The 72,089-nt window shown below is 39.9% G+C and overlaps 1 long non-coding RNA gene across 1 annotated transcript; it reads right to left on the bottom strand.

Moving 5' to 3' along the window:
• Positions 1-26,480: 26,480 nt before the first annotated feature.
• Positions 26,481-54,490, bottom strand: LOC148127281 (uncharacterized). Its single transcript, XR_015741483.1, has 4 exons — positions 54,340-54,490; positions 51,331-51,429; positions 32,298-32,462; positions 26,481-27,111 (listed from the first exon to the last, which is right to left on the bottom strand). It is a non-coding gene; the product is annotated as an uncharacterized LOC148127281 (long non-coding RNA).
• Positions 54,491-72,089: the final 17,599 nt, after the last annotated feature.

Raw genomic sequence — 72,089 nt, 5'->3', positions numbered from 1 at the left:
ATATTTCTTAAAATATGTACCTAATCTATATCATAAATTGTCATAGATCTATGGAGCTTGTGGAGCTGGCATATTGAATTTTTCCTTCTATATCATCTGGACACCAATTATTAATTTTTCTTTCCATAATTTATATCCCGTCGGCCATGTTTTGTCCCCTGGATTCTATAAAAAGTGTCTTATCATTGTTTATTCTCCTTCCTTGTAAAATTACGATATATTTAACTATAAATTCATCAATATGCAAATAACCTGCCCAGAATATGTCAAGTTGCCCTATAAAATGCTTCAGAGGTAAGCCTGCTGTCAAATGGCATTGACTCAAAGTAAGTCCTGTAGGCTAGAATAATCTTATATAATCTTTCAAAAACATTTCCTTAATATCATATAATGAATGCTTTTGTTTCTTAGAGCTGAGATGTTTCTTTGGATCATAGTTGATAGGTACGAAACAGACATTAAAGTGAGCTGCTGCTTTACAAGAATTTCCGCAACAACCAAAATTGGCTTCTACTTTTTTAACCGTGCAAATTCTTATTTCACAAACAGGCTTTGCAGGAATTTAAGGAATGAGTATGCTAGGCCCAGTTTGTACGTGGAAGTGCACTTCCATGTGATGATCGCACACCAGATGAGACGTATAGCACATTCAGTTCTGATTTTATACTGGCTAGACCAGGGGTGTGTCAAACTTGATCGCTTCATGTGACGTATCGTGATGTATGACAACATTTTTTGCCTTTGCGGGGCCGGGGTGGACATGGCCTGCACATGACACAACTGGCTTGCGGACTGCCAGTTTGACAGGCTTGAGCTAGACTTGCCATATTTTTTGCTCCATAAGGCACACTTTTTTGTCTCCCAAAAGTGGATAGAAATGTCTGTGCATCTTATGGAGCGAATATTGCCGAAGCCCCACCCACCTGCTAGCCCCCACCCTTCAGCTGGTTTTGGCCTCTGTGTGTCCCATTTCTGGCCTCCATGTGCCCCATTTTTCGGCCTCTACGTGTCCCGTTTTTTGGCCCATTTTGGCTGAAAGCGGTGTGCGCAGAGGCCAAAAAAATGGGGTGCGCGAAGGTTGAAAATGGGGTGCATGGAGGTAACAAATAGGATGCATGGAGGCCAAAAATGGGACATGTGGAGGCCAAAACCCAGAGTGCATCTTATGGTCAGATGCATCTTATGGAGTGTAAAATATGGTAATTCTAGTTTAGGCTTCGTGCTTATCTCTTTTCTCTCTTTGCCACAATAAAGGAGCACAATGGTTCAAGTAGTTGGAACCCTGAGCAGGAGGTTAGCAAGCCCACATTTGAGACCTCAAAGCTGCTATGGGACGGGGTTGAGTTCTCGTCCTTCACTCCAATTCCTGCCAGGGACATGAAAGGAGTCCCCAACTGGACGTCCCCAGGGTGACAGTGTTGTCACCAGCTAATCCTTTCAACCTGGAAGCACCTCAGAGCCTCTGACACAAGTGTAAAAACAATAAATAGAAACAAGTAGAGGTAGTCCTTGACTTACAACCATTTGCTTAATGACCATTCAAAGTTACGGCACAGAAAAAAGTAACTTATGATTGTTTTTCATATTTAATGTCCATTGCAGCATCCCTTGAGGCCAGGTTCACTTTGCAAATATGTTACTAACTTAACAACTACAGTGATTCACTTAACAGTTGTGGGAAGAAATGGAGCAAAACTTACTTAATAACTGCCTTGCTTAGCAGTGGAAATTTTAGGCACAATTGTCACAATTGTTTAGGTACATTGAGGACTACCTGTATAACAACCTATCACCTTCTTTTAAAATATAAGGAACTATCTCTTTATCCCATATCTCACCTCTTATCTATAAAAGATAGTTAAAACTTCCTTATTCAGTCCTAGTCAGCAAGCATTCATTAAGGGCTCCCAGAAATGGTACAAAATGGAGTATAACCTTGATCAAATAAACCTACTTTATATTCTTTTATTTTAACACTCTTAATCTTTAAGCTCTTCAAATAATATCCCGAAGATTGTTTTCTTTTTATTTTTGTATTTGTCTCTTCTCACAAAACCATTCAGAACTTTAACAAGTCTCATTGATAAATCCAATAGAAGAAAATTATCCAAATCACTCTTTTGGTTTGCCCTTTGTGTATTCCTTTTCATTATTAAGTCATCAGACTATTTCATTTGTATATCCAATGTAGCATCTTTTTCCATATCATTCTTATATTTTGTCATTTTCAAATTCACTTTCAAGATTTTCTTAGACTTGTCTGGTAAAACTTGCTCTTTTTCCAAAATATCTTTTAAAGACAGTCGATCTATAATGGCAAAGATAAACGTCTGGATCCATTATACAAATATCATTCAATAAATTCAACTGTAAAAGTATTTTGCTCCATTGTGAGCAGTCAAATTTAAGTGTTCTTCTCCCTTAGTTATAATCTTTAGTTCCATCTACTATCCAATGTTCACATTCCCATCCTATCATGTTTTCTGATAAAAATCCAAAACAACAGCATTTTCCTACAGGAAGGATAATTTCGATTACATTCAAAATCTTACTTCAAATTCATCTGGATCCTGTTTATAACTTTCAAAAATTAATGTTCTAATCATTCTTTTACTGTTTATTCCCTCCCAAAGAGACTGTTTTTTTAAAAATATGTTTCAACATGTTCTTTTGTTAAGGATTAAAATAGGTCCTCCTGGTACATACCATCAAACTTGTTAATCAGAAAGTTCTTAATAGTTGATATGTAATTAAAATCGATTTTTAAAAAAAGACTAAGAAATGAGGTTTGGTAGAATTTTGTATCTGCACGGCTACTTCGTGGCTATGAGTTTGGTGGAAATCCCTCAACTTCCAACCTCTCCACTCACAAGCGGCAGGAACCTTAATACTTGTTGTTTACTCATAATGAGCAGCTGTCCAGAGTGCTAGTGGCAATCTCATAATCTCTCCTTTACCCAGAGAGGCTTGGCTGGCCAGAAAACACTGATTTCACCACAAATGCCATCTCTGTTCCTTCGTAATTGTCTAGTTTGCCACGAATCCTCATTGGAAGTGTCCACACAACACAGGAAGGTTGTTGGGTATGTGCCAATATATATCCAATTCAAGGTCATGGATATTTTTAGGGAAGGCAGTTGAGTCACCAAAAGTCCAAAAGCACATTGGTAGATAGGAGAAAATATTAGAATGTATATATAAAGTAACATATACATCTCCTGAGTATAGAATAGGAAAGCCAGGAAAAGCAGGAAAAGGGTTTATTTTTCATTGCAGAAACTTCAGGCCTTATTGCTAGAGAGGATGCCAATTGGCTAACATGGAATGGAATATAGGATTATCAGGCATTGGGCTAAAAGAGGATAGGTCTCTCTTTTTTTGTCTGTTTGTTTGTCTTCATGTCTTTTGAAGCATAGTCTTAAAACCAAATATTGTCTAATCTTATGTAGGAGAAGGACTGGCAGAGCTGAGGGATCAGATGAAAAGAGGGATCACTATGTAATCATAAACAAGCTAAGTCTAAGCGCCCCGGACTGCTGTTGACCCTTATCCAACTCTACCCAGGTGCTGGTCATCAGTTAGAAGATTCCTGTGTTGGAAGTTAAAACCCACCCCTCTCCTAGAAAAATGAAATATTTTAGGATATGCTAAAATAGAGGCAGAAGCTCCCCCACATCTTTGTCAATGGGCTATTAAGGCCTGAACCAGTCTATTCTACACAACAAAGATCTACCTCCTTCAGGCAGAGCCATAATAGGAATCCCAAACCCTTTTCATTACATCATCCAGCAAGGCTCAACCAAGCCTGGGATTCAAGACAGCCTACAGAGTTGCCCTTGCATGGCCCCATGGGAGTCTGACAACCAATCAGAACCAACAAGCTTAAATTCAAAGCCCAACAGAAGACATAAAACCCAGGCACTCTCAGCATCTCTTCCCTTTTTCTTCACCCAAGAGCGTCAAGGCATGTGATCCTGTCCACCACTAAACCATCTTTCAAAACAGCCTCCATGTTTCCATTGTCTTTTTCCCTACTTCCCTTTCTTCTTACACCTGTACATAGGATTTTAGCAATGAATCCATTAAATTAAACCTTCACATGCGAACCTGGTCTTTCATGCTTGACACTTTTTGAATACCTTGGACGTTTCCCTGTTTTCACAATAGAAGTCATTGAAACTTTCATGTCTTTTGACATTGTAAATTGTCTGTTTCTTCCTCTCCCTCATTCATTAATAGCCTTGATAGCTTAGATCAGGGGTAGTCAACCTTTTTATACCTACCGCCCACTTTTGTATCTCTATTAGTAGTAAAATTTTCTCTAACTGCCCACCGGTTCCACAGTAATGGTGATTTATAAAGTAGGCGACAAAACCCCTACCGCCCACCATGAAAGCTGGAATGCCCACTAGTGGGCGGTAGGGACCAGGTTGACTACCACTGGCCTACATTTAGATGATTTAATTTATTTCTTGTTTCCGCCTATCACCTTGAATCCAGACCCTTTAAATCTATGATCAGTGTAGTCTGTAGTGTTTCTATGCTGATTTTTTTTTTAAAAAAACCATGTTGTTGTGGATTCTATATTCATATGGCATATGTTTTCGAAAATAAAGATTTGTTGGAAAAATATTGCAACTGAAAAAAATCCAATCTTTCTGATGCTGCAAAAAGAAGTTGTGGCCTAAGTACAATTTTTGCACGTGTTTGTAATTTTTGTCATGGATGCCAAGATAGTTAAATAATCATTGTGTTATCCTTTTCTCCACACCTGTCCACCTCTCTATGTCCTCCTTTCCTGTTTCAATATCTGACAACTCTAGAGGAATAAAACTTATGACCAAAATTGGGCCTGACTGCCTTGATTTAAGTTGAGGCAGGTGTCAAGCCCAAAATTGACATAAGTGTAGCCATTTTATTTAGCCTTTTTATATATTCCTTTTCTTTCTTTCTCTTTGCTGATATTGGGGAGAAAGGTTTCAAACTTGCCACATTCCTAAGGTGGGAGGAGTGGAGATAGAGAGAATTGTTCAGGCTAGGTGGTGTTTCTTCCCATGGGAATGAAAGCTGACCTTGCTGAAACCTGGAGGTGGAGTTTGATGACACCAGGCAACATTGATTTCCTTCTATTGGAGAATGTGACTTTTAGAGGTTGTTTCTAACTTCCAATATTATGTGGTATAATTCCGGGTTGTGTCAGATCTGGAATTACAACAGACTTTGCCAATTTGATGCTATTCTAAATAAACGAAATTATTATGGAAGATAGACTTTGCTGTTTTCTTGTTGCTGTGGAGATTTCATCACTTGGAAACCTGACAGCAGCCATGTTACAAGTTTTATGACATTTTTCCTGGTGATGTTAAGTGAATCATTGTGGTTGTTAAATGAAGACTGCAGTCATAAGTGTGAGCCCATTCTTCCAAGTGGGTAGTTTTTTTTGCTGGAAACTTGCAAAAAAATGTCATAAATTGCTGCCACAAAAGTGTGGGATGCTACAACCTATGATAAAGGTGAGGAAGCACCCAAAATGCAGTCATGTGACTCTGGGGGATGGGGGTTGTGGCACATTTTACCACAGCCAGATGTGCTTTTGGGACATTAATCTCCCAAAAACCTGTCCCGCATCCCCAGTTTCTTCCTTGGGTATCACGTCAACCAACAAGAAGTTGGAACTGTTTAGTTACACAACCAAAGGGTCATCTGTAGGTCATTAGTGCCAGTGGTTAAAAAGAAGAAACAGCCTGAAAGGAATACACACAAACATGACAAAATTAAGTGTTGCTTGCAGTTCCTTGGAAACTGCATTTACTAATGCAAGGCCTCTCAGAGCCTGAAAATGTGGTGCTTCCATGAGATGGCCCACACACTTCTCTGTGAAAACCACATCTTGAAAAGGAAGACAGAAAGAAACTTTCGGTGACTTAGCCTTGACTATCTTTGCTATAAGAGGGAGGGATGTGTAAACACTGTCAGAATCTTTCCAGATTCTTTTGCTGTATCATTTCAGTTGTAAATATAAGAAAGGAAAGGGGGAAAAAAACCAAGAATATTACTAAGGCTACCTCCCACAAGCCTATTAATTCCCACATTTGAAGCAACATGCAAAGATATATGGATCCATTCACAATCTACAACCCAACCCAACTTTACTACTTCCAATAATTCTTAGTCATGTTTAATGAGGGTTTCTGAGAGGTGGGAGAATCCATGCTACTTCCCCTCTTGTCCCAACAGGTTTTCTCAGGATGACTGAGTTTCTAACAACTAGTCATCTTACCAACTACTCAACAGCTTGCCGCAGAATGTATGCAATTATGCTGAAGAGCTTTAGGGATACAATAACTCTCTTTGATATCCCATTGATTAGTTGAGGAGCTTGGGACCATAAATCATCACAGCATCAACAACAAACAACAAAAGTAGCCTCTACAAGCCATTCTTCCCTTTGCTTTAAGTTATTTATTTACTTTATTATAAAATTTATCTTGTATCCAATGACTCTATTTCATAGCTTTACCCATGCCCTTAAGCTGGGAATCCAAATAACCACTCCTTTTTCACCACCTGTTGAATTGGTATGGTCAAGTGAGTGTAACTGCTCCAGTTCTTACTAAATGTGCACACTGTATAAACATATGGAAATAATTATTATAACTGAATGCTTTTATAGGTAAATGGTTATACCAATGAGGTAAAGGCCATTAGGATGACGATCCAGCTAACATACAAATAATAAGCTCAAGTACCTTGGAAATATACACTTCCAGAGTTCCTGGGATTTAAATGGTCTTGATACAGCAGTAAAAATATCAGAGAAGGAGGGAGGTTAAAAGATCAGGTTAAATGTGAACTAGGACTAGGTCAGACTGAAATAGGATAGAGAAGAACATGAAGCATCTAAACACTTTGACCATTTTCCAAGTCATGTCAGTGTAAACTGAGATAATCTCTCTAGCTGCCAGATATTATATGAGAATTGTTATGTCCTGAGGACTCTAGGAGTTCTCACTCAGGTCCACTCACTTTGTGTGGGCGTTATTACCCTTTTCCTCATTGGTTGATTCCCCAGCAGCCAGCTATAAAAGCAGGCTGCGGGTCCAACCAGTTGCTGATTGCTGCGCCAGTTCCAGGCGTGGCAAGCACGGTCAGCCCTTTATTGTTATAATAAAGTATTGTTGCACTCATGCTCTGGTTCAGCCTCTCATTGCTCAAACTTAACACTGGCGACGAAGGTGGGATGGCTACCAGAAGCACCTTGCAACCGCTGAGTCACTAGTCACCGATCCGCAACCCAGAGAGAAGCGATCGGCCGACTATAAGAGAAACGCTGACCGCAGCCAGAGAGAGCGCCAGCCGACAAAAAGAGCGAACGTTGATCCGCAGCCAGAGAGAGCGGTCTGTTTCAAAAGTTAGAAGCGTCTGTAGCAGCTTGTTAGCCCAGCTACGGGTAAAGCGGCGCTGCGAGCCGCAGTCGCTCAGTATTAGCGCGAAATTCAAACGGGTGTCATTTGAATTTCAAACCAAGAGAGACACAGCACAGCGCTGTAGTAAGTCACTAACGCCACGCTGGCGCGAATCTAGACACCTCCAACGGCTAACAGCCAACGTGGTTAACCCAGAGAGAAAGAGAGGATAGCAAAAAACCCTCTCCAGAGCTGATTTCACTTGCAACCCAAGAGCGCCTTGTCCCCAGAGAGATTTTTCTACAGGTAGCCCAGCCGCTCCCAGCACCATGAGTTCCAACCCAGTATTCCCGGCGTTCAAGCCAGACGAAGAGAAGTGGGAATCGATAAGAACCGCTTCAACCATTACATCGATGCGGTCGGCCTGGCAGATGCAGGAGAGCATCGGAAAAATCCTATTTCCTAATCTACATGCGAGCCACTGTTTACGATACTGCCGCAGCACCTCGTAGCCCCTAGAGAGTTGAAAAACGTCCCGTGGTCCGAGTTGCTTGAGATCCTCACTAACCACTACGCTCTCAGGCCTTCACAGATCGCCAGGAGGTTCACCTTTCGTATGAGGAAGCAATCGAGTAAGGAGACCATCAATCAATATATGGCCGCCCTCAGAACAGCAGCTCTGCACTGCGGGTTTTGGAACATACCTGGAGGACATGCTCCTCGATCAATTAGTTTGTGGGGTCAAGGACCTCAACCTACAGAGCGCCTTCTAGCAAAAAAGACCTCAACCTCGCACAAGCGGTCGAGGAGGCCCTGGCAGCCGAGCTGGCAACTAACTCAGCCACCGAAATACAGGGCCCAAGCGCCAAGCTGGCATCGTTCCCAGTCCATTCCGAGGAGGTGGTAGCAGAGGAAACCCTCAATGGCGAAAAGCGATGTCCACCGCCTCGCCTATGACAAACGGCCGCAGGTAGGGGCCAAGCAAGAAAACACCGGTCCACCCAAGCACATCACACTGTGCCTATCCTGTGGGGGATCGCATCAAAGGGCCACCTGCAAGTTTAAAGGAGCCACCTGTAACAACTGCCATAAAAGGGGCACATCGAGAGTCTGCCAAACCCCCAAAACGCTGCACACAGACTCCCTCCCTGCACTCGGGACCTCAGAGCCAAGTATTAAACTGTCGCATGCACCACCTTGCCAAGCGTACTTGCCACACTGTTAGTAAAATTTCTCTCCGTTTCCCTAGAAGGTAAGCCACATGGAGGTTGACACAGGGTCAGCGCTCTCAATAATTTCGTGGAACACCCTCAAGAGACTCCACCCAGCCTATCTACCACTCGGCTTCAAAGATGCGAGTTCGGCCTGAAGGACTACCAGGGAAGACCATTCCTGTGATCGGCAGAGGCAAGTTTTTTGTCAGTTTTAGAACTTTTAAAGGTCACCTACCTCTAGTGGTAGTTAACGGCAATTTACCCACCTTATTGGGGCTCGATTGGTTTCCCCACTCGGCCTAGGGCTAACAGGAGTCCATGCTGTCTCAACCTTAGACACTGACTCCTTATTAAGCTGATTTCGCAGATGTGTTCAGCGAAGAGCTGGGGTGTTATAACGGAACCCCCATCTCATTCACAGTTGACCCCAGGCAGTCCCAATCAGACTAAAACCGCGTAGAGTCCCATTTGCTATTCGACCAAAACTAGACGCTGAATTAGATAAACTATTAAAACAAGGGGTCATTGAGCCAACAGATTTCGCCAAGTGGGAGACGCCCATCGTCACACCCTCAAAAAAGATGGTAGCCTGAGAATTTGCTCGGACTACAAGACAACAATCAATAAATATTTACAAGTTAGCGCCACCCTGTGCCCGTCATTCAGCACTTATTGCACACATTCGAGCCGGGCAGTATTTTCGCTAAATTGGACATGTCTCAAGCGTATCAGCAGTTCCCTGTTGATAACCAAACAGCGGAACTCCAGACCATCGTCACGCACAGGGTGCCTTCGTTGCAAGCGTCTCCAATTTGGCGTAAGTGTTGCCCCAGGGATTTTTCAGTCCCTCATGGAGCGGTTTTACAGAGCCTCCCCTGGTGTAGTACCCTACTTCGACGACATCTTGGTCTCGGCCAGGGACAGACCCCAACTTTTCCAGAGAGTGCGAGCAGTGTTAGAGAGGTTCAGACAGCATGGCCTCAAGTTAAAAAAGAAAAATGCGCCATTGCCACTAGACAGGTGGACTTTCTGGGTTATAAAATTGACGCCTCGTGCATTCACCCCCTGGGTCCAAGGTCAGGGCAATCCACGAGCTCCCACTCCAACCTCCAAAACGGAGCTGCAAGCCTTCTTGGGGCTGCTGAACTTTTTACACATCCTTCTTGCCCCACAAAGCCTCAGTAGCCGAACCCCTTCACAGATTATTGGACAAACAGTCACCATGGCACTGGGGGCACAAAGAAGACCAGGCGTTTAACGCCGTCAAATCACTACTCACGTCAGAGGCGGTGCTTATCAGTTCGACCTAACCTTCCTTTAGTACTGGCAGCAGACGCATCCCCTTTTGGAATTGGGGCGGTCCTTGGTCACAGACTTCCCAATGGTGCCGAGGCTCCCATCGCCTTTTTCTCAAGAACGCTCTCGGCCATGGAGCATAATTACAGCCAGATCGACAAGGAAGCCCTAGCAGCTGTTGCGACTGTGAAAAGTTTCACGCAATTCCTTTTTGGCCATTCTTTCGAACTGGTTACGGACCATAAGCCCCTCCTGGGCCTACTGGCCGGGGACAAACAGACCCCTCAGGTCCTTTCCCCTAGAATGACAAGGTGGACACTATTCCTAGCGGCCTACTCCTACAAACTTATTCACCGCCCAGGCAAAACACTGTCCCATGCCGGCGCTCTCAGTCGCTGCCCTTACCCGCTCCAGCTGAAGACCCCGCTCCTGTCAACGCGCATTTTCGAGATCACCCAGTTGGACCTACCCATCACCGCCCTTGACATGCCGCCAAAACCAAGGCAGACCAAACGCCGCCCAGGTGCTCGACTGGGTGAGGAGGGGTGGCCAGGTGGCATCGTTGATAACAAATTAACTCCATTTAAGACTCGCATGCAGGAGCTGTCAAGTTTGCAGGGTTGTCTACTATGGGGCACTCGAGTGGTCATTCCGACCTCGCTGCGTGCCCCGAGTCCTGGAGCGTTGCACAAAGGACACCCTGGCATCGTGAGAATGAAAGCATTAGCACGCAGCTACGTATGGTGGCCGGGTCTAGATGAGGACATTGTCAATTGGGTAAGTTCCTGCAACATCTGTCAGGAATCCCGTCCTGCTCCCCCATTGCCACCCCTACCAGATGGGAGAGCGCCAGCGACCCCTTGGTCTAGAATCCATATCGATCTGGCGGCCCCTTGCATGGGAAGATGTTCCTAGTGGTCGTGGATGCTTATTCCAAATGGATTGATGTAGCACAGCTATCCACGACCACCACACTAGCAATCACCAACGTGTTAACGCGCCTGTTCGTTACGCACGGGCTACCCGACTCCATCGTCTCCGATAATGGCCCACAGTTCGCATCTATAGAGTTCAGCCGTTTTGCTGCCAACCTGGGCATCCGCCACATTTTCACAGCCCCATTTCACCCTGCCAGTAATGGGTTGGCGGAAAGAGCCGTCAGGTCCACCAAAGAAGCCCTCGCCAGGTTCAGCAGGATGACTGGCACCACAAACTCTCACGGTTCCTGATGAGCCAGCACTCAACCCCCTGTTCAGTCACCAATAAGTCCCCAGCGGAGCTCCTGATGGGCCGCGCCTGAGGACTGTATTGGACAGACTTCACCCACATTACTGCCCTGACTCTCCCCTTGCTTCCACTTCGGGGTTAGACATTTTATGTTACAGGAGCCTGTATTCGCGAGGAATTTCGCGGGGACCCACTATGGATGCCAGGCGTAGTCATCGCCATCACCGGGCCAAGATCGTATAGGGTCAGGCTGGAGGATGGTCGCGTCTGGAGGAGGCACATAGACCAACTGCGGAGGCGCCACAGCACCTTTGCCAGCAGAAATCCAGAATCACCAGACGAAGGGGAACCGCCCATCCGCCTCTCAGCCTCATCGCACCCAACGTCCAGTCCGCACCAACAGCCGTTCGGTCAGCCCGAACTCGGACAACGGCACCCGAGAGTTGACCAGCCTGATCCAGCCCAAGGAACTCGCCCCAGTATCCAACCCTGTGAGTCCCGAGGATGTCCAATCCGATGAGCGCGTTGGCGACACACTGCCCGCTCAACCGTCGCAGACTGATTCTGAACAGACAGACAATGCTCCCCAGCTGCGCCGTTCCGGCGCCAACACAAACCCCGTCTACCTCAAGGACTATGCATGTTCGCATCTGGGGGAAGGTGTTATGTCCTGAGGACTCTAGGAGTTCTCACTCAGGTCCACTCACTTTGTGTGGGCGTTATTACCCTTTTCCTCATTGGTTGATTCCCCCAGCAGCCAGCTATAAAAGCAGGCTGCGGGGTCCAACCAGTTGCTGATTGCTGCGAGCCAGTTCCAGGCGTGGCAAGCACGGTCAGCCCTTTATTGTTATAATAAAGTATTGTTGCACTCATGCTCTGGTTCAGCCTCTCATTGCTCAAACTTAACAAGAATAATGAGCTTTTGTATAACATGTGAGACTCTTTATGTTCGCACATGCGTGCAACCATAATTCAAGTTGTCACCAACACACCTTTAATTTGGAAACATGATAGCGGTCCCTATTGTCCAAGGAAAAGGGTAAGGAGAAGAATGTGCTGTCTGACTGAGGGAAGACAGAATATCTGTGCTTCATTGTTCTTCTCTGGACCAAAGTAGGAATGCTATAATATTTTAAAGGATGGTGCCACTTGGAGAAAAGGATTGCAGTTGAAGAAAAGATTACTTAGTTTTGCTGTGGTGAATGAGAAACAATGCAACGAAAGAGTGAAGCCCACTGCCTTCTAAACTCAGTCCAATGTGATCTATTTTGCTATGGCTAGAGGTTAATGTTGTTGTTGTTGTTGTTGTTGTTGTTGTTGTTGTTGTTCGTTGCAAAGTCATGTCTGACCCATTGAGACCCTGTGGACAATGCTTCTCCAGACCTTCCTGTCCTCTACCATCTTCTGGACTCCATTTAAGCTCACTCCTACTGCTTCAGTGACTCCATCCATCCACCTCATTCTCTGTCATCCCCTTCTTCTTCTATTGCCCTCAATCGTTCCCAGCCTTGGGCTCTTCTCCAGTGAGCCCACCCTTCTCATTAGGTGACCAAAGTATTTGAGTTTCATCTTCAGGATCTGGCCTTCTAAAAAGTAGTCAGGGTTGATCTCCTCTAGAACTGACTGTTTTGATTGTGGTATTATTATTATCATCATCATCATCATCATCATCATCATCATCATTATTATTTTTCAGTGATATGAGAAACCTAGAGGAATATGCTGCCTTTGCTGATGCTCCCAAGCAGTTGATTGAGTAACATAGATAATGCTGCTACTGTGTAACAAAAAGGGTGTAAGACAAAGGAAAGATTACAAATAGAAGAATTCCAAAGAACATTGAAGAATGTAAAAGATCTGTAAGAAAGCAAACTTCTAACACTGTTGGTTAGCTTGCTGTGACTGAGCCTGTGTCAAAGAAATACCAGAAGGCTGGTTGAGATGACTCTGGAGCAAAAGAACTCAGACCACATAGTCATCTGTCACGCCCCTGATGGAGACTGACGCTGAGGGAGAGGAGGAACAGCCAACAGGGAGTGGAAGGATGGCTCCAGAGGTTGTGGAGGAGGATGGGGAAGGGCAGAGGCCGGCTGAGCAGTCAGAGGAGGACCCAGGCTCATCCCTTATCCATCCTAGGGCACGCAGGGAGGAGAGGATAAGGGAAAGACGTGGTCTACTCGGGTGGAGAGGGCCTTGATCCTCTTCATGGGATGTAGGTGTGAGCACTGCATAAGAGTTTGGACCTGCATGCTAGCAAACGCTGGAAACAAAGAGTGTTTTATTCCTGGATGAGGTTTATCTTGGTGGGCATTCTTCCAATGGACTATACCTGGTTATCTTCTTGAAGTTTGCAATTAATTATCCTGGTCTGTCATGGAACTTTCTTCATTGTGGTTTGTTTTTGGTTTTTTATTGCTTCGTTATCTGCTCTTTGAGTTTGGACTGTATTTCTTTCTTTTGGAATGTTATTTTGGAAAGAGTTTAATCTCCAACTGTGAACAATTGAACAGTGAAACCAAGTTGAAGGCATTAAAGAACATTTATTTACGTTTTGGTTTTTGTTACATTTCTGGTATACTCCAGGTCATCACAATCATCCCTCAGAGAAGATTATGAACGACATAATAAGTTCTTACATGTATGTGTGCCCTGAATTGAACCCCTGGTGATGAGCCCACACCTTCAGAATCATTTCTCCAATATCAGGCATGACGTACAATTCTATGTATTTAGGTGGAGAAGATTGCAACATTCTCACTTTCATGTTTCTGCCTGAACATCTCTTTCTGCGTTCCCACCCTGGTAGACATGTTACAGAATGTAGATAGGCCTATTATCTGTATTAAAATCTATTTATCTTCGAAAACACTGCCTGATCTTTGATTCTGAAGTCACCTCTTTCAGTACTGATACGAACACAAAAACTGGGTCCCCAGGGCTGCAAGTGGCCTCAAGAAACCTCTGGAAGACAGAAATTACAATTTTGAATGTGGTAGAAGGAAAACATCTCTTAATAACAAGGGCAGCAAGTAGGATAGCTGTTTTTAATGACTTTATTTTGAAATACATTGCAATTGTACCAAATTGTTTTTCTCTTGTCCCACCTAGATTTTGGAATGAGGCCCTCACATAATGTGCCATGAGCTTCACTCTCCTAAGATGGCCACTCCAGGGTACACATCCCATCATGTTATAGAAAGTAGGGGGAGGCTATTGTAGTAACTAGATGCAGTCTAATTCCCCCGTCCTGAAGAAACAGGAAGAAGAAAATCTGCAGGGATCTTACTAGTGAAATACATTACTTCAGAAGTAAGAAAAAAAAAACAGCCAAGGATTTGTGTACATGCTATATTCTGAAGCACTGATGCAGGGTCAAAGAATTATCAACTGTCACAATCTGAAATGTACGAGACAGTTATAAAGCGTGGATGACTTTTTTAATATATTATATTTAAGGGGCCAACAAAATCTTGAAATTTGGAACCCAAAGGTTTTATACGTACTTTACTTTTTTAATTCATATAAAGGGGCTGAGGAGACCCTGCCTCTTTCTGTCTGTCTATCCCAGGGGTCCACAAACTTGGCAACTTTAAGACTTGTGGACTTCAACTCCCAGAATTCTCCAGCCAGCTATGCAGTCCACAAGTCTTAAAGTTGCCAAGTTTGGAGACCTTTGGTCTATCCATTAGCAGGCTAAGTGTCTGGAGGGAAAAAAACTCAACAGGAGTTGGTATGGGTAGGAGGGAAGAAGCTAATGGAGGACAGATTGAATTTAAAAACCCAGAGCTCAACGCCCCCCCTCCCCCATAACTTCCTATCAGAAAAGCAACTGGACAACGGCTCAGAAGGCTGTTCAATTCCAAAATAGATTTTGCATGGTTTACTGCTGTAGCATGAAACCTATGATTAATTGCCATACAATTTCTGATACACAAAGAGACTCACTCTGTGTTATCTTTAACACACTTTCAGAATAACAGTGTTGGGACCTTGGAGGTCTTCTAAACTAACCCACTACTTAAGCAGGACTCCCTATACCAGAGGTCTCCAAATTTGGCAACTTTAAGACATGTGGACTTCAATTTCCAGGATTCTCCAGCCAGCTATGCTGGCTGAGGAATTCTGGGAGTTGAAGTCCACAAGTCTTAAAGTTGCCAAGTTTGGGGACCCCTGCCCTATATGATTTCAGACAAATGTCTCCCCAGTCTCTCTTTACAAGCATCCACCTCTTGGAGTAATGAAGCAAAGACTGATATCTAAGGCATGTAAAGAACAACTGCATTTACTCTTAAAGGGCATCTAGGATAAATTGCATTCACAATGTGGAATTTCGGCCTCCTGATTACAGTGAGAGCAATTTCAACAGAGTCCAAAGAGTTGATTTGTTTTTCTTTGTGCTATGTAACCAATCCAAATGACATGCATATGACCTTGAAAGTGTTACTGCAAGGAAAAATAGACTTAGGGAATATCTGCACTCCGGGATTGCCCCACTGCAAGTATATGAAACCAACCCACCCAAATGTCTGGAGGGCAAGAGAAAATGTTGTCATTCTTTCCTTGATCCTGACATACTGTAAATGTCTGTTTGCATCTGTAATTTCCTACTCCAAGCTGAAAGCAAAGTAGTGTTTTCTGATTTTGATCTTCTCAAGTGTTCCCGTTCAGTTTTCCTGTTTGTTTTACTTTCTTCAAAGAAACTCCCTGCACTTTTATTAGCTACTGTACAGAGGCAAAAAATTATCCCTCGCTTATTTCCCCCCCACCCAGCTTTACTTCAGTTTACAGATCTTTCTTAGTAGCACAGTGGCTACTAACACTTGCCAGCATGCGGAATATCCCTCATTCAAAATTTAGCAGAAAATTGATAAGGATACAGCCAACTTTCTTACATAAGTCTACCAATAGAGAATTGTATTGTTTTGGATTCACTTGAAGTAGAAAGGTAACTGGAATATCTCTGAAATGGCGTGCTGGTGGACTTATTTAAGAAAAGAAAAAGCGGTACAATGGATACCGCAGGAATTTTAAAAATAGACATTAAAAATTGTCCCTGCTAGGTTTCAAAACAATAAAACTGTGGATTACAGCTAAGTGTGTAATCACCACACTGTTGAGAAAGACTTGTAATACAAGCTTCAGCAGCTCTCATTGAGTCTTATCTAGATTTCCATAACTTAAAATAATTTCTCTTCCTGTTTTCCCCAATGTCCTTCTTCCCCTCTCTTCCTCTTCCCCTTTTAAATATATACGTACTACACTATGCTTTATTTATGATTTTTTTTTTGTTATAATTGGCTGACACATAACTGTCTTTATTCCAACAATCCTAGCAGGGCTTCAAGCAAATCTTAGATTTAAGTTAATTTAGTATACATTTTTGTAGTGTTTTATAGATGCTGTTATTATTTATGGCCTTTTATAGCTATATGCCCTAGTTATTTATAGAATGTAACTAATTCCTTGTAAAATTAATTGTAATTGTATAGGATTCTTTTTTGTTTTAATACCTCTACTCCCTAATTAATAATTGTGTCTGGACCTAATTTTATTCTAACAACTTTCTAACTTCTTATTTCTATTTTAGCAAAATTGTTGTGCTATTTGCACTAAGGTGGTCTATGACCAAAATAAAATTGATTGATCAATGCAAGCTGCAGCAGACGTTACTGAGGAAAATTGAGAAAACGCAAGAAAGGAATTTAATTCTGAAGCTGGCTGCTTGTGTATTACATACGCTTGTTCATGCTTTGATTTCATATTTAGGTATTTTATTTCACTTTGCATGCCATATATTTGTTTGTGTATCTTAATATAAAGTATAGCGTATACATGCATATACATCTCAAAAGATCTGGCCACAGAAAGAAAAGTTCCAGCAATTGCTTTCCTGGCACAGATATTTGGGAGGGGACAGCAGTGTGGGAGTTGTCTAAGACAGTGTTTCTCAACCTCAACAGCTTTAAAATGTATTCCTCAACCTCTGCAGCCTTAAAAATTCTGGGATATGAAGCCCACACAACATAAAGCTTTCTTAGATTGAGAAATTGTAGGAGAGAGGCTGTCCCATTCAGGAGGTCTGGTCAAACCAAAGATAGTCTGGCACTGTATGTAGACACAAAGAAGACAAAGTTATACCCACCTTTAATGTTGTGGAACCTTATCTAGTCTTTCTCAGGGGCACATTGCAAATCTGGGAAGATTTATGTGAAATGAGCAATAGAACAATAAAGTAAATAATTTAAATTCCTCACATGTGGGTCTGGTTGTTCTTGCCTAACAGGAAAAACTGATCTAAGGGGGGCAAAGAGAGAGTAGCTAGTATTCTGGACTAAACCCCTGGCAATTAGCTGACAAACTATCCTCCCATTTATGTCTGGAAAAAGCGTTTTATTAAGTTGGTGTATAACCCAGCTGACATCAACACGGGTATAGGAGCAGTTAAAGGACACGTGGTAAGCCCAGAGTCACTTTGATAGTGACATGGGCAGCATATAAATTAAAAAGGAAGGGAGGGAGGGAGGGAGGGAGGGAGGGAGATAAGCCCATCCTTTTTCCTCTGCCGTAGCTTAGAACATTTTCAAGAGATAAATTCAGAAACAGGATAGTGATCTGAATTACTTTCTTCTTGACATCCCCTTCCAAAATTGGCAGTAGTTGCACATCTGTAAATTTAGCAAGAGACACACAGAGCGGCAGATGAGTATTTACAGAGCAGATTCCATATTCTTCAGTAATATTCTATAATCTTTAATACTTTCTCAAAGGAAAGCACCTCAAAGACTGCAAATATTACATATAAGTTTATGGACCTTTACTCAGAATTAAGCCCTTTAATAGATGTAATTCATTCATTGTGTTTAACGTTGTGTTCCTAAATCTTTATCTCTCCCTTTGAAGCTAACAGAAGCTTCTGGGAAAATGTGATGCAAGTAAGGGAATTACTTCAGATTGAAGGGTAAGCTTTCTTTCCAGCAATCCGTACCACACTACCATCCTCAGCATTTCACCAATATTAGGGTTTTTATGAGACTTGGCCAAAGCTGCAATATATAAAGATGAAGCTGCCAGGTAATCAGGGTGGACTAAAGAGCCAGGAATTTTATCTAAAAGATGCCTTCAGGAAATAGATACTGTAAGAAGAACGAATTCATTAAGGAACAAAGAAAGAATGTCACCTGAACCAGACAAAAGATGTCAAGCCTGAGGATATGGGAAATCCCATCAATAACTATGAGACTTGTAAATAAACAATGAAATCAATTGTAAATTAAATTAATTGCAAATTAAACTAACAAGGCAAGAGTAGCTGCCAATGTTGTCAATCAACAAAGAAAAGCAAGCAAGGACTTTGAGGGATAAAAGCCCATTCTTTGAGTCATCTTTAGATCTGGATTGATGGCTTCCAAGTCTCTGGCTAGTGCCTGCCAGCCTCGTTGAGAAGGACAAAGATAGGTGTGTGTGTGTGTGTGTGTGTGTGTGTGTGTGTGTGTGTGTGTATGTGTGTCTGGGTGCACATGTGTGATGCACAATGTACATTGTAAGAAGTAAAGTTTAGCTATTACTTTAAATTCACTCAGTCTCCATGTACAGGTTTGTACCTCATTGGTCAGTTGAAAGCGATTTGAGGGTGCTATTTTCCAGGGCTCTAAGTATGTGAGTGACCATAAGCTGAACCCAATAATGTGTGTGTAATATTGTTTGATCACAATGCTTGCACACCATATATAATTTGATGCTGACCTGGAAGAAAGAAATTCTCAAAATTTAATGCATTTGCTTAGATAGTAATCTCTCTACTATCTGTAATAAGACAATGAGCTACTCTGTTATCTTGTTCTCCACACCATTTCTTTGGGGGGAATGTTTTTAATGACTTCTGGGAGCATTTAAAACATACTTGTCTTTTCTTGTCTTCAATTCTAAATGGCATGCCTTTGTTTCCTTTATATATTTTAGGAGTTTAATCAATTTTAAGTATTTATTTTTCTTCTAGAAACACATATATATCTACCCCACCATCATCTACTTTTTCAAAAAAGCTCATGGCATGAAATATGTGGTCAAAGTCCCCTCAGCTTAAAAAAGCCCATCCTATTTTATATGGTTGCCGTCAAGATTATAGCAAGGTTGTATACGTAGAATCCTTTAAAAGCTCCACAAATGCTTAATTACATCAATGGTAAATTATCTAATTATAAATTACCTGTATGAAAATCTGCCAGTGCCCCTTGTGTAATGATCAAAAGTTTAAAATGTTGTGCCAAAGTAAGATGAGAATCTTATTGCAATCCGTAGTTCACAAACTTGTAGGACTACTCATAGGTAGTGAAACAAGCACCCTTGCAACTATTTATATATTGCAAGATCTTCCTTTGGTATAAACAAAAGTATTACATTCAATAAGTATGAAAATATAGTGCAGAAATGCTCAACAGCTCTTAAATTACAATAATAAAAACTGCTATTGAATTACAGTCAATGGGTCCTGTTTTGGCTGGAGGATATTCCAAATACAGTGTCAAGAAACTTGAGAAGTTTGTAGAAATGTTTCTGTAGGGTTATGCTGACCTTGGTTATGCATAGGGCATGCTGAAGTCCTGATAATGGGGTTGGAATAATACTAGTGGTTAATCAGTCTCCTTTACAATTAAGTCCCATCAAAAGGGATTGGTCTTGGCATTAACTCCTTCCCTAGTAGTTCATAGTTACTTTATTTGGTCATTACTGCAACCAGTCAGATTTTACTCTTATCCATCTAGTGGGGGTGGGGAGTCCAAAAGATTTCAGTCAGAACTTGGCAACAAATCTTCTGCCAGTGTGCAGCCTGCCACATTCAGGCACAGACTTTATTTTTATGAGATCTTGCAAGTATTCCATCTCAGCTCTTTCCAAAGATAATCAATTTCCAAAGATAATCAATTGTCAGGATTCCAGCAGTTACCCTCATTGAAATCATGAGTCTCAAACCAAACTTCCAAAACTTAAAAAGGATTTATTGGGAGTTAACATGCTGGCACTGCCTGGGTATAGCCGACTCTGAGACACATAATTCATTGTCACCCTTGACCCTGGTTTTCCCCCACCCCCTGGGTGTATCATAATTCATATTCCCCAATGAGACACATCCATAGCCAAGAGTCATCAATCATGCTCTCCAGTTAGAATTTTGCGCAGCAGAAACTTCAGTCACCTAGTTACTATCTTTGAAAACATTTATGGAATGCAGTTTTGGTTTTACAAGCTGCTGCACTGCTCCCGCCTCCCTTTCTGCTGGCAACTCTAAAAAGACCATAGAAATATTTTATGAGTTTGACAGGGGCTCTACTCAACTTATTATATCAGACGTTGCTTTAGCAAAAGAATGGTTAATTTAATCAGGTTCGGTCTTGACAGCCTGGCACTCCCAAGGATGATAATTTGCTTTGGCACTCATTTTTCTCTGTCAACCTATTTAGCATCTTTACTTCGGCAATGAACACAGACTCTGGACAATTTTTAACATGATCATGGTGAAAATGATCAAGCATCTTTCAATAGACCTGAATTCAAAGTAATGTGGACCCCAGGTGCTCACTGAACAGCCTTGGACTGACCAATAATTCTTGTCCTAAACAATTAGGGCCTTTTGTAGGATTGCGGTGAGTGCACCCATCAGTGCATGGATTGGCCACTGGGAGGCACAACTAATTGTCCTGTGCAGTGAATCGGCGGGAAACAAGTGTGCTTCAGTCAATTGCCTGGGATAAGGGGGCAGGGGAGGAGGGATGGGGAACCAATGGCAGAGGAGGAGCACTGGTGGAGGGGCAGCATAGGATGAATGCTCATCCTTGGTTGAGATGGGGAGACTGGGGTGAAGTGGGCATTGCCAGGAGGCCACGGCCAATTATCCCATTCCAAGTTTAATAAGGGGTTAATTCAGATACATAGCTGCCTAAGATCCTTGCATGCCATAGTGGGAATACAAGTATGGAAACCAACAGCTCAGCATGAATTAACTCATGAGAAGTTTTCTATTCTACCGTCAGAGAGAATATAAATTAGCATTACAAAAAATACAGACAAACACAACATGAATCAAGACGAAGATCCATTATTACTCCTTTAGAATCAGCAATGTCAAGATTGGTAGTTTATAATTTCTCCAGGGACAGAGTCCACTGATTCAGACACTGTAGTAACCAATGAAAGCCTATACAGATATGTGTAGGATTCATGAAGGTTGTGATGACCCAGGGTGAGGCACGGAAGCAACACAACCAGAGAACAGTTCTAACTCCCTGTAATTGCTCCAACTTTCCCCCCAAATCCCCATGATTACTGCAAGTTCTGGAGCAAAGTTCTCATACGCACCTCCGACAGCCTCTGGTTGCAAGTAGTCCAGAAAGCAAAGTTAGCAGGGCAGCAACCAAGGCAAGAAGTCCAGCAAGAGAGGAAAACCGGGCAAAGCACACAAGACAAAGCACAACAAAATCCAGATGTCGGCAACTGCACGCGAGGCTCCATGGATTCAACGCTTATTCCTGACAAACGCCCCTCCCAATGGCATCTCCTTACATCTCAGTCCCCAGGTGAGCCTTGTGAAGAGGGGCAGGGCGCTCTCCTCTCAAGTCATTGGGTTGGCCTGCGCGGCTTCTGCCTCCTCTCCATTCTCTGTGCTCGGGGATCAGGAGGGGGTGCTCGTTGCTCATTGCCAGAGCTCCGTCACTCCTCTGCTCAGCTGCCTGCCCTCTCTTCCCCCCTTTCTCGGTCATCCTGCGCCCATTCTTCTTTGCTAGCAATCCTTTCCAGGCCCGAGGGACCCGGGGCTGCCTCATCCTGCTCCTCCATTCATTCCTCCAGAGCCAACGAAGCCACGCCCTCTTCCTCCATCAGCCCCAGCACTGGCTCATCCTCCTCCATGGATTCAGACTCTGACGGGGCCATGACATAAGTATTAGGCCAGATAACACTCATGCATAAAATATGATAAATGGGGGGGTCATCATAGAAATATCAACAATAAAAAGGAGCATTGTCTGCTGGCCGGACTTGTTTGATTGGTAGGTCCATTATTGCAGCTTGTAGCTCCTTACTTCTCTTGACTTCCTGTTGCATCATATTTGCCTAAGATGTTCTTTGTCCATCTGCTGATTCTGATGTGCTGCTGGCCCATCTGCAGGCCTTTTAAATTTCTTCAGCTCAGCCCCATGCGCCTCAGCTCTAATTTCTCTCCACTTTCATTTACCACCCTTGCCAATCCTGACTTTGCTGTCGAAACTCCAGCAAAAGCCTCCCCCCTCCGCCCCCCCCCAAGGAATGCATAATAAGAAATCGCAAAAGTTGCCCTAAAGAGATTTAGTTGCTGCAAATTAAATAACCTTGTGGCTGAAGTTTTCTTTGTGCTGCTCAAAACGGCTGCCTTAGAGATTAAAAATAAACAAACAAGACCATGAAAATGAATCCACCAGATATTCACAAAGCACTCACAACATTTCTGTGCCCAGAAGCCTCCAACCTCACAACAATCATTTAACTCTCTTCTGGTGGCATGGCTCCAGTTCAAAATTAAAATGGGCTGCATGGCCATATACAGCAAGAGTTAATCTAAGGCTGCCATTTTAGTAAATTAGATTGTGGACCTCTCCGCCTGCACGTCTCTCATCTGCAGATAAATGATACCAGATGGAATTGTAATAACTCTCATTGTTGTGGAAAGGCTCTATTAGATTCCGAAAAGAGCTAAGAGAACTGCTTAGTCAAGGTGCCTATGCAGCTTGAAAAAGTATTGCCCGATTTCCAGAATTATGTGTACATTCCCTGCTATTGTTATTTTCTCTATTAATTGTTAATGAATCTGATCATCGTTGTTGTGAATACCAGTCCTGGCTGGCCATGGACTTAGACTAGGTCTGCCTTGGTTAAAAACGTCTTATAAGCCCAGAATCAAAGATGGGAAATGGAACCAAACAACAGGGCAAACTGTTTTTTCTTTGATACCCAAATTTCTCCCCTGCTCCTCCTCATTTGCACACTGCTTGGAGGAAAGGGAAGTGATCCCTGAAGTACATTTCCACTTGTGCGGAGGATGGGCAAAACAGCTGCCTCCACAGCTGATGCCACTGTTAACTCCCAAGGTTTGCTTCACTAACCCAGAGAGTGTGCAATAAGCCCCTGGATGGCGTACAAGATTGTGCCTCTAGCCGAGTGCCAAGGTTTCCTGGTGCCTTGAGCCATGGTGCTATTGCCACCAGACATAATAGGCATATAAAATGAGTCTTATGAATAATTCATCCTCAGGGTAGCACAAAACAAAGACAGACTATAAGTGTTGGCTGATCACACCGACACTGTGGTTTTTAGATACAGCAGGAGCTGAAGTCAGCATCAATCTGTTTGGGTCCCCGGCTGCGCTTGTTAACGAAGAGAAAGTTATGTGTTCTCATAACAGCTGATACTCCTTAATTTTAAGGCGAAGGTGGAGTCCTTTCTAAAGCTAGTGCAAGTTTCCATGCATACTTCTCTAGGTATAGAGAGGTTGCAGATCTCCTAGCCAACGTGTTTTCTTGGAATGACAGCCTCAACCCATGGAAAAGGCCTCAGGTTGAGGGACACCACTGCTCCATTCCTTACCATTGCTTTTCTCAACCTGGCCTTTTGCAGTGTACTGGCTAGGACCTGTAGAGAGTTGTAACATCAACATATTTAACAGATAATCAAAGTTGGAAGGGACCTTATAGGTCATCTAGTCCAACCCCCCGCCCAAGCAGGAGACCCTACACCATTTCTGACAAATGGCAGTCCAATCTCTTCTTGAAAGTCTCAAGTGATGGGTGCTTCCACAACTTCCGAAGGCAACTTCTGTTCCATTGGTTGATTGTTCTCACTGTCAGAAAGTTTCTCCTTATTTCCAGGTTGAATCTCTCCTTGTTCAGTTTCCATCCATTATCCCTTGTCTGGCCTTTGGGTGCTTTAGAAAATAGCTTGACCCCTTCCTCTCTGTGGCAGCCTTCAGATATTGGAACATTGCTATAATGTCTCTCCTGGTCCTTCTCTTCACTAGACTAGCCAAGCCCAGTTCCTGTAACCATTCTTCATATGCCTTAGTCTCCAGTCCCTAATCATCCTGGTTGCTCTTCTCTGTACTTTTTCTAGAGTCTCAACTTTTTTATAATGTGGTGATCAAAACTGGATGCAGTACTCTAGGTGTGGTCTTACTTACTTACTATTTACAGGGCACCAGCTTGGAAAACAGAATGCCAGACAGAGAGCATGAATTGTTCTTATTATGGAAATTGATGCTGTCATGAGTGACTACCAGTCAAGGTTTCACAGCGATGTCACCCAGAGCGTTTCGCCCCACTTACAGCAATACCCAACCGCCACTGTGGTGCTACAAAGCCTATCTTCATTAGTGACTCAGTACCATAGCGAGTGCAAAGGCATACATTGTTAATGCATAAATGAAAATGATACAGGAACCCACCTGTGTCATTTATTTGTGATAGGTGCATTTACTTATCATGTGCATGTTACTTATTTGGGATGTTGTTACCACAACATCCCAAATGGGGATACGTAGTTTGATTATGGAGTGAAATTGCTTACAAAGCTGTTATAAAAACCCAGGTGGGGTGGAGGAGGGGGAGGGAGAAAGAGAAAGATAGTTTTGTAAGGCAATTTACTGTAGAAGAAGTGTTGGCAATTGATGGGCTGAGTGGCTGATATCACCTCTTCATGCGAAAAAGCATATTAATAATATTGATGTAAGTAATAATATTCAATTAATATTTACATGTTTAAAAAGACATGGTCACATATAACATACAGTATAGTCTTTAGTCAGAACTAAGGGACTGATTTATGGCCTGCATACTAATTGTCTGCAACCAAAGTATTTATGTCAACAAAGTAAACTTCACAATACCTCTTAGTGCTGATGGTACAAATTAAACCTCTCTTCGTGCACACAAGATTCCCTGGCCCAGCTTTTTTTTAAAAAAAGATTCTCTTTATTTAAAAAGTGGGAAGCTGACATGTTGCAAAGCACCAGTCCGTAGAATAATCAATATTTCCCATAATGCAGCTGAACAACCCTTAGACTAGAGGCCTTTGGGGGGGGTGCAGTCCAGTATTTTTGTTTTGTTTTTGCTTATAAATGAGGAAAAGAGAAGTGTGAATGAGCCACAATCTCACCAATTTCTTCTCCGATAAGTGGCTGCTTTGTGATGGGCCATACTCATGATTGTAGACCTTTGGGGAATAATCCCTCTCGATATTTGAGATATGCTTCCACAATTTTGAAAGTTTAGGGATCTGACCTATTGCCAAAGCTGGGTCCTGAATATACAAGTGAGACCATGAATTGCTTGCATAAGAACTGACTTGGGACATCCTGACCTGGCAACAAATGGTAGATATATATTTTATTAATGTTTTTTAAATCAAGGGTCTCCAACCTTGGCTACTTTAAGACTTGAGGACTTCAACTCCCAGAATTCTAGTGGGAGGACTTGAGGACATCAACTCCCAGAATTAAAGTGACCAAAATTGGAGACTCCAGATACAGAGAAAACAAACAAAAAAATAGAAAATATAAAAGAGAGCTACAGCAATAAGACAGGCGCTGAATATATAAAAATTGCACTATATATAAAGAATACCAAATTATAATCTATTGCTATTAAGATAAACCAGTTTTTGATTTTCTGGAAATAGAATCTTTAAAATAAACGTAAAGCACAATTTTAAGAGGTTCCAAGGTTGTCCTTTATCACCTTTATTATTCATCCTAGCTACAAAACAGAAGTGCTGTCAGTAGCACTTAAATCCAATAATCAGATTAACAGGATAAAAATGGGAGATATGACATTATCTTTTTAATCTATCTGCAGATGATATGATCTTGACATTTTCAAATGGCTTATTTAGCCAGCTACATTAAGTGGTTAGAGGGATTGTCACAGGTGCTAGGAATTTCAGTTAATTTTTATAAATCTCTTTTGATTTATTTTTATACACACCTAAAAACTAAAAAAAAAAAATCTACAGTTTTAGGGATTCCAAGATCTTTAAATATTTACAAAATTTATGCAATTATTACAAATATTTTTTAAAAAAATATGCTAATAATTATGCGCCAATATAAAGGAATTAAACAAAAATATGGAAAAAATAGGCTTAAAAACATTTCAATATTTTAGGACAAATTGCTGAGGTAAAAGTGAAATTCTTGCAGGCTTAATTTTTCATTTCAATGTTCACAGTGGTAACTCAAAATATGCTTTTAGATATTGGCAAAAAAAAAAAAAAAATTAAACTGAGATTAAATAAAAGAATTTTATTTAGGCCTGAGAAATAGGGAGTCTGGTATATGCCCAGTTTGTTAATTATATTATCAAGTGGCACAGTTTGGACACATGATTCCATTTATTATAGAAAACTAAATTAAACTATAGATTAAAATTGAAGCTATGTTAAAGCCAGATGCGCTTATAAATCAATATTAAATTGAAGCTATGTTAAAGCCAGATGCGCTTATAAATCAATATTTTTATCACCAAAAATATTTCACTAAAATAAAACAGATTGAATTTTTTTTACTAAAACAATGTGTCAAATACTCTTTTATATTATATTAATAGAATTATATTCATTAATTAAATTATATTAATATTATTATATTACTAATATGTTAAATTGTGTTAATTTTGAAAATAGATATTTTCCCTTTGACTCCTCTAATAACATAACCTAGAACTAAGGAAAAATTTCCTGACAGTTAGCACAATTAATCAGTGTAACAACTTGCCTCCTGAATTGTGGGTGCTCCAACACTGAAAGTTTTCAAGAAGAGATTGGACAGCCATAGGTCTAAAATGGTATAGGGTTTCCTGGCTGAGCAGGGGGTTGGACTAGAAGACCTCCAAGATCCCTTCCAGCTCTGTTATTCTATTCTGTTCTGTTCTATTCCTCAACTGGAAAATCTCCTGAGGGAGGAAGAGGAAGAGGGAAGAAGGCATTAAGAATCCAATTCTAATCCTAGGAACACTACAGTGTCTAATCTGAGCCTTTTAAAAATTTACATAATTGGGATAGATAGATAGATAGATAGATAGATATTATAGATCTATATCTACCTACCTACCTATCTATCTATCTACTATTCCAATACACACTCCCATGAATCTTACTATGTTTTAATATTCCTGAGTAAGTTTTAATTAAAATTAGTTGACATCCTGTTAAAGACACTTGCAAATAATATGGCATCAGAAAAACAAACAGGAGATGACACACCAAACTGTTAAAATGCAAAGAAGAACTGATGGTTTGGTGAATAGGGTCCTAAATGTTTTAGTAACACTTAAATAACCACCAATTTAAACACAAGTTAAATTGGCAATCAAAACACCCCCAACTGTTTTGAGCTGTCATCCTATTTATATATTTAAAAAAAAAAAAAAGCTTCGAGGCTTGGTATTAGTCCTGCTAAGAAATGACACACGGATGGAAGCAATGGTGCATGCTCAATCGTTTATTCTCTGAATATGTTACAAGTCAACTCAAACCAACTTTAATCATTATTTTTTTATTTTAAAATATGCTTTACTGACTCTGAAAACATGCACAGGAGGAGACAGGACTTCCCACTGCTTTTTTCCAAACTCAGATTTCATTTGCACCTTCATCCTTATCTATTGCCAAATTTTAATTAGTAGACCTCCTTCAGTTATTTATTCAGATTTTTTTTTTCTGAAACATACAATAATACTGACATTCTCTAGATTAAAAAGCAAACCCATGATTCCGGGACAATAGACTGGAGGAAAAGTTTTTGGTCTTGCTATAAATCTTTTTTGGTGAGATTTTAGGACTTTTCTTTGTTTTTGGCTTTCCTTCTGCCCCTTCTCCAGAAAAGAATGTGAATAGATCTTCTTTGCAGACACCTCTATTTCATATCTATGGAAGTTCTTAAACAAAAGTACAAAAGTGCTTCTTTTCTCTGTTTTCAATCTCTTTTCAATCCAATTAAAATCCAATTGAAATTCTAATATAATTAATGCTTGGCCCTAATATTTTGAGAGGTGGAAAATCTCTTACTATCCACTTATTCCATATCATGCATGATTTTATATATTTCAATCATCTCCTCCTTTAGCCCCTTTTACCAAGCTAAAATGTCCCACACATTCTCTTTCTCTTATAGAAAGTATTTGAACCTCCTATTACACTGTTATGATTACCCTCTTCTGCATTTTTTAAAGCTATACAGGTAGTCCTCAACTTAAGACCACAATTGAGCGCAAAATTCATTGTTAAGTGAGTTAAGCTGATCTGCCCTATTTCCCAAACAGCTCCAGGGTTACTACAAAAAAATAGGTATACTTGGTATCTTCTAGTCTTCTAGTCATGTGGAAATGACAAGTTACACATTTTCCTAGGAGCTCAGTAACATTTTATTTGAGTTAAGAGCTCTTGGGTTAATGTCATCAGGTCTCAGAAATTTGTCACAGTGTAGTCTCAAAATGTCTTAGAATATATTCTCATTGTCTCAATTTACTTCAGATGTTCCAAATTCCTTCTTAAGAAAGGTAATAAAAGCTTAGGCCTCCACTGTAAAAACAAATATGTTTTGGTTCTAATGACGGACACAAAATATTCCTTCTATTTTCCCACAATCTCCCTATCTTAGTGGAACATGCCTTTCCTTCCTTCGCTGTTTAATGGCCCAAGTGAGAATGTTCTGCTTCAAAAGTATTTAAATAACTGTGCGTTGCCTTTTTTATATTTTACCATATGGCTTCCACATTATTTAAAACAATTATTTATTACCATTTTCCTGATTTTGCCACCTTATGATCCTTTTTTGTCCCTTTTTTTTTTTGTTAGGACAGGTTTTCCATTTCCTGAAGGAAGCCTTCTTAATGTTGACAGCTTCCTGGACCCGGCTAGAAAAACCATGCTGGGTGTCTTCCTGGATTTGGAAAACACTAGACAACTTGTGACCTTCTGGGTCATCCTTCCCGATATATTTCCTTAGCTAAACAGAGATTGCTGGTCCAAACCCACTGCCGGGCTCCCACCATCAGCTGCGGTCATGAGAACACCTCACAGACAGTTTTCCCTCCAAGCTTCCCAAGTTTCTTTATTAACTTGTGGAAAAGCGTCAGGGAAACTTGTAAATGAGGATCGCATGACTGCCGCAGCACGTTGAAGGCACTGATGGCAACCCCACAGCAGCACTGAAGTGGCAAGAACTTTTCAAAATATCCTTCCTATGAGACTATATAAGTTAGTCCATTTGAGAAAACCGTGGTTGGGAAGGTGTTGTCCTATGAGGCACAATTTTGCTCAGTTAAAAGTCACAGACAGGAGTTTTAGCAGTATATAGATTCTAAATTCTAAAATCACAATTACTGTGATTTTTTTAAAAATAATTTTTATTAAACAATTTTTCTTATACATAACATCATTTCCATTCATTTCGTGACAGTATACATACTTTTACATAAATCTTAACTATCTATACACTTGTCTATGTTGCTCAATCTGTTTTTATCCACTATATCTTTTACCTTATTACCTTATTGTCTTCTTCTCTATTTAACCTTATATCTATTATTTAGCTAATCATACAGTACACTCCACATCAAATAATAATCCATTTTCTCTCTTTCCTTTATCTCCATGGTCAACTTATCCATCTTGGTACATTCTAGTATTTTTCTTATCATATTTTCCTCTGGTGTTGTTGTGGTTCACCAGCAGCAGGTGCGGATGGCTGAGGTCTCAGTGAGTAAGGACTCAGATGAGGGGCCTGCGTGTGATTCAGGGACGGGGCCAGGACCATCAGGGAGTGGAATGCTGCCTTCGGAGATTGTGGGGGCTGGCAGCAGTGATGAAGAGGTCCCCAAGGAGCCTGTGCCCAGTGAGTGTGCGTGCAGGGCTGCCCACAGGAAATAGCAGCTGCAGCAGCATGGGTTACTCTGGAGTAAGGCTGCAAGGTAATGGCCCCTCCCTTAAGAGATAAAAGCCAGCTGAGAAACCAGAGTTCTTTGCAGGAAGCAAATAAGTTTTTTAGTCAAGCCTTGTGGACGTTCGGATTATCTTGGTTGGTGTTTGGAGACGCTTTGTGTTTGAAATATTTCTTAGCAACTTTATCTAGTGTTCTTGGCAGCCTTGCACAACCTTGGCAAGGCTCGTTCTTATCAGAGACAATTAGTTTTAATAGCCTTTTAACCATGAAGGAACCAAATTCGTAAAGAATCTTTAACAGATTTTGCTGTTACCTCTGTTTCATGTTTATTTCCTTGGAACAAGGTTTGGGTCAGAATAGGTGGCATACTATCATTTTTCCTATTCTGTGCATGTTATTCTTGCTGCTGTTAATAAATGTAGCATTAAATACACTGCTTTCTTATCATATTTTCCTGTTATTACACCTTATAGAAAAGTCTCTGGTCTTAATTCAATTTGCTCTTTAATTATTTCTTCTATCCATTTTTTTGTCCTTATCCAATATTTTCTCCCTACAGGACATGTCTACCACACATGGTAATATGTTCCTTGCTTTTGTTTGCATTTCCAACATTCGGATGATCTGTTTGGGCATGTTTTTTTGCTAATCTAGCAGGTGGTAAGTGCCACCTGTAGAACATTTTGTACAAATTTTCTCTATATGATGCCGACATTGTCAATTTATAATCTTTCCCCACCTTTTTTCCCATTTCTCCAATTCTATTGTGTAGCCAAAATTTTTCACCCAAACAACCATCATTTCTGTAACCCTCTCCCCTTCCATTTTATAATCCAACACAATTATTGTGATTTTAAATCACCTCCAGGCAATCCCTATGAAAAACGGCTACTTTCTTCTGTCTCTTTCTCGCTAGTCTGCTTTTTAAAACAATGTCTCTTTGGGAATTAAATGTGATTGGTTGGATTCTGCTAGAAGTTTTCCCTTTCTAGGTTTGTTAAATGTCACTGTTTAACAACAGTTACGGGTACATCTTGCACCAAATTATGACTGTTACTTAAGTTTAAGCCTTCCATTCCCTCTGATTGGTTCCAGGACCAAATGTTAGGCACAACAGGTTATCTTCAATTTTAGTTTCTTTGTCTTGGCATGAACATAATTGCACCTAGTCTATGAGAAGATAAAAGACCTATATAATCACAAGACTTCTCCTTGTCATGCTTCCCTAAATTCTTTCAACATCACAAGCTTGTCCTAATATATCAATGGGCAATAGTGCTTTCTTAGAGCTAATTTACATCCATCGCAAGATATTGCTAGTTGTAGTGGTTCTGTGTAGAAGCCTAGTCTTCTGACATGTTAGAATCTGACCTCCCCCAGCCCATCAATAAAAGAGAAACTCCTCCATCAGTGCACCCTTTCCTAGTTTTTCTATGAAGTTTGTATCTAGGAATTAGCATATTCCTCTGATTTGTTTCACCAGGCTTTCACTAGACTCATTATATCTTCTTATTGACAAGTACTATAATTTTTCCATCTTGACATAGAGATTTCCTGACAGATAGATAGATAGAAAGAGAGATAGATAGATGAATGGATGGATGGATGGATGGATGGATGGATGGACAGGCCCTTTTTAAATTGCTGGCTTGGGCCTTTTTTATGGTCTTATCTTCCGATTGATATTACCACCTCTTTTTCCAACATTGGTTACACACGTTATACTATTTCCTGAAAAGTCTGCAGTCTTCAGAACCATGTGCTGTTTAGAACCTGTGGGTTTTCCCCAGGATCAGTTTAAAAACTATTTTGCTGCTTTTTGATTTTATGCACTAGCAGTCTGGTTCCACTACAGTTCAAGTGGAGCCCACCTCACTTTTATAAGCAGCTATACAAAAATGTTGTCCAGTACCCTAAAACGTCTAGATATATCTATCTGATACGACAGTCTCATCCATGTATTAAGACCCCTCTGTTCTACCTGTCCAGATGGCCAACACCATCTGCTACTGTACTTAGATGGAACATGATGTGTGCAACCTTTGCATCATTTACATATCCATCAGAAACACATCTGTTTCTAATGATCAAATCATCCACAGAGAGAAAACCTCTCTCTCAAAGGATGCATAGTACAAAGGAAAATGAATCCATTACAAAAGGAGTGGGTCCATCCCACAAGAACATATCGCTTACCTTCAATGTGATGCCTTCCTTCCCCAAAATTTTCATTTTCCCTGATAATCTTGGAAGAAATGTCCATCTGGGTTCAGTTCCAAGTGCGGGGGAAAGACACTGGAAACATGGAGGCTGTTTGGAAAGATGGTTTAATGGTGGACAGGATCAAATGCCTTGGAGCTCCTGAGTGAAAAGGAAAGAGATGTTGAGTCCCTGGGTTTTATACCCTTTCTGACTTTGAACTTACTGGGGTACAGGAAGAGTATCCTGATTGGTTGCTGTCTGATGTCAAAGCTAGCTTTGTAGGTTGTCTGTGTGCTAAGTTTGGTTCTGTTAAGTTTGAGCAATGAGAGGCTGAACCAGAGCATGAGTGCAACAATACTTTATTATAACAATAAAGGGCTGACCGTGCTTGCCACGCCTGGAACTGGCTCGCAGCAATCAGCAACTGGTTGGACCCCGCAGCCTGCTTTTATAGCTGGCTGCTGGGGAGAACCAACCAATGAGGAAAGGGGGAAGAACGCCCACACAAAGTGAGTGGACCTGAGTGAGAACTCCTAGAGTTCTCAGGACATAACACCCCTTCCCCCCAGATGCGAACATGCATAGTCTTTGAGGTAGGCAGGAGGTTTATGTTGGCGCCCGGAACGGCGTAGCTCTGGAACATCGTCTGTCCGTCCGGGGTCTGCCTGGGAAGGCAGAGTCGGCAAAGTGTCACCAGTGTGCCCCTCGGTTTGGGCCTGCCCGGGGCTCGTAGGGTTGATCACTGGGGGTGTGCTCCTGTGGACTGGATCGGGCTGGTCAACTGTCTGGGCGCCGCTGTCTGTGTTCGGGCTTTCGGAACCGGCTGTAGGTGTGAACTGATCGCCGGGCGTGATGTGGATGTGAGGCTGAGGATGAAGCCTCCCCTCGTCTTGTGCCTCTGGGTCCCTGCTGGTGATGGTGCTGAGGCGTCTACGCAGTTGGTCTATGTGCCTTCTCCAGACGCGGCCATCCTCCAGTCTGACCCGATACGACCGCGGCCCGGTGATGGCTACGATCTCGCCCGGGATCCACAGGGGGTCTCCAGCGAAGTTCCTCGCGAAAACTGGCTCCTGTAAGATAAAATGTCTAACCCCCGATGTGGAAGCAAGGGGAGAGTCAGGGCAGTACTGTGGGTGTAGTCTGTCCAATACAGTCCTCAGACGCCTGCCCATCAGGAGCTCAGCTGGGGACTTATTGGTGACTGAACAAGGAGTTGAGTGCTGGCTCATCAGGAACCGCGAGAGTTTGTGGTGCCAGTCATCCTTGTTGAACCTTGCCAGGGCTTCTTTAGTGGTCCTGACGGCCCTTTCAGCCAATCCATTACTGGCAGGATGAAATGGGGCTGTGAAAATGTGGCGGATACCCAGGTTGGCAGCAAAACGGCTGAACTCAGTCGATGCGAACTGTGGGCCATTATCGGAGACAATGGAGTCGGGTAGCCCGTGCGTTACGAACAGGCGTGTTAACACGTTGGTGATTGCTAGTGTGGTGGTCGTGGATAGCTGTGCTACGTCAATCCATTTGGAATAGGCGTCCACGACCACTAGGAACATCTTCCCATGCAGAGGGCCGGCCAGGTCGATGTGAATTCTGGACCAAGGAGCGCTGGCGCTTTCCCATCTAGTAGGGGTGGCAATGGGGGGAGCAGGACGGGATTCCTGGCAAATGCTGCAGGAACTTACCCAATTGACAATGTCCTCGTCTAGACCCGGCCACCACACGTAGCTGCGTGCTAACGCCTTCATTCTCACGATGCCAGGATGTCCCTCGTGCAATGCTTCCAGAACTCGGGTACGCAGTGAGGCCGGGATGACCACTCGAGTGCCCCATAGTAGACAGCCCTGCAGACTTGACAACTCCTGCATGCGAGTCTTAAAAGGTGTGAATTTGTTATCAACATTGCCACCCGGCCACCCCCTCCTCACCCAGTCGAGCACCTGGGCGAGTGTTTGGTCTGCCTTGGTTTTAGCAGCAATGTCCAGGGCAGTGATGGGTAGGTCCAACTGGGTGATCTCGAAAATAGCGTGGACAGGAGCAGGGTCTTCAGCCGGGGCAGGCAAGGGGCAGCGACTGAGTGCGTCAGCGTGGGACAGTGTTTTACCCGGGCGGTGTATAAGTCTGTAGGAGTAGGCTGCTAGGAAGAGAGTCCACCTTGTCATCCTAGGGGAGAGGACTTGAGGGGTCTGCTTGTCCCTGGCTAGTAGGCCCAGGAGGGGTTTGTGGTCCGTGACCAGCTCGAAAAAATGGCCAAAAAGGAATTCGTGAAATTTTTTCACGGCTGCAACAGCCGCTAGGGCTTCCTTATCGATCTGGCTGTAATTGCGCTCCGTAGCAGAGAGCGTCCTTGAGAAAAAGGCGATGGGAGCCTCGGCGCCATTGGGAAGCCTGTGACTTAGTACCGCCCCAATTCCAAAAGGGAGGCGTCTGCTGCCAGTACTAAAGGGAGGTTAGGGTCGAATTGAATAAGTACCGCCTCTGACGTGAGTAGTGATTTGACGGCGTGAAAGGCATGGTCTTCTTTGTGCCCCCAGTGCCATGGTGACTTTTTATCCAGTAATCTGTGTAGGGGTTCAGCTACTGATGCTTTATGGGGCAAAAAGGATGCGTAAAAGTTCAATAGCCCCAAGAACGCCTGTAGTTCAGTTTTGGAGGTTGGAGTGGGTGCCTCGTGGATTGCCTTAACCTTGGACTCCAGGGGGTGAATGCCAGAGGCGTCAATTTTATAACCCAGAAAGTCCACCTGTCTAGTGGCAATGGCACATTTTTCTTTTTTTCAACTTGAGGCCATGCTGTCTGAACCTCTCTAACACAGCTCGAACTCTTTGGAAGAGTTGGGGTCTGTCCCTGGCCGAGACTAAGATGTCGTCGAAGTAGGGTACTACACCAGGGAGGCCCTGCAAAATCCGCTCCATGAGGGATTGAAAAATACCAGGGGCAACACTTACGCCAAATTGGAGAGGCTTGCATCGGAAGGCACCCCTGTGAGTGACAATTGTCTGGAGTTCCGCTGTTTGGTTATCTACAGGGAACTGCTGATATGCTTGAGACATGTCCAATTTAGCAAAAATGCTGCCTGGTTCGAATGTGTGTAATAAGTGCTGGATGACGGGCACAGGATAAGCGCTAACTTGTAGAAATTTATTGATTGTCGCCTTGTAGTCCGAGCAAATTCTCAGGCTACCGTCTTTTTGAGGGTGTGACAATGGGCGTCTCCCACTTGGCGAAATCTGTTGGCTCAATGACCCCTTGTTTTAATAGTTTATCCAATTCCGCATCTAGTTTTGGCCGAATAGCAAATGGGACCCTACGCGGTTTTAGCCTGATTGGGACTGCTTGGGGGTCAACTGAGAATGAGATGGGGTACCGTTATAACACCCCAGCTCTTCGCTGAATACATCTGAGTAATCAGCGAATAAGGAGTCGGTGTCTGAGGTTGAGACAGCATGGACTCCTGTTAGCCCTAGGCCGAGATGGGGAAACCAATCGAGCCCCAATAAAGTGGGTAGATTGCCGTTAACTACCACTAGAGGTAGGTGACCTTTAAAAGCTTTAAAACTGACAAGAAACTTGCCTCTGCCGATTACAGGAATGGTCTTCCCCTGGTAGTCCTTCAGGCCAAACTGGCATCTCTGGAGCCGGCTAGTGGATAGGCTTGGTTGGAGCCTCTTAAGGGTGTTCCACGAGATAATTGAGAGCGCTGACCCTGTGTCAACCTCCATGCGGCACGGTTTACCTTCTAGGGAAACGGAGAGAGAAATTTTACTAACAGTGTGGCAAGTGTGCTTGGCAAGGTGGTGCGTGCGACAGTTCAATACTTGCCTCTGTGGTCCCGAGTGCGAGGAGGGTGTCTTTGTGCTGCGCTTTGGGGGCTTGGCAGACTCTCGCGATGTGTCCCCTTTTATGGCAGTTATTGCAGGTGGCTCCTTTAAACTTGCAGGTGGCCCTCTGATGAGGTCCCCCACAGGCTAGGCACAGGGTGATGTGCTTGGGTGGACCGATGTTTTCTTGTTTGGCTCCTACCTGCGGCCGTCTGTCGTTGAATAGGCGGTGGACTTCGTTTTCATCACTGATGGTTTCCTCTGCTACCACCTCCTCGGAGTGGACTGGAAGTGATGTCAGCTTGGCACTTGGGCCCTGGATTTCGGTGGCTGAGTTTGTTGCCAGCTCAGCTGCCAAGGCCTCCTCGACTGCTTGTGCGAGGTTGAGGTCTTTTTTTGCGAGAAGGCGCTTTTGCAGGTGGAGGTCCTTGACCCGCAGACTAATTGATCGAGGAGCATGTCCTCCAGGTAGGTTCCAAACCCACAATGCAGTGCTGCTGTTCTGAGAGCGGCCATATATTGATTGATGGTCTCCTTGCTCGATTGCTTCCTCATACGGAAGGTGAATCTCCTGGCAATCTGTGAGGGCCTGGGGGAATAGTGGTTAGTGAGAATTTCAAGTAACTCAGACCACGGAACGTTTTTCAACTCACGAGGAGCCACGAGCGCCGCAGCAGTATCGTAGACGGTGGCTCCACAGTAGATTAGGAAATACGATTTTTTCCGATGCTCTCCCGCATCCGCCAGACCAACTGCATCGATATAATGATTAAAGCGGTTCTTATACGATTCCCACTTCTCCTCGTCTGGTTTGAATGCCGGGAAGACTGGATTGGAACTCATGGTTCTGGGACCGGTTGAACAACCTGTGGAAAAAATCTCTCTGGGGCAGCAGACAATGTTTTAGTGCCCGTGGTGGGCAAGTGATTTCAGCTCAGGAGAGGCTGTTTGCAATCCTCTCTTTCTCTCTGGGTTATCCACGCTTGGCTGTTAGCCGTTGATGGCGTTTGGATTCACGCCTGTGTGGCGCAGTGACTGGCTACAGCGCTGTGCTGTACCTTTTAGGTTTGAAATTCAAATGACAACCGCTTGAATTTCGCGCCTGATACTGAGCGGCTGCGGCTCGCAGCGCTTCACTTTCCCTGTAGCTGGGCTAACAAGCGGCTACAGATGCTTCTAACTTTCGATTCTGACCGCCTCTCTGGCTGCGGATCAGCGTTGCTTTCTTATCGCTTGCTGGCCGCTTTCTCTGTCAGCGGATCAGCGCTTTTTGTTTGCTCTTTTTGTTTGCTCTTTTTGTTTGCTGACCGCTCTCTGGCTGCGGATCAGCGTTTCTCTATCGCCGGCCGATCGCTCTCTCTGGGCTGCAGATCGGCGGCTAGTGACTCAGCGGTTGCATGGTGCTTCTGGTAGCCATCCCATCCTCGTCGCCAGTGTTAAGTTTGAGCAATGAGAGGCTGAACCAGAGCATGAGTGCAACAATACTTTATTATAACAATAAAGGGCTGACCGTGCTTGCTACGCCTGGAACTGGCTCGCAGCAATCAGCAACTGGTTGGACCCCGCAGCCTGCTTTTATAGCTGGCTGCTGGGGAGAACCAACTAATGAGGAAAGGGGGAAGAACGCCCACACAAAGTGAGTGGACCTGAGTGAGAACTCCTAGAGTTCTCAGGACATAACAGGTTCAAACTTGGTGAGTGATGCAATGAAGGGCAATCTCTGGGCCAATTAATGATAAGCAAATGTATATATCCTACCAATAGAAAGACACTTCTTTCAAGTAATGACCTGTGAATGAGGATAGTCCAACATCACTACCGTGTTTTCCTGAAAACAAAACCCTGTCTTATATTTTTTTTGCCACCAAAAAAGACACCAGGTCTTATTTTGGCGGGATGTCATCCACTGACTAACCTCACTTGTGCGTGTCGCTCCTGGCCTTTTCGCTGTCAGAGGCCTTCAGCTCCTGGCCTTTTCGCTGTCAGAGGCCTTCAGGAACTTCTTCTGCAGCTACCTTAATTTTGAAGGCCTCTGCAGCCAATAACAGAGCTCCGGATCGATCCAGGCTGCAGAAGAAATAGTCTGGCAAGGCAGGTGTCGGGGTGTGTGAGACCTGGCTACAACTATCCAAAGGTAAGTAGTAGGGCAGCTCCACTCCCCTATCCACACCCTAGCTTAATTTTTACCCCTCCACTCTGGAGTGGGCGGGATCTTATTTAAGGCTTATTTTGGGATATATTGGGCACACCCGTAAAAATCAAGCTAGGACTTACTTTCAGGGTAGGTTGTATTTTCAGGGGAAGAGGGTAGTAAGAGCAGAAACTCTTAGTAGAAACAGGAATGAACAAACTGTAGCAAAGTCTGTAAGCATAATTGCTGCAGAATGTGGATATCTTTGAAGACTAGTGTGAAGATTAGCTGTTGTTTAAGTGGAACCTACATAAGGTTTTCTTTTCTTTCATATTCATCACATCCCTCATCAAAACTCTATCCAGTTTTCTTCCTTCCTCATTTCTTCTCCTTGTATCCTCTTCTTGCCTTTTTAAAAATTTCCTCCTCCCCGCCCCCATTTCGGCTAGAAGGAAAGGTGGGGGTGTATATATCTCTATGTCTCTTTGTCTGTCAGAGTAGTTTGTATAACAGAGAATAGTTGCATTTAATCAGTTATTAGTTCTATGGATATAATTTTTTAATCTTGACCCTACCATTTTTGGCCAGGGACATCACCAGATATATAATCAGGTACATAGATATAGTTTAATTGGGGATCCAGGGGAATGGTGGAGTGGCTATCAAGGATTGCTTTTAGCCAGTGGTGGGATTCATTTTTTTTTACTACCAGTTGTGTGGGTGAGCAGGGGAAGGATACTGTAAAATTTCCAGTCAGAGGTGGGATTTGCCGATTTTGTGAACTACTTAGAATTTCTGCTACCAGTTCTCCAGAACTGGTCAAAACCTGCTGAAACCTCTGGTTTTAGCTGAGTTGACAATTCTTGGTTGACAAAGTGGGGAAGCCTGCCAATGCAAAGGACTTTTGTTTAGATTTATAATAAACTTTCTTTAGGGAAATCATCTTAATTTCATGGCTGTTTGCTTTCTGGTACACACAATATCTAGTTTAGCCTTGGAATCATTAAAAGTAGCCTGGTTAAGCTAAGGTAAGTATGTCTTACCTTTGTGACATGTTGTTAGTAATTATAAGCAGAGTGGTTTAAGTTCTAGAATTTTTGGTTAAGCAATCTTGCCAGTGGTCATCTTGATTTGTTTTAATAAATAGATCAACACATTTGGGCAGACTTTTAGTTTCTATTTTCCCATTCCTACTTCATGGGAATTCTTGACTCAGATTCATTTTTCCCAATGCATCTAGAGTTCCAGTTCTCCTTTTTTATTTTTAAATAAAGTATTTTAATTTTCTATTTTTAAACAGTGAAAATTTACAGTACTGTATAAGAAATAATAATTAGTTTTATTCAACATCATTCTTTTAGGTTAGCAAATGTCTACTGAAATTTTACTAGAAACTAATTTGCTATTTAATTTTCCAAATAAATATTATTTTCCATTGATAAACACGTATTTATTATTACCTTGGCCAATGTGTCGATGTATAACTTCACTTTACTGCTTCTTGTTAATAGTTTTTAAATAATACCCCACAACTTTAGAAAAACAGATCATGACAGCTGATCTGTACTTTGATCACCAAATTAACACAATTGCAACAAACTTTTTTCTTCCACTCGATCCAGAGTGAAACAGCCAAGAAGTTGCTATCATGGGTGTTCTGGTTTCTGTATTTCCTTCCCACAGCTGTGTTTTTACTGCAATATATGAGGTTTTAGGAAAGTGTAGAATGACATGCTACATAATAACATTATTGTAAAAGGAAGAAAATCTCAGCTTACATTCGCTAAAAGTAACATTTTAATTACAGATATAGACAGGACTAAATTATATGCTGTGCCAAATGTATGAATTACATTTTGTTGTTTGTGTCTCTAGTCAATCTTTTAAGACAAAAAGGGAAAAAAAGGAACCTTTGAGGCTACATGGTCATCGGGAGATCTTCAGAATGGCTGTCATTCTTCATATCGTGATCATCAATGTGGGCTCAAGAGAATATGGCAGCCCAGGACACATTGACAAATCTTCTCATTAATACACATTCACACCAATGTGAAGATTTGCATGTTTTTACCTTTGTTTTTGAATGGATAAATACCATTTGTGGCTCTTAAGCTTCAGTGCCAATACCTTCTCACCCAGTCCTGATGATCGTAGTTTGTATCCTACTTTTAAACTCATACTGTCCACCTTCAGATCATTAGCCCTAGGGTTGGTCTACTCCACAGCAGAATACTGTGCCTCTATGGCTTAACAGCTGCCACACTACAGTAGTAAGTTAGATGCCAGACTCAGTGATACCATAAGGATTATAAGCGGGTGTATTAAACCCACTCTGACTTGCTGGCTTCTTGTTCTGAGCCATATAGCACTGTCAGTTTTACGAAGGCAAGACGCACTAGCAACTGAATACAAGAAAATTATGAACAGTTCACTGCTAGCACTGCACGCTGACCTTCCTCGCTTATCAACTGGAAGACTCAAATCCAGGAACATTTGCCCAACAGCTTAAACATCGATTCCCAATGGAAAAGCCAAATGGATCACTGAACACCAAGACACAGGAAGACATATAATTGACCCCACAAAAAAGGTGCCAGACTTTAAACTACCACGCCAGCAATGAACAATCCTGAATAGAATTTGCAACTCATATGGCATTTGTCAGAGCTCTCTGTATCTTCCCCTCAATACAGCTACAGGGTCCCACATCAAACTTTAGGTCCCATCTTGACTGGCTTTAAATTGAGGGCATATACCGGACGAGTATTTGTTTTTTTTTTAATATAAATGATGCTGCCCTTCAGTAGTTGAGATGACCTAAAGATTGGTATTTGAACACAGATCTTTTTAACATTTATATTGTATAGTGTTTTACTAATCTAGGCATATGTATGTATATATGTATATAGTCCATGTATGTCCAGGTATATATTGCTAGTCCATGTATGATATACCATATTCAAAATAAATAAACTGTCCAAAAGCATCAACAAAGCCAGATACCATCAGATGAGGCAGTTGGCAAGCAAAGACTATCTGTATGGGACTGAAAAAGGCTGAACAGAAAGACCAAAGAACTGAAATGTTGTGGGGACAAAAACGTATTTTTTAAAAAATAGAGAAAATTAATAAAAATGCAGATCTGTAGGAAGTCACCTTTTTTTTCAAAATGGACAGAAATGGACAGAAAATAACTACCTACATGTTTCTTTTGTTTATTTGTTTGTTAAATTTTTTTGCTTCCCAACTCACCATGGGGCAACCCTAGATGACTATATTTATATATTTATTATGTATATTTATATAAAGTATTTGATTTGGTTTCCTATTTTGTTCAGTTCCTAGATAAATATAAAACACTGAGAGACATCTTCACAGCAAGCTGTGTAAATAATATAAAATAAATAAGTAAGATCTATATTCTAATCTTCATGAAGTTTTGTATCATTTTTCCAATAATCCTTGACCTTTGTTCAGGCTATTGGGCTAAAATAAGAAAGCTGAAGGCATTGCAGAACTAGTGCCTTGCTTTATCTTCCAATCACATACAAAAAAAGTTATCCACACTTGATAATCTCATTCACCATAATGCTATCCTTCCTCTAACCTAAATATTTTTAATCTGATGTTCCAGTGGCTCCAGCTGGAAAGAATGCAATCCTATATAATGCTGAATGTTGGTTATTAAACAAGCATAATACTTTTTTCATAAGCATTTCAGACTTGTTAACTATTACCCTTGGAAGTAATTTTCAGCTAGAGAAGCTCCTTTTACAACAGTCTCTCCTCCTGACCTTAAGCAGCGGCGAAGTGCTTAGCAGGAAGAAAATCAGTAGTGACTTCTCCTTTTTCTTCATTTACTTTGTACAGCTATTTTTGATTGCATACTTGCACAACTGTTCAGCTGTGAATAATCATACAATCATTATTTTTAACTCTGCCTTGATGCCCAGCTGCCAAATTGTGCTAGCGGTTAAAACAAAACAAAATGAAACTAAGAACCTGGCATAGCCACGCAATGGCATGGAAAAGAAGCTAAAACAATGAACTCAGTAAACATTACCAGAAGTTTGACTTCCTAAGGAAGAAAGCTAACTTGAAAAGCAACTGCATTGGCGTTGGTGAGTTCTGGCACAACAATGCTGTAAATGCAAAAAAATAAAGGCATGTAACAGGTTCAATTTACAACTGCTCATTTAATAACTGTTTGAAGTTATAACAGCACTGAAAAAAGTGATTTATGACCATTTTTCACATTTATGACAGTTGCAGCATCCCCATGGCCATACAATCAAAATTCAGACACTTAGCAAATAACTCATATTTATGACAGTTGCAGTGTCCCAGGGTTATGAGATCAACTTTTTCCACCTTCAGATAAGCAAAGTTAATGGGAAGTGATAGCAATAGCTCTTAGACTAGAGTAGAGTAGAGTAGAGTAGAGAAAAGTAGAGTGGAATAGAATAGAATAGAATAGAATAGAATAGAATAGAATAGAATAGAATAGAATAGAACAGAATTCTTTATTGGCCAAGTGTGATTGGACACACAAGAAATTTGTCTTTGGTGCATATGCTCTCAGTGTACATAAAGAAAAAATAAAATGGGACGGCGGAGCAGGCATCGCGACGATACAGCATGTGATCTTGGAGGTCTGAGATCGCTGCCGATATCTTTGCTCCTAGACGGTCCAATTGGATCTGAACCATCCCAAAGAGATGGTGAATGTAAAGAGCACATCCTGTCGATCCCAGGGATAATGCAAAGTCCCTGGTAGATCCAGGAGAAGCTCTTTTTGCCAGCGGCAAAGAGGCAGCCATTAAAGCTGCTGAAGTTGGGACAGCTCCGAAATGAAAGAGAACGGAAAGAGAAAGTGTGCCGGTTTGGTGAGAACTTTTGCTTTACTTTAAGATTTGAAAGGACACCCTAAGGAAAAGAAAGGATCTGTAAAAGTTTTGACAGAAGTGATTAAGCGGCAATTTTAAACAGGAATGTCAAAGTATTATTTTTTTTTCTCATTGCTGGATTTTCTACACATGATTTTATATTTTGAAACTGGACTGGTATTTTCTTTTTCTTCTTTCACCTATTCTTTCTCTCCTTTTTGACTTCATAATATTCTCGACTAGAGACTCCCTTTTAGTCATCTTTTTAAATATCTTTTTCCCTTTTTAATTAATTTTTATTATATTTTGTTTGGAAAAGGAGGGGGAAAGTGAAAGCAAAGAAACTTTGTAACACTGCCAACTAGAGGCTTGGAAATATTCTATTTCTTTTTCTTGACCACACAAAGCTGCTGATTACAATTAATATAAATTGACTTAACTCAGCTGTTAAAAGAAGGAAAACTTTCCATAAATTAAAGAAATTAAAATTTGATATAATCTGCCTACAAGAAGTACATATCAAAAAGCAACATGAACAATTGTTGATACAGTCAAAATTAGGGAAAATATTTACTTCTTTGAAACAATGCAAGAAAAGAGGAGTGGTTTTATACATTAAAGATATTATCCCACTGAAATTGATCTATACTGATGATGATGGTGATAATGGTGGAAATAATGGACAATAATATGAAAACACTCCTGATTGCAATCTAGGCCCTGAATGACAATCAAGAAGAATTTTATAAAAAATTACATATGAAAATAATTGAACTGGACTATGCTAATATAGTTATGATGGGAGATTTTAATGGAATTGTAGGTAATAAACTGGACTATACAGCACAGAAAACAACAAAGCAAAACAGACTCTCCCTAAATCTTTTTTTAAAATGATAGATGAAATAAACCTAAAAGATACATGGAGAGAAAGAAATGCTAAAACTAAACAATACACCTTCTACTCAAATAGACATTTATCATGGTCCAGAATAGATATGATATGGATGTGAACAGAATTGTTAGCTAATATTCAAGAAATAAATATTGAAACAAGTACTTGGGCAGATCACAATCCAATGACAATTAAATGGAAAGGACAAAGAAGATCTAGATGGACATTAAATAATACTATATTAAAGGAAAAAGATTTCACACAATGGATCAAGAAAGAACTGGCTTTCTTCTTTAGAGAAAACAAAAAAGAAGATACATCAATCCAGAACGTATGGGATACAATGAAGGCATACCCTAGAGGCTTAATAATAGACTATACAAGGAAAAGAAATACCATGAAAGGACTAGCCTCTAAGGCATTAGAAGATGAGTATAAAGGACTTGAAAAAGAGCTACAGAAAATGCCACAGAAAAAGGACATTATGTTAAAAATGGGTATAATTAAACATAAAATGGGTCTAATAGAAAAAGAAGAATTAGCACAGAAAATCAGAGGTGCTAAACAGAACTACTTTGAAGATGCAAATAAACCAGGTAGATCGTTAACATATAAATTGCGAAAGGAGAATCAAGGAAAATATTGCAATTAATAGATGACTAAGGCCACGTTTGCTATGGTAGTAAAGAGAAGAAGGAAATCATATGAAACTATTATGGGAAACTATACACACAAGAGAATATTGATGAGGAAAGAGTTAAACAGTATTTACAGAATGCTAATTTACCCCAGATACCTAAAGAGATTGAAATAATGTTAGAAAGCAATACAATGATGATGGAGTTAACTGAAGCACTCAAGAAGCAAAATAATGGAAGGGCACCAGGCCCAGATGGACTTCCGGCAGAATTTTATAAAACACTACAAGAATCATTGAACCTTCCATTGCTAGAAGTTATGAATGAAGTTATGTTAAAGAAGAAGATACCTAAATCATGGTCAGAAGCTTATATTACACTTGTCCCAAAAAAGGAGGCCAACCTATTACAAATCAAGAACTATAGACCTATTTCTCTATTAAATGCAAATTATAAAATGTTTGCTTCAATATTGGCAGAAAGACTTAAAAAATACTTAAACAATTTTATCCATCCTGATCAAAATGGATTTCTGCCAAAGAGACAAATTAAAGATAATATGAGAGTAATCTTGGACACTTTGGAATACTATGAGGCACACCCTGAAAAACAAATGGCTTTGATATTTCTAGATGCACAGAAGGCATTTGATAATGTGAATTGGCGATTCATGTTATTACAGCTGGAACAGATGGGCTTTCCTAAAAAATTTATTCAAGCAATGGAAGCTATATATCATAAGCAAATGGCAAAGGTAATGACAGAGGGAGAATTGACAGACTCTATTGATATAAGAAAAGGAACGAGACAAGGATACTCACTATCACCTCTGTTGTTTGTGTTAACCTGGGAAGTGCTAAACAGAAATATTAGAGAAGAAAAGGATATAAAAGGGATGAAAATTAAAAAGGAAGAATTTAAGTTGCAAGCATTTGCAGATGATCTGGTTTTCATTTTAGAAGACCCACTAGAAACAGCATCAAAATTGATAGAAAAGATAGAGGCATATGGAAAGGTGGCTGGTTTGAAAATAAACAAAGATAAGACAAAGATCTTGACAAAGAATATGCTATCAAGACAAAAGGAAGAACTGGCAGATCTATTGAAAATTCAGGTCACGAATAAGATCAAGTACTTGAGGATATATTTGACAGCAAGATGCAGTACACTAAAAGAGAATAATTATATCAAACTTAAGCAGCAGATAGCACTAGATTTGGCAAAATGGGAGAACTTACAACTGTCACTAATAGGGAGAATTTCAACAATCAAGATGAATATATTACCCAGAATTTTATACTTGTTCCAAACAATTCCAATTAGGCTTGGAAAAGATTACTTTGAAGATTTCAATAAAATTGTGTTGAAATATATATGGCAAGGTAAGAAAGTGAGAATAAAGTTAAAACTTTTGCAAGATGCCAGAATAAGAGGAAGATTTGGTTTGCCTAATTGGGAGTTGTATTACCAAGCTACAAATTTGATGTGGGTTAAGAAATGGATAACATTAAGAAATACTAGATTGTTGACATTAGAAGGACATGATCTGTTGTTGGGGTGGCATGCTTTTCTATGGTATAAAGGAACTAAAACACAGTGGTATTTTAGAAGACATTATATACGGGAGTCTCTATGGTTAAACTGGGAGAAGACTAAAAGACAATGTTATTTGAAAATTCCAGTCTGGCTATCGACTATTGAAGAATTTTCTTATCCTATAATATATAAAAAGGAACAAACAGTTAGATATGGTGAAATATTGAAGGAAAAGGGTGAACTTAAATCTATACAAAAATTAGAGGAACAAGGTATAAAGATGAATTGGTTTTCATATGCGCAAATACATTCAAGGTATGATAAAAACTCTAAAACAGAAGGTTTCTATGATAAACTGACTGATTTAGATAAGATTTTGACAGGTACTGATGAAAAGGTGATTTAAAAAATTTATGGATATTTATTAGAAATTAAACTAGAAGAAGAACAAGTTAAAGAAACAATGATTGCTTGGGGAAGAATTTTGGATATGGGATTGATCTAGAGAAATGGCAAAAATTGTGGTCTCAAAATTATAAAATGACAATGTCAACAGCATATAAAGAAAATTTGTATAAGATGTTTTACAGGTGGCATTTTCCCCCGACAAGAATAGCAAGAATGTTCAAGAACAAATCTGAAAAATGTTGGAAATGTCATCAGACACCTTACCATATGTGGTGGACTTGTGCGGATGCTAAAAAATATTGGACTAAAATCCACACGTGGTTGGAAAAAATGACAAAAAAGCATATAGATTTGAAACCAGAGATATTTTTATTGGAAATTTTACCTGAAATATATAGTAAAGAATTGAAATACCTGATTATAAATGTATTAACAGTGGCTAAGATTGTATTTGCTAAAAACTGGAAAAATGAGAAAATACCATCACAGGAGGAAATCATTAAGAAAATATTGGAATGTGCTGAAATGAGTAGATTGACATTTGAAATCAGAGAACAAGATGATCAATAATTTTATAAAATTTGGGATCTATTCTATCAATGGTTAGACAATAAAACATGGTAATGAAATATGTAGATTCTTAGAAAATAATAAATATATAAAGATGTATTCTTTTCTTATTATATCTACAAAATGATTGTAGGATAGATTTGAGATGATAATATGAACTGTCATAAAACGAATTAAGTAAAATATGATTATTTCATAAAACATGAATGAATAAAAGTATAGTCAAATGATTGATTAACAATGATATTAATGTATTTAATACTTGACTGAAAATATGAGAATATATACAATGTAATTGTAATTGAAGAATACGAAATGGAAGCACAAAACAATTTGTAAACCAACTGGCACACTGTATGTATATATATATGGAAGATGGCTTGATGTTTTTATGTTTTGTTTGTCTATGTTCGTCTTAAAAACAAATAAAAATTTAAAAAAAAGAAGGAAAGAAAAAATAAAATGCATTCATCAAGAATCATGAGATACAACACTTAGTGATAGTCATAAGTTACTAATAAGCAATCAAATGCTAGGGAACAAATAAAACAATATAAATTGTAAAGATACAAGCAACGAGGTTATAGTCATAAGTGGAAAGAAATAGGTAATAGGAAGGATGAAAAGAATAATAGTAATACAGTTTTACTAAATAGTTTGTCAGTGGTATGGGAAATTAGTTGTTTAGCAGAGTGACAGCAGTCGGGGAAAAACTGCTTTATACTGCTTTATAATATAACTTTATAATATAACTTTATAAATATAAAACTGCTTTATACTGCTTTACAGTGCTTTACAGCCATCTCTAAGTGGCTACAGAGTCAGCATATTGCCCTCAACAATTTGGGTCCTCATTTTACCCACCTTGGAAGGCTGGAAGGCTGAGTCAACCTTGAGTCTGGTGAGATTCGAACTGCCAAATTGCAGGCAACTGGCAGTCAGCAGAAGTAGCCTGCAGTACTGCACTCTAACCATTGTGCCACTGTGGCTCATGAAGCCAGATTCCTAACTTAACAATGGCAGCAATTCACTTAACATTAATTGGAGCTTTCCAATTCTACTTATGTCTTCACAATGAGAAAAGTAGGCATTGGGATGTAGTATATAAAGATGGGGCTGATGGCTTGTATTTATTAATATTTGCTCATCAAGCAGTAATTATGTTTGTTGATAATAGGGCCAATGGGTGCAGCAATTCTGCAGGAAAAAAAAAGGGAATCCAAAGTAAATCCAAACTTGGATGGGAAACAGATGGAGATCATCTCTACTGTTCTACTTCAGAATGTTCTCTATTTTTATTTTATTATTCTCTATTTACACCAAGACAAATTCCTTGTGTGTCCACTCACACCTGACCAATAAAGTATTCTATTCTATTCTATTCTATTCCATTCCATTCCATTCCATTCCATTCCATTCCATTCTAGACCTGCTTTTAGTAGTCAAAAATTTAAATCTGAAGTCTTATTCCCACTCCCTACCCCAAATTTCTGTGTGTGAATATTCATATTCAACCTAAAGAAGCTGCCGTCAACTGGTTCTTGTGTCAGTTACTCCTAGATCATGCATACAGTGGGTGCACATATAGTTCCTGCTGGTATTTCATTTTAATCCCAAAGCCATGAAAACCTCATCACTTTGAACTCATTGGTCAAGAGCCAAAGAAGCATGCAGTTCTTTCTGTATTCCCAAGAGCTTCTGGTTTCTCGAGTAAGAGGCCATTATATCTTAAGTCATCCTGTTTTGGAAGTGAGGAAATCCATAGTTCTGCTCTAATGGATAATGAAAAATAATATTTTGCATATAGCAGAACAAAGAGGAAAACAACAAAAACTCCTCAGTAACTTTAAGCTATAAAAAAGATATTTTAAGTTATCCATTGCATATATAGTTTTAACATATTACTTCATTTATTTATAAATGAGTGCCAAGTTCTAAACAGCAGCTTTATATAAATGTATGTGTGTGTGTGTGTGTGTGTGTGTGTGTGTGTGTATGTATGTATGTATGTATGTATATATCAGAGATGGTATTCAGCAGATTCTGACCAATTCTGGAGAACCAGTAGCGGAAATTTTGAGTAGTTTGGCGAATCGGTGGTAACCTTCCCCCAGGGGTGGGGTGGGAATGGAGATTTTGCAATATCCTTCCCCTTCCATGCCCACCAAGCCACGCCCACAAAACCAGTAATAAAATTCTTTGAATCCCACCACTGGTATGTATGTATGTATGTATGTATGTATGTATGTATGTATGTATGTTTCATTTGTTTGCTTGGATCATTTTTTCCCCTGTCTGCTGCACCTATAAAAAACTGAAGTTTCTTCCTGTGAATTTTGCAATCTAGTATTGCAGACTCTCTTGACCTACTACAAATGATAGAAAACATAACTGTATATCTGTAAGATAACACATTGGAGTAGTATATTGTACTAATAGTCAACTGAACTTAGAATAATTGTTCTCTCTCTCAATTTTTAGGGGAAACCATTAAAGCAGATTCAAATGAATTCTAGGATTCTCTTTGTATCACATCTCATACAGTGCCTGCTTCACTAACTCACAAGAGAGAATGTTTAACAACTATAGATTTTTTGCCTTTTATTGTTATCAGCTACCCAGGGATGCAACATATATGTTAAAAGGGTGGGGTTTCAATTGCGTGTTTGTGGCTCCCATCCTGACTTTTTTTAAAAATGCCCATGATGCTGCCTTAACATGAATTACAAGATACAACTATCAGCCAATACTTTGCAAATGAATTAAGAAGGCTTGATCAATCCCTTTGAACAGGAAATAGTCGAAAGTCTACAACTAAAGTTACGGCAATGAAAAAGTGACATACAGCCAGTCCATCATAGCATCCCTAAAGTCATATGATCACCAATCTTCTCAGTGGGAATCCCAACAAACAAATTAATGGAGCAAACCAAATATGTTAACTCATTGTGATTTTTAAAAAGTCATAAAATTGGATGTGACTCATGTAGGGACCATATTTCTTAACGGAACTTTGGGTTCCAGTTGTGGTTGTAAGTCGAAGACCATATGTAATCAATGCTTTAAAAAAGTAAACTGGATATGACTGGATAATCAGCCTCTCATGACTTGAGACCAGTACCCCCAACAAGAACAGCAATGAAGTCATAGCTCACTTCTTTCCATGATAAATGTTACAACTCTTGGAGATACTATGCTCTGGCTCCAAATGGTCTAAAAAGCTGGAACCTGATCCTCACAAAAATCCCTTCATATAACATTCCTGGGTGATTCTAGCTCCTGTAGTTGAGGATTCCAAATTGCAGATTCCAAATTCTCCTGTAGTAGTTTCCATTTCAACCAAGTAGTTTTAAGCAGAAACTGTTTACTTCATTTGGCTTGCTGCTCCTTCTTCTCAAGAAATTGAAGGGAAATCAGCCAATTGTCCTGAATCCAAGAAGGAACCCAGAGCCATGGTCATAAAGGTTTAAGAGTTATTTCTCTTGATTTTTTTTTTCTTCAATTTTGAGAAGGGATATATCGAACCCAATGGAGTTGCTTTAAGGCTAGAGGGTGGATGGAAAGCATATTCTAGCTTCTTCCATCAGTCAGGGGATCGAGGGCATGGAATTGTATTTAAGAACTCTGGCAAGAGAAGATTGGTTTGGCCCAAACTAATATAAATGTCAACATAGAGTTCATCAATTTATTCTGGCTTTGAAGAACTGATTTTCCTTTTTCCCCGTTTCCTTCCATTCCACATTTCTTATGTGTCTTCTCTTTTCAGGCTGAAAACCCAAGAACAATGGTTTCTTATATTGATACAAGCTGATTTCAGAAAGATCATAGGTATAGATAAAGTATAGTTATGAGTACTAATAATATTGTATGAAAAGGAAAGTGGAAAAAATTTACTAGAAAAAGAAAAGGAATCCAATTTACACAAGAGTCAAGAACAAATGCAGTTCTGTCTCAGATTCTTATAGTGAAATCTCATAAGACTGATTGATTAATTGATTAATTGTAAAGGCATGCTGGAAAGTTCAAGGGAATTATTATGGTGTAGGCATTTTGTTCTGGTTGCTGTGGAGATACCAAGATATGGGAGGTAAATATCCCATATAGGGCTTGTAGATCATTAGTGTTAAAACACTGAGCTCTCTCACCATTATCAATCTTCCACTGTTTACTGCTAGTCTTCAGCAAAGGAAAGTTTTTTGAAGTCCTCCAAGTACCTCAGCATTAATCCTCCAACGAGATGTAATCTATGCATAACAACACTTAAATCAGCATGACATTTACAACACATATTAAGTAGTTGGTTATTTATTTCAAGTCTTTAATTGGCACAATATATTAGCAGTGTTGTTGCCATTCCACTTAAGAGCTTCTTTTCCCAGCTCGTAATGGCTGGACCATCTTTTCCCTCTTTAAGAATGTTCTATTTTTCCACTTTTGTTGCTATCTTGAGGGAGGAAATTCATTAAAATATTATGAAGCAAACAGCACAAGTATACACAGCAATATCTGCCAATGAGTAACATGTACAGAAATGTAGACACATATACAGTGGTGGGATTCAAAAATTTACTACTGGCTCTATGGGCATGGCTAGGTGGGCGTGGCAGGGGAAGGATACTCTAAAATCTCCATTCCCACCCCACTCCTGGGAGAAGGTTACTGCAAAATCCCACTCCTTCACACCACCCCACTAACCTGCTTTCCAGCTCTGTTCTCCTGTGCAGGGCAACAAAAGAAGACCCAGCCAATCAGCTGGGACTCAGGAGGCAGAAAATAGATAGGGTGGGGCCAGTCAGAGGTGGTATTTGCTGGTTCTCTGAACTACTCAAAATTTCCACTACTGGTTCTCCAGAACTGGTCAGAATCTGCTGAATACCACCGCTGGACATACATGTATATACGCAAACACATATACACTTAAACTAACCCATTGTACTTAGATTTTATTTTTGTTCCAACACACCTTTTAAAAAGTATTTTGTCTAAAGCTATGCGTAACACCAATAGTTAACCCATAGAGGTTACACAGAACTGCCGTTGTAGCTATGTTGAATCTGCAATTGTCTTATTCCAACCATTCATTGTTTAGATTCCATTCTGCAATGAGGCATCTAATATCTGCCTCTCTTCTTTCATTTGCAAGAAAATCTCACTTTTTACAAGACCAGCAAAAATAGTAATATATCCATCAAGACATTGTAATCAAGATACAAACCAGAGATAAAAGGACAAGCAAGGAAGCAGACATCATACAAAAGAGGATGGTGAAAATAAATTCTGCTCCAGAAAGACAAATACAATGAAAAAGAAGACTCCACCCCACACCATCACTTACAACTAAGTTCTTCCCCCAAATCTATGTTCTAGATCAGGAGCGTCCAACTATGGCAGCTTTAAGACCTGTGGACTTCAACTCCAGAATTCACCAGACAGCATGTTTGGCTGAGGAATTCTGGGAGTTGAAGTCCACAGGTCTTAAAGTTGCCAGGGTTGGATAGCGCCCCATTTTAGATACAGCATGCTCTATTAAGGAAGTAAGAACAAAGAAACATTTTCTTGGTCATAACCACTTGGAAAGTTTCTCCTTTTTCTTAACTTGCGTCGTCTGTACAGAAGAGAAAAGGCAAACCTGTTAGCATTTACTTGTGCTGCTACTGATTGGAATGATGTCCTTGTGTAGAATAAAGCACAAGGAAAGAATGTTTTGAGAAGAAGAGAGAGGCATATTTCAAGACTTAATTTAGAAACTTTTTAGGAGATTAAAAAATGTTGGTGGGGCCTCCTCAAGGTACATTTCTCTAATCACCACCACCCAGTACACAGTGACATTTAGCTGCCACACATTTTTCAATTTACTCTTTTTCCTTTTTCTTCTTCTTCGCTGAGCTTTTCAGTTTTATTGGCTGTTGCTTTAATGTTTTGTTTTCTTTAATAACCAACCTTTTTTTTTTAAAGCAGTACATGTTTTGTACAGATAATCATTAGACGATGATCCAAAGAGGAGAACAACAACAACAAATTTGCTGTAGGAATGTTCCCTGTTAATTTTTAAAAGATCAAGTGACTTCCAAAGAATAAATGCTATTGACTTTCAGTAGCATCATATACATACATCTTATTATTCCATCTGATGGTATCATACTTAGCATGGAGGCTATTTTTTCTAAACAACACTTAAAGTAACCTAAAGTATTATAATATGTCAGGCAACATTCCAGATGGTCCAGTAATCCTAGAAACAAGAATGAGAAAAAAATGTTTGTGTGTTTTTCATTTGGAAATTACAAGGGAGTGGTTCCCATGGAATTGAAATTATTCTTTATCATTCCATCTGTACTAATCATCTCATCTGTGTGTGTCATATCTAAAGCTAATCGTTGCCTTTGGGTAACTTTCACTGTGTGCACTTCATATATTTCATGTAACTGTGACTTCCTTTTACTTTTCTATCTCTGCTCTGCCCCACAACCATAAATGTGTAGTTAATAGTCTTTTCTAAGAGCCCACTAGTGGGCCATGGCCAATTCAGAACTGGGCCGTGCGAGAAGTGGGCTGGCATGCACACACACACACATGTACATCTCATCTTGTGTGAATGGTGGGACAGTGCGCATGTGTGCGCAGCTCAATCTATGGTTGAGCTGTGTGTACATGCATTTGCGCACTTGCCCGTCGCTCATGCACCTGTTCCTCCCCTCCCCGTCAGGCCACCAACCCATAAAGGTTGGGGACTGCTGCAATAGAGTGTGCACTGCTGAAGTGCACTATATCCAGAGAAGCCTATTCTATAATAAATATTGTAGCCATCAGGATACTACAAGATGCTTTTATTTTTTACAAAGCTACCCTTCATTGAAGAGTGATTCACTGTGCCAATAGAATGTGACTAACAAAACCAAAGCAATAAAGCACAAATCCTTTCAATACATGTGTACAATATTATGCTTCATTCATACAAAAGGCATACGCAAACTTACACATAGCACACTTTGTTCCTGCTAGTGTACCACAGTGATATAACTCAGATTCACATAATTTTGTGGTTGGAATAAGGTATTTTTAGAAATGTATTCTCTTTCTCTTTCAATCTCTTTCTTGTAACCACCCAAAAGCTGCAGTATGAACAGTTTGCCAAGAATCTGACATATACCTACCCTCTCATTTAAGGCTGCTTGTAATTTCAGTTTTTAAAAATAAAATCCAGCTCAAAATAATTTGGATCTGAGAAGAACCAATACAAGTGATAGTTTGCCATTCTGGTTTAAGCTTTGCACATTCCTATGTTGTTGCTGTTTCTACTGTAGCAAATGCTATCCTTTGGGAAATCTTCTGGAGACTGGGCGGTTCCCAGTTTTTTTCTCATTTGTTTGACATTTGTTTATAAGTCATTTTGCTCTCTGATTGCTACTACCTATACTTTACTTTTTAAAAAGTTTGTAGAATAAAAAAGAGAAACCTACGGGTAATCTTGCGTACTCCACCATCATTCCACCAATCCCATGTCTCCAAAACAGTTTAAAAAGCTAAATGGAGGAATAAGAGAAAAAGTATTTGCCATTATTCATAGTCATATTTTTAGAAACAAACCTTGCAGCTCTGACTTAAGTGATTTGGTATTTTTCAGCCAAGCCCAAATTTCAAACTTTTTTTAAAAATAAACCTCCCATCACCTGTTTTCTTAAAAATCATCACTGGAATTTCCTGTTTGATTCAGTTAGTTTAATTTTGAGCCTTTGGGTTTTTTCTTTCCTTTTATATAACCAACTGAATTCTCCCCATCTATCTGATATAGGAAAAAAGGCAAATGTACAATAGCACAAAAATAAAGGTAAATGTTGCCGTGTTATGGATAGAAAGCTATAGATTGATCCCTGATTCGGGGAACTTAAGGGTGTCTTGTGGGACTATGCATACCTGAAGATTATCTTGTCCTAAGCAGAAGAACTCTGTTCCCACAGTGAAACAGATAATTGCATTGGGAGGACTAGCACACAATTGACAAAAAGTTGACTACATTAGCCTCCTTCTCCCTCCCAAAAAATGTATAGCCTGGACTTGTCTCTGTAGCCCCCCAAAGAGCAAACTGGCTTAGCTATGCTCTGAGTAGCTATGGCAAACACTGCAAATCCATACGTGTGGTTTCCCTTTGTGCTTTTGTTCAATTCTTTTGGATTGCAGCCTAACGTCTCCTTCTGCTTGCCTCCCATTCCATCTACTAAAAAGGATAAGAATATTTCACTGAATTCTCTGAACTTCTGAGAAAAGATTCATTGGCCCACAAAGCACTAGAGGCTCCCTGACTGCTATATTCTAACCTCGTTACTTCACTGAATAGACCTGCAATGGATTGGAAAGTATTCAACATACTAATGATAAAAATATTATTCATGTAGACAGTAGTCCAAATGGATAAACATTTTTTTCCCTGCAGCATAACCGAACAGAGGGTCTTACTTAATTTAATTCATTCACAGTCACCAGCATATACAAGTATTGTACTCTTCAAATATTTTTACTACTGGTTCTGTGGGCGTGGCTTGGTGGGTGTGGCAGGGGAAGGATACTGTAAAATCTCCAGTCAGAGGTGGTATTTGCCGGTTCTCTGAACTACTCAAAATTTCCGCTATTGGTTCTCCAGAACTGGTCAGAACCTGCTGAATACCACCTCTGCCTGCAATCCTGCACTCTCCTTGTGTCTTCAACAGCTGACGCACGGCAATCTGCTGTACCACACAAAACAGCTGAGCTTTAAAACCAGAAAATAAAGGTGAGTATAGAGTTGGGGCAGGCGAGAGGGCTCAGCAGCTGGTCGTCAGAGCGAACTGGTTTGCTTAGATGATCCTCAGAGCTACCGCTTCAGCTGAACTGGGTCGAACCAGTAGAATTCCACCACTGGTGTGCGTGTATCTATCTATCAGATTTAATCTTGTGACCTTCCTGTTCCCAAAGGCTGCTTATCATTCTTTCACTACCCTGTTATGATACTAAGCGATGGCTAAATGACAAGTGTTATTTACCCGTATTAGAGATATGTACAATTTGGAGGCTGGTAGATACGTTTGGAATTTGGAAAGCATATTGTGAATAAATGTCTATGGAGGTTTTCAGTCATCCAGGTCATGGTTGTCCCAAAGGTGCTTTTTCAAGAGGCAACTGGACTTTCTGGTTTTTCTTTGAAGACATTTCGCTTCTCATCTGAGAAGCTTCTTCAGCTCTGACTGGATGGGAAGGATGATCATCCCCACCATCCAGTTAGAGCTGAAGAAGCTTATCTAGCATGAGGAGTGAAATGTTTTCAAAGAAAAACCAGACAGTCCAGTTGCCTCTTGAAAAAGTACCTTTGGGACATATTATGAGTACTGACGTAGGTGAGACATTCTTTTCCTCCACCCAAAGTGGGTGTTGCCAATCAGATTATGCCCACCAGAAAGCAATGGATAAGAGATGCCTTATAGGTGAGAGGAGTGGCAGAGCAAACAAACAAACAAACAAATCTACTTGCTTAAATTTCTCCTGACTTTTCTCCCCCCAGTGAGCAGCCTCAGACGACTTAGATACATGCTTTTTCTAAATAAGTGGATATACAGGTAGTTCTCGACTTACAACAGTTTGTTTAGTGATCATTCGAAGTTACAACAGCATTAAAAATGACTTATGACCATTTCTCACACTTAATGACCATTACAGCATCCCCATAGTCACGTGATCAAAATTCAGACACTTGGCAATTGACTCATATTCATGACCATTGCAGTGTCCCGGGGTCATGTAATCACCTTCTGACAAGCAAGGCCAATAGAGAAGCTAGATTCACTTAACAACCATGTTCCTAACAGCGGTGCTGATCCACTTAACAACTATGGCAAGAAAGGTCATAAAATGGGGCAAAACTCAAATGACTCACCTAACAACAGAAATGTTGGCTTCAATTCTGGTCATAAATTGAGGACTACCTGTACTTTCAAATAAAGCACTGGGCTGCAATCAGACACCATTTTATTTTCTTGGAACAGCTATGAAATCTATGTTGAGCCAAAAGATATTTTTAGACATAAAAGTAAACTGGTACCTTTTCTGCATTCCAATTTCTCATTACTATTTTTTAATTTAAAAACAAGTACTTATTTAAATAGGAGAGAATATCAGGGAGCTTAAGGGGAAAAAAACAGTGGACCATCATGATTAAAAAGAATCCCACACTTAATTTCACTGCAAAAAGTAGATAGGCAGTTCAAAAATATGAAATATAAAGTATTTTTTAAAAAATCTGGAGAGTGGGGAAAGCAAGAGACAAAAAGATAGGATTTGATTATTTTTTAAAATTTAGAACATAAATACGATCTGCCTCCATTCCTATACCATACAATATTTTTTAAACAATAATATACAAAAAATGTCTGGTTAACTTCCCCAAAGTTAAACGAAGTGACCCTACCCCGATTACCTCACCCCTAACACTCAGAATGGAGACACTAGAACCAGAGACTAATTTTCTAAAATAAAATTTCTTTTTAAAATGTGCCTGACCAGGGATAATCAACCTATATCCAAAGATGAAAAACAGTATAGAATTATTGACAGCAAAACAACCTACCTTTGGGGCATATTTAAGTCTCGTAGGTTTTAATCTGGAATATAAACTGAATTGCAAAATACTTTGTGGGCGTGGCCAGATTGCCTCAAATCTATGTTAATAATACACTCCAATTGGGCAAGCTGATACATCCTGATGGTTGAGTTTTTCTTAGCTAGAGATGAAAAAATACAGAGGTAAGAGAATGAAATAGGAGTGGCTGATGAAAGTTCTGTAGATTTCCCTGTTGTTTTCCTATTGTGTCTATCCCATATGACAGAATCTTATACCACCAGAAAACTGTAATGCAGTAAATGTTAGGAATATAAGTCACCTAACAGGTATTTGGGTTAGAAATATATAAACCAGGAAAGACATTTTAATACTGTCTCTTTAAGGGAATGCAAGAACATGCAATTGGGTGTGGTTTCTCAAACGGCCATAAGATGGAGCCAGAAACCTGGGTTGTTTAGTCTGAGTCTCAGAAGAGAGTGTGAGTGTATCTCTGTTTCCTTCTGTTGGAAAGTATTGCAGTTGCTCCATTTTTCCTAATTGACTGATATTACTGGATTTAATGTAAGTCTGTTACTGAACTGTTTTTTGACACTGGACTTTGATATTTGGATTATCCCTGGATTGAAAAACTGACTGATTTACCTGTGAATGACTTTTGGACTGCTTATCTTGAACTTCGCTTAAACTTTCTGGAAGTAAAAAGCTACATTTACTGTACAGTGTATCTGTGTACTGTGTGTGTATTATTCAAACACTTCTCTCAAATACGTCTCCCTGTATGCGCTCATTCTCCTAACGGGGAATTACCTCAACAATAAATAATTTTCAGTTCAGTTCTAATTGGATGTGCTGGGCTCAGCTACTAAAACAAGTTTGAAAAATCAGGTTAGAAGAGGAGATAATGTAAGATAATGTATGTGTACACTTTTCTGTTTTCATTAAGAAAAATTCTGCCTTTCAGAATATATGCTTGCCACTTGAAAAAAAAAGTTGGTCATGAACTTCTATAGACCCTAAGTTAGCAAACCATCCATCCTAAAGAACAATGATAGCAGAGTCACATTATCTATATTCTGTCTTTGGATTGTATATTACAGAATATAGTTGCAGATAGAAATACATTGCTAAAGTAAATATTAAATCTGAATATTAAATATTAAAAATAACTAATGTAAATAACTAACCTAAAGTAGGTTTAAGAAAATAATCTATTAGACATGATTGTTTCAATATTTTTCTACTGGGCTGCAGCCCAAATTATAATTGTACAGTTAAGGAAAATGGTGTGGTAAGAATTCATGTAGCAATCCTAACGCCGCTTGTATCATCTTCAAGGTTTCCAAAGGTATCTTGTGCATGGTACAGAATTCAGCCACAAGATGGAAGTCTGCATTTTGATCTGTGTTCTAGAGACTCTCCTTTCAAATTCTTTCTTCTCTAGGTAAAAGTTATGAGAATACCATTTGAAAGATGTGAAGAACATGAAGGAAACAATAACAGTTTCAAAGGCAATGTATTTTCAAAAGAAAGCACACTAAAGCTTTTTCAAATCAAAAGATGTGCAATACAATCCTGTGAAGGATAACTCAAAAGCAAGACCAGCTGTGTTCAAGTGACTTTATAGAGCCAAATAAGTGCATACAAAACTGCAGCTGTAAGAATATGTATCTCTGTATTGGATTGCGGCAAAATTATGAAATATTTATTGCTAAAAAGTGCTTGACTTATGAAAAACAAAAGAAAACCCAAGCAATCCTCCTACAACACATTTGTTAATCCACATAGTCTGTAATACATACTTCAAATAGTAGACATAATTCCATATTCTACTTCCAGTGCAATCCTTTGAGTACTATTGTTTACATAGTCAAAACAACACCCACATCTATTCAGGAGTGAAGTAGACAAATCAGGGAAACTTTAAGAACAAATCCTAAAGAGAAGGAATGGACCTTAAGGTGATTGGTAAACTTATTGACAATGAAATAATGTTGGACATCAAAGGGAATATAGTGATAAGAAGAAGTGATAAGAAGAAGAATATTCAAAACCTAGAACAGTAGTATTCCATTTATAGTCATCTGTAGTAACTGCAATGCAATAATGATCACAATTATCTAAGGTATTTTTCTTAAGAAAAAGGTAACAGTAAGGGTTCCACTCCCACATACATGCTGGTCGTTTCCGGCTCTAGGGGTGGTGCTCATCTCCATTACTAAGCCAAAGAGCCAGCGCTGTCCAAAGATGTCTCCATGGTCATGTGGCTGGCATGACTAAATGCCGGTGCACGGAACGTTTTTACTTTCCCACCAAAGTGATCCCTATTTTTCTACTTGCATTTTTACATGATTTTGAACTGCTAGGTTGGCAGAAGCTGGGACAAGTAATGGGAGCTCACTCTATTACATGGGGCTAGGGATTCGAACCGTCAAACTGCCGACCTTTCTGATCGACAAGCTCAGCATCTTAGCCACTGAGCCACTGTGTCCCTTCTTTTTCTTTCTTACACCTAAATATGGCACAAACATGTCCTGGCAATTGTTTTCCTCTGTGTCCTTAAGATGTTGCTTTCCTTTGGTGTCCAACTCATATCTGAGGCAGCCTCATGTTATGTTCAGCTGCTCCAGCTGTTAAAAGTGTTTTCCTTTGTCAAAACAATTTTTCTTATGAATACAACATGATCTGTTTCACTGACCTTTCATGGGGAATAAGTCAAAGAAAGCCATTTTTTTTCTCTGCCTTTCTACTTCAGTACATTGCCCCACCCATTACCCATCAATCAATTGTTGGTCCCAATTGCTTTTGAAGTCAGGTTTAGCATATTTTTCAAGAGACTGATATACCAGTGTATAAAAGTATTAAACTTGTGAGGTGGTGCAGACAAGAAGCACAACCAGGAATACAATATTTTTATTATAAGATGACATGATTAACAGAATCTTGCAAGGCTGAAAATATTTCTCTCCTCGTTCACTTTTGCTCTTTTGGTGGAAATGAGGGAGGTTTCCTTCCCATGCCCTCCATCCTTACGCAGGCTGAGATACCTTTTACACACCAGTTGTCTAGTCTGCTGCTCTCCCTCCTGTCTTCCAAGGTCACCCCACATATCAATCATTAAAAAAGAGAGAGAGATCAAAAGAGAGAGAGAGAGATCAATTAACTGCTAAATTGTGAAGGAGTGCTGTGATGCAGTGGGAGTACCAGCTGGTATTCCATAATGCCGGTCAGCTGCTCCTTGGCTCTGTATACAATTATAATGCTTTTATGGAGTGGCACTAAACCCATGTTCAGAAGAAGCTCAATTAGACCAATGCTGGGAGGGGTGAAGCAGCCAATGAAACCTAGCTGCCATTCTGCTGTTTCACCCTGCAGTTCCTTTCCTTATCATCAGTCAGCTGGTCTAGCCATTCATCAAAATTTGCATCTTCCTCCAGCCCCAATACCAGCCCATATTAAGGAGAGGGAGGGGTAGATGGTTTTAGTATCTTTTGGTAAAGGAGATGCACAAAGCCAGGGGAATACCCTAGCCCCATTCCTTAAAGCAGGGATGGACAAGTATGGCCCCTTTACAAAACGTGGATTTCTACTTCCAGAATTCCTGACCTGGCATGGCCAGCTCAGAAATTCTGGGAATTAAAGTCCTTAGGTCATAAAACGGGCCATAATTGCTTATCCCTGCCTTAAAGTGTGCTGTAAACTTTAAATAATAATATATAACTTTAAATAAGGACAATACAATTTGGCAGCAAACTTCAACAGCCAGGGTAAAGATTTTTTAATGAGTGAGTAAATATTATGCCAATATAATTTCCTGGTGGGTGTATCTCGTTTTAACTTGGCTATGGGAAAGGGGCTCACTTTTTTGTCCATATGTAGCTGAAACAGTCTTGGCTGTATCCAGAAGCTCAAGGGAATATGAAGGTTTGTAAGAAAATCTCTGCAGGAGACCAGTGGCAACGAAATATGCTTAGTAGCTGTGGAGAAAAAAACAAAAGATCAGGTAGGAGAGGAAGAGAAATAATGCGGCTGGGGATATTTATTTTTATTTATTTATTTGATTTGTCAATCGCTTACAAGATAATAGGTATAAGTATATACATAGTTATGAATACATGAAATGGGTACATATAAGAAAAATAAAAGAAACAATAGGACAGGGACGGTAGGCACGTTGGTGTGCTTATGCACGCCCCCTACAGACCTCTTAGGAAAGGGGTGAGGTCAATAGTAGACAGTCTAAGGTTAAAGTTTTGGGGGTTTGGGGAAACAAAGGCCATTTGAAGTGCAACATATCACTGCAGTAATGCACTTAAAATGTTTATGGATACTCATCCAATGGCCGTTTTAAAGTGTTGTGAAGCTTTATTTCTAAATAAAACAATAAATAGAGATTAAACAGAATCTATAAACACCGCTAAGCAAAACTAAAGTGTTTTAAAAACTCCATCTGTTTTTTTATGTAGCACCCAAAATATGGACATGAGTGGTTAAGCTTCTTTCTGAAAATGCCGTAGCTAATAGCCTTCCTTGGCTGTCCTTCAAATCAGAAAGGTGCTAGAAATGGTATAACCAGTTTAGATGGAAGTAGACACCCCTTCAAAAACCTAGGTCCCAAGCCCTTTAAGTAAGCATTAGCATATTGAATTGGGATCCGAAGCAGGCAGATTGCCACTGAAATGCTTTGGATTTCTTCTTTCTTCACAAACACACCAGTAAAATGTCTAGGAACTTCTCAAACTTCATCAAAGCCAGTCATAATGTTGTATATAGACATTTGCATACACATAATATCAAGTCAGCAGATCCAACTGACCGTTGGTACAGTCCAAAAATTAAACAAGGAAACCAAGCAAAATAGGGTTAATAGACACACCACACCACCAAACAATAAAGATGGAAGGGGAGGGGAAGGAAAGCATTGCAAGGAAAAATTCAAACCCAGTCTCCAGGCACAAATCGTACCTAGCAGCTTTTTCATCATTTGTAGGTTTTGATATATAGGCCTGCACCTGCCTGGTTACTGAATGCAGGCATTGATTCAACACGTTAAAGACCTTTTCTGAGTCAGACACCAAGGATAAACGAATTGAGTCACTTTCACAGCCTCCTGATGGCATTTCTCTTCCGATCCACTGTTTTATTTTTAGTTCATTTTATGAGAAAGGCCAATGCAGCACTAACTAGACAACTAAAATATCATCTCTAGCCATGAATTCACAAAGTAGCCTCTGTATTTACCAGAACTTGAGACTAATAGGGAAAAAAATTATGTGAGGATGGGAAGTTAGCTTTCTCACAAAATGGCTGCCACAGTGATTGTTGGAATTACATAACACCAATTTATCACATAGCAAAGTGGGGAGAGGCAGTTGCTTTCTTTCACATCCTTCCCTCCCCAGATTATGTTTATTTTTCTCTGGTCATACTGAAACATTTCCAAGCAAAGTGCTGAACTAAATCAAGATAATTCTTGCTTTTCAGTAGGCCAACTTATTTGTTCTTTTTTATTTTATTTTTATCCTGCTTTTTTACTTTAAAAGTAACTCAAAGCAGCAAACATGCCTAATACTCCTTCCTCCTCCTATTTTTCCCAACAACCAAAACTCTGTTAGATGGGTTAGGCTGAGAGAAAATGACTGGCTAGCTTTCATGCTTAAAATAGCACTAGAACTCACAGTCGCCTAGTTTATAGGCCAGTACATTAACCACTACAACTAACTACACCAAAGAGCTTCTTTTTAAAAAAAGATAAAGATAAGAGGAGCAGGAGCTAATTGATCATCGGGGCATATTGGTGCCCAGGGAAAATATGTTGCCTATGCTTCTTTTATTCTGAAGTTTTCAATTGCACTATGCCTATGGACAGAAATGCTGATCAGTCTTCTAGGACTATTGAATCATACGCTAATGATCTCTGAATGCATAAAATGAGCTACAAAAATGATAAACATTCACCTTCATACTGTTGAATCCTCTAACTCTCTAAAATGCATTGATACATGTAGATAATTTTAGGAAAACAATTGTTATATGTTTTTAAAAATTAGTCTCCCTATTAAATGATTCATAATAGTCAAGTTTGAGCCTTCTAGGCGCTTGCAGATCAAGCTTTAAGATCTGCCAATTTCACAACAAGGAGACCCAAGGCTGTCAACAGTTTTGAAGAGCTAAATACACAGCACCATAAGAGAATGCAGTTGTTGTATGCAATTTGTTCCTTTCCCACATCAAAACCATGTCACAGTGAGTAAGTTCCCTACCACCAAAGGGAAATGATGTGGAAGTGGATAATGTTGGCATGATGCACTGAGCCACCACATCAGATCTGTTGAAAGAAAAGAAAGAAAGAAAGAAAGAGAGGGAGGGGGGAGGGAGGGAGGGAGGGAGGGAGAGAGAGAGAAAGAAAGAAAGAAAGAAAGAAAGAAAGAAAGAAAGAAAGAAAGAAAGAAAGAAAGAAAGAAAGAAAGAAAGAAAGAAAGAAAGAAAGAAAGAAAGAGGGGAACCAGAGGAAAAGGGAAAGTGATAGCCAACTGACACTGCTAGAAAGAGTCATTTCTTCTAGGGGTTGTGCATCTGGAATCTACAGCTGCCAAGTTTAAAGTGACTGATTGGTTCTAATCTGGAGCAATCAGCAGCAAAGTGAGAGCTGCCACACAACACAGCCAATGACATTTAAAAGGTACAGGCAAGACTGTTTACTGCTGTGTTGTAAAGACTCCAATCTGGCATGAAATTATGCACATGTGGGAGTGCACCTGTGTGGGAGAAAGAACTGTGAACAGATTTTTGTTTTCCTTTAAGAGACTAACACTGTGCACACTGGCATATTCTTGGGAGAAGCTGAATTTCTGCTACAGGGCTAATGAGTTGGTCTCTATGTCCATGGTTTTAACCATTGGTGAATTTAGTGAATGTAATTATTATGCAACGCTGAAATACTGCTTTCGGTGATATACATGCTTTAACTAAGTGCTTCAGAAAAAAGTTGCAAGCACTCATCGTGCGCATTGTGTGGTTCTTGGCTTAAAGCATTTGTTTAAGGACTGTTCAAAGTTACAACAGCATTGAAAAATATGACCGGTTTTGAAACTTATGACCATTGGAGATTCCCTATGGTCACATGTTTGGACACTTGACAATTGGCATGTATTTATGACAGTTGCGTTCTCCTGGGGTCGTGTGATCACCATTTGTAACCTTTCCAACCAGTTTCCAACAAGCAGTCAATGGGAGAAGCCAAATTCATTTAACAACTTAATGATTCGCTTAACAACTGTGGCAAAAAAGTTCATAAAGTGGAGCAAAACTCACTTAACCACTGCCTTTCTTTGCAATGTAAATTTGCTGTTCAATTGTGGTCATAAGTCAAGGGCTACCTGTACATCAAATCTGAGCATTGGGATAAACTCATGTTTGCCTGATTTCAGCACAGCACTTCTGGGATGATAAATTAATTTATTAAGCCGTGAACTAATTGTGGGTGCCATATTTTGTGCTGCATCTTCCTGTTAAATGAAGGGTTCAACTGTTTTGGCCCTCCATCATTTTCTCATCATACTTAAAATTGAGAACTGTGGTTAAGTGTCAGGTTATTAATGAACCGTGGTTTAGTTTTTGTTTTAAAAGATTCCAAAATAATAAACCCTATTTAAATATGATGGTAAACTGTTATTGATGAAGATCTTAATCTAAATGCTGCAGCCAACATCCAATGGAAGAAGATGAGGAAAAGTAACATGATGTGTTGTGTTGAGGTATTCCCAGTTAGGAGAATGAGTGCACTCAGGGAAACATAGTGAGAGTGGTGATGAATAACACACAACCAGCACACAGATACACTGAATAGTAAAATGTAAGTTTTACTTCCTGTAAATGGGTAAACAAAGTCCAACCAACAGTCCAAATCATATGCAGTTAAAGCAGTTAGTATTCAAAATAATCAGTCCAGGGATAATCCAAAAACGAAGTCTTTTTCTTTATCAGTATCATAAACAAAGTTCAGTAAACCAAGTTTGTGAATAGTTGCAAGACTCACAGCAATTCAAGCAGAATGACGATCAGGCAAAAGGCAAAAGGAAAACAAAGGAAATGCAAAAAAGAACAAACCAGGTTTCTGGCTCCATCTTATGGCTGATGGAGGAACCTCAGCCAATTACAATTACAACATTCTCTTAAAGATACAACAGTATTAAATGACTGTCCTGGTTTATATATTGACAATCCAATATATAAACCAGGATAGTCGTGGTAAAGATGGCACAAGACCCATCAACAAATCTATCACTGATAACCCAGTTGGATGGAACAAACTATGTTTCCTGGTCTATGAAGTGCATTCTACTTCTGCGAAGGGAAGGGTTATGGGCTGCAGTTCAGGATCCACCGGATGTAAATGCTTGGGAACCAAATAATGAGGACGATGCCAAAAAGTTAGCTGACTTTAAATGGAACAACAAACGAGCTCTTTGTATAATTGGACTAACACTGAGTGACCAGCAGTTAGTCCATATTCATGGAGAAGAGTCTGCTGCTAGGTGTTGGGAGAATTTGAAGAGGATTTATGTTCGTGTCAGTGTAGGTGCACACATATATCTTACACATAAATTGTTTAGAGCACGTCTTCTGAAAGGTGGAAATATGTTAGCTTATTTGAACTTCATGAAAAGAACTTTTCTTTTTTTTAAAAAAAAAGATTTTATTGAATTTACAATTTAAAAACACATCAACGGTACATTTACAAAATAGAAAGAAAACGGCTGGGGGGAAAGAAACAAAACACCTGGCCTAAAACACCGGATAAGGGCCGATTGGGGGAAAGAGAAAAGATATAGAGGGAGAGAGGGGAAGGGAAGGGGAGGGAGAATAGGGTAGAAAGTACAATTAAAAATGAACGATATCTTTTTGTGACAGTCTGTAAGGATCATTTCTCTTCGTCATATCCAATCTACTCCTCTTTTCCATTATGTTTAAGTTACTCTATATCATTTACATAATTTGTCTCTGTGTAAGCCAATTATACCATGAGTCCCAGTTGTCGTAAAATGTTGAGGACTCTTTGTTTTTTAACGCTATAGTTAGTTTATCCATTTCAGCACACTCACAAATTTTCTGAATAACCATTTGCTCTGAAGGTGTATGAGGTGATTTCCAACATTGAGCAAACACTAATCTAGCTGCAGTTAGAATATGGATTATTACATATTTTGTCTTTTTGGATAAATATCTATCAGAGATCCCTAACAGGAAGAACTCTGGTTTATAGTCTATTTGTTCTTTAGTTATCTCCTCCAACCATTTTCTGATTTTTTGCCAAAATTTTTGGGTAGTTTTACAAGACCACCACGTGTGGAAAAATGTTCCTTCAGTGCTTTCACATTTCCAACACCTTGAGCTCATGTTAGGGTTCATCTTGGCCAACCTTTCATCTTCGCCAAGAGCTACATGAAAAGGAACTGATTTTTTCAGAGCTGCATCACGTTTACCTCATTCTTTCATAATTGGATGAAAGTTATGATGATTACGTATCTTCACTGGAAGTCTTGACCAGAAATGAACTGACATTGACTGATATAACCGGACAATTGTTAGAAGAGGCAAGAAGAAGGCAGGATAGAGACCAACTGAGAGAGAAACAACCACAAGAAGAGAATTTGTCTTCAACTGCCTGCACTGTTAGGAAATGTTTTTCTTGTGGGGCTAGGGGACATATAGCTAGATTCTGTAAGAAGGGCAAAGGACAGAATATTGGTAATCACCAGAAGGCTAAGAAGAATATTAATTTAGCTATGTCTAGCAATTCAACTGTAAATCATGATTTGTGGGTAGTTGTGGTAGTGGAGCATCACAGCGCATTATTAGAAATAGAGAGAGGTTTGTAAAGATGTCCACGAGTAAGCAACATGTATCATTGGCAAATGGATGGAAGATGAAAGCATCTGGTGAAGGTACTGCATATTGTTCATGTGTAAATGAGCATTTACCTATGTTATATGTACCTAAACTGAAATTTAATTTGCTATCATTAAGGGCTTTAGTTAATATTGGTTATGTAGTAACCTTTAGGGGAGATAACTGTATAATAGAGAAAGAGAGTAAAAGTGTTACTGCTACTTTAGAGAATGATTTATATGTTATACATGATGACCAATTGCAGATGGCTAACTTGGTTTATAACAATGTTAAGCCACATGACGAATGTATACATTACTGCATAGACGTCTGGGACACATTAATTTCAAAATGCTGAAACAAACTGTTAAATTGACAGAGGGAGTAAAATTATAACCTTGTAGCAAGTACTTAAACTGTAATGCCTGTAATCAGGAGGAAGCAAGGTTACTCCTGAAAACAGACTGAATGGGTTTAAGACCAGAGAACCTCTAGAAGTTGTTTTTGCTGACATAATTGGTCCTAAGACACCCAGTTTGGGAGGTGCCTGCTATGTTTGGACCATTACTCATGGTACGGTTTCTGCTATCTAATGAAAAACAAAACAGAAACGTTCCAACATTTCTTTAACTGGCTAAGATTTGCTGAAAGGAAAATGAGACATAGGGTAATTACCTTAGTTACAGATAACGGGAGTGAGTTTATTAACACTAGATTCCAAACGATGTTGAAATTGGCTTGTGTCGAGCATAAGCATTCTGCCCCTTACAGGCCACAACATAACTTGTTTATAGAACGAAGGGGGCAAACGTTACAAGCCATGGCTCGCACTATGTTATCCGATTCAGATTTGCCTGAAACGCTGTGGGGTGAAGCCATAATGTGTACCAACCATGTTTTAAATAATGTGGTGAACACAACAACTGGTGAATTGCCATTCACTCGTTGGCATGGCAGAAAACCAAATTTAAGTTATCTACACACATTTGGAGCTCTAACATGGGTGCATATTCCCTCACAAGTAAGACAAGTAAGGGCAACATGGAGCTAGGAAATTATTTTTCATAGGTTATGAGGCCAACCATAAATCGTTTAAATTCTAGACTCCAGGCATAGCTAATGTTTACTGTAGCGCTGGTGCTAAATTTTTTGAGCACGTTGGGTGGCATAAACTAGAACAGGAATCCAACAATGATGTTGTTATCGACACCCAAGTAGTCCCTAACGATGAGATAGTTAAACCATCAATAGCCATTAAAAAGGAAGAACAGGCACAGGAGGAGGTAGAAGAACAGGAGCAGGTGGAACATGAGAGTCCACCAGTAAGCCCTGAGTTGCCTAGACGTTCAACCCGTGTAACACAACCACCAGATAGATATCAGGCTAGTATCGCATGCCAAGTAAATATAGTTCCTACTAACTATAATGAACTGAAACTGTATCCTGCTAAGGTTCAGGCTACTCAGCAGGAAGCAATAGATAAGGAACTGAAATCCTTACAAAAGTTGGAGGTATATGAAAATGTCAGGTTACCACCAGGTAAGCGTGCCATAGGGTGTAAGTGGATTTATAAAATTAAGACAGGTATGGATGGGACTGTTACCCATAAAGCAGGTTAGTAGCACAAAGGTTCGATCAGTCAGCCAATGACTATGATGAGGTGTTTGCACCTAGTCTGAAGGCTACTACATTAAGGGCAGCATTAGTGTAGGCAGCTAAGAAGAAATACACAATAAACCATTTAGATGTTGAGACGGCATATCTACATGCACCGTTGCAATATACTATATATTTAAAGAAGCCTTTAGGGATAAAAACTGATAATAAAACTGATTGCTGGAGATTAAAAAAGAGTCTTTATGGCTTGAAGCAATCAGGCTATGCATGGAACCAGTTTAATACTCATTCACAGTTTATATGATCAGTGAACTCAGATCATAATGTAAATTTTGAAGATTTTTTTCAGGCAAGCTCAACTTCTGGAGTGTTTGAACTTGTATGAAAGCAGTCTGCCATTGTCTTCTTTCAAGTCATATTGTAGGATTCCCATTTTCACCTTGGGATGATCTGGTGACCTCACATAGGAAATTCCCTTGTTTTGCAGCCACGCACAGGCGTGAAGGGGGCGTACGTGCGTGTGCTCACATTTTCGGCTAACCGGTTGTTAAAGTATGTGCAGCCACCTCTGTGTGGTCATCTCCTGTGACCGAAGAGAACCATTGATGGTACTCTAAGTCTTAATTGTCCAATTGTTCCAGGATTATAATTTTTTTTTGAAAATTACATTAAGAAATGAGTGTAGCCATAGTCTACATAATCTACAAACATCACCAGATTGATTTCTTTGAAAATGGCTTGCCCCTATTTCATGTGCATCAAATACATACCTGGATCCCAGGAACCTATCACACAAACACACCACACAATTGTGTCATAACAATAACATAACAATATCCTAACATAACAGTGTGCATTGCCTTATTGTAAAGTTCTGTGCATATTTCAGAATCTATTTTCAGAATTCACAAATGACACATGAATGCAGAGGTGTTCATGAGAAGACTAACAATGAAAACAATATTTTCATGTTGCGTACTGTGCCCTTTTCATATATGGATTGATACTGCATACGTTAACAAAAGGGAAGGGCTTGCATCATAATGACATAAAGCTTCTTTCATCACTTTGATGAAGCCTTCCAATCTTTTAGAAATTGCTGCATGAATGATTGATAACATATTGATATAAAATCTGTCCATAAGCATCATCTAATAATCTGTTACAGAGGAAAAATACCAGAAATAAAATTTGAATGAATGAGTCACAGATGGTGAAGCAAAGTATGCTAAATAAGAAATACTATGAAATTAAATTTTACAAAAGTTGAAAATAGACAAACTAAACAATATCGACATTTACAAAGTAAAGGAACACAACCAAGTTCCATGAGAGTGGAAAAATGGTATAAACAAAAAGAAAAAAAAATCATTGCCAGGATTTTGAAATGGCTGCCAAGCATGAATCTAAAGAAAAGTTAAAATATAAACAAGCTCTCATATACTGAAAAATATGGATAAATGACAGCATTATTTATGCTATGCTACATAAATCTAGATGGTAAGAGAGTAGAATATTTTTGTCTAATTGTTTAATCTATTTCCTAGGAAGATTATTAAACCTCCAGTTTTAATCAGTTTGATTGGAATGAGTCTTACTGCTGAGCAAATATATACAGGATCGTACCACTTGGGGAAATTCTTTAACTTTTATCTTAGAAATTCAGATGTTTATACGTTCACCAATAATCCTCATCAAGAAAGAGTAAGGAAAACTACAAAATGCAGTGCTGCATTCCTAACACATCATGGCTCATGATAAGTGGCCAGGTAACCTGTAACAATGATTTATCAGAAAATGTGCAAACCAACACTCTCACCACTGTTTTTTCATATTTGGCAACTTTCAGTTGTGTGAACTTCAGCTCCCAGGATTTTCTAGCCATCATGATAGCCATGGAATTCTGGGAGTTGAAATCCACAAATCTTAAAGTTGACAAGTTTGAAAAGCTCTACTCTAAACTTTTACATCTCTCCCATGTTTTTTTTAACTGTCCATCCCTCCTTCCTTTTTTAATATGGGTAACTAACAGCAGTTTCTGATCAAAAAGGTTGTTTGACACCCCAGACACAGAGAGCTATTTTTTCTTGCAAAACGTCATGGAAGGAACATTGTGCATTTTTCTCTCGTGATTTTCTTCCTTTTTCAGAATCATCTATAGTGACTTATCAAAATAATGAATGTGCCAGATTTATTTTTCTAGCTTATTCTACATTTTTTCTAATATATTTTAGCTGGTTTCAAAAGTTCAGAAAAGGAGCTTCTTAAGATACTCACAAATTTCATAAATAATTCTGCAATTATCCAAAGATCCCACAATCAACTGAATTGAAATACCTATGGCTGGGCGCTACATTTTGCCACCTAATTTACCAATGTGGCTGTTTTCTATCAGAGGTGAATGGATCTTTCTGTAATTCTCAACTTCAGACAGTTCTCCATTTTCTGGCCATACCATTTTATTGATTCCTCCCCCCCCCCCCAAAAAAAAAAGATACCTTGTTTGCACCTAAAACCAAGATTTTACATTCAGAAGGTTTCAAAAAGATTAATTTAAGCATTTATGAGCAGAATTACAAAAGGGTTATAATCACAACGTAATTGTGTAATTGGATTGGATCTTGTGCAATTAAATATATAACTTCTGTTATATGCTTCCTGAAATATAAAAATGGGCTAAATGACAAAAAGCTACAATTCAACCTTTAGAAAATTGACCTCAAGAAAACAAAATTCAAGACACTTCGTAAGTTGATGGCCTCTGGCTTCAAATCACCCCGTACTTGCCTCCAAGTTTGTTCCATATTATTA

The sequence above is a fragment of the Pseudonaja textilis genome, chromosome 2 (assembly GCF_049901715.1).
Source record: "Pseudonaja textilis isolate UNSWEBS1 chromosome 2, rPseTex1.2, whole genome shotgun sequence".
In the NCBI taxonomy this organism is placed as follows: Eukaryota; Metazoa; Chordata; class Lepidosauria; order Squamata; family Elapidae; genus Pseudonaja; species Pseudonaja textilis.
The sequence above is the reverse complement of the archived record's forward strand: the minus strand, read 5'-3'. Positions and strand labels throughout refer to the sequence as shown.